The 72,089-nt window shown below is 38.3% G+C and overlaps 2 protein-coding genes across 3 annotated transcripts in view; both read left to right on the plus strand.

Moving 5' to 3' along the window:
• Positions 1–20,924: 20,924 nt before the first annotated feature.
• TPH1 (tryptophan hydroxylase 1) lies at positions 20,925–47,734 on the plus strand. Of its 2 annotated transcripts, none has more exons than XM_044680668.1 (11): positions 20,925–20,987; positions 35,532–35,669; positions 37,048–37,231; positions 39,153–39,253; positions 40,648–40,715; positions 40,880–41,076; positions 41,565–41,700; positions 42,622–42,748; positions 42,861–42,956; positions 45,075–45,208; positions 47,200–47,734. In XM_044680668.1, exons 1-11 carry the CDS (start codon positions 20,925–20,927, stop codon positions 47,372–47,374), a joined length of 1,419 nt encoding a protein of 472 aa, XP_044536603.1. In that variant the 3' UTR covers positions 47,375–47,734. The 2 variants fall into 2 exon arrangements, with proteins under 2 accessions (XP_044536603.1, XP_044536606.1); XM_044680671.1 differs by lacking the exon at positions 20,925–20,987 and adding an exon at positions 23,977–24,040.
• Positions 47,735–58,365: 10,631 nt separating this feature from the next.
• The window catches only part of SERGEF (secretion regulating guanine nucleotide exchange factor), a 282,000-nt gene continuing 268,276 nt past the window's right edge, over positions 58,366–72,089 (plus strand). Inside the window, exons 1-8 of the mRNA XM_044681806.1 lie at positions 58,366–58,377; positions 58,771–59,025; positions 60,137–60,272; positions 64,388–64,543; positions 65,440–65,534; positions 66,170–66,230; positions 69,138–69,251; positions 70,644–70,706. Coding sequence (XP_044537741.1) covers positions 58,366–58,377; positions 58,771–59,025; positions 60,137–60,272; positions 64,388–64,543; positions 65,440–65,534; positions 66,170–66,230; positions 69,138–69,251; positions 70,644–70,706 — 892 coding nt within the window. The remainder of the gene's footprint in view (positions 58,378–58,770; positions 59,026–60,136; positions 60,273–64,387; positions 64,544–65,439; positions 65,535–66,169; positions 66,231–69,137; positions 69,252–70,643; positions 70,707–72,089) is intronic.

Here is a 72,089-nt window from a genome sequence, read left to right on the forward strand (position 1 = left end):
ATAGGAATATGGGCTTTAGTGCTAGAAGGAACCTTACTGATCACCAAGTGCCCACTTTTTTCCATCTATAAGTTTTAGAACCAGAATTTCAACTCTGACTGATTACAGAACTCATTAAAATGTGGATTCCTAGGGACCTTCACTTGGCAATAGGCTCTCAAGTCCCTATAAAGCACTGAGATTTTATTCCTGTCTCTAAATAGCTTTCCTCAGGGTTCTCTACAGATGTGCTCTAGAGAGTCAGCTTCCTGTGTTTCATTGCCATGACTACAGTACCTGTCCTGCTGACTCTTCAGTTGACTCCAGGTTGAGCCTGTATCAACACTGCCTGCCCCACTTGCTACATGGCAGCATTTTGACTCACAGGCTGTTTAGAAGGTGTAGATTTTCCAGACCATCTGCTATAGCTGACAGATGAAATGCTTTTGTCTATTACAGTAATGAAATCACTAAAATCATTTCCTGTCTTCAGTCTTGGTTCAGCCTCTCTATCTATTGTCAATACAGGGATATTAAAATACTCAGGAAAGTCCACATATCCTTTCATCCTGATCTATGCTGTAGGGCAGCTGTATATTTTAACGTGGAGAACCATAAATAATCAGTGACGTCAAGCAGATTGTAATAAATGGAGGATGTTTATTAAAGAGCCTTTTCTCTGTTTTTCCTTTGACATCATGGGATCTGTTTGTAATAAATGTTATAGTTGTCTTTCCCCCTCTAGCCTTAACCCCCCTCTGTGGCCATCATCCCCATGCAGAGCCCACACGAATAGGGAGGAATTAAAAAAGTTAAGGAGTAGCCAAGAAATGATGCTTTCTTGTTTAGTTCTGATGTTTGTTCTTTAACATCACAAATCAACATTTAAGAGAAGGAGAAGAAAGAGTGTGGCTTTGCTTGCCTTCTACCACAATGGAAGTTGTCTTGGTTTTCTTTCTACTGTCTCATTGATTCTTCTTAACCTCCTTTGTTGAATCATAATCTGCATTCCACCCTTAAATATAGGTACATATTAGAGTTCTATTCTGGACTCTCTTCTCTCCCTCTGTTCTCAACATTCTCTTTTGGTGAGTTCAGTCAGCTGCTATGGATTCAATTTTCATCTCTATGAAGATGTCTCAAATATAAATATTCATCACTCTCTTACAGGTAGCTTAATCATACTCAGACTCAGTTTCCTTATCTATCAAATGAGGAGAGTACCCACCTGCTAGGATCATTTGGAAGACCAAATGAAATAATATTTGTAAAGCACTTTGAAAATCTTCATGCACTAGATGAATACTAGCTATTATTTATTATTATTAGTATTGTTATTATATCATCCTTTCTTTAGGTCTGTATTTGAGCAAGTCAACTAGAAATAAATCAATAGGTTTTTATTAAATGCCTACTGTTAAACTGGAAAAAACACAGAACTATTAAGTAGTCAGAAAAACCACATCTTTAATCAGGAGAGGAGTTTGGGACAATTTCTTTAGACCTCCATACAGAGTCACACTCAAAACTCACACAGAGCCCCAAAGCTCTGGCTACTCTGGCTATCGACACCTGGAAGAAATCACCAGGCTAGATGACAAATCCAAAGCACCATAGAATTTGGGGAACTTCTATACCTTTTGGGGAACCGAGGGACAGGGAAATATGATTAATTGACATTACCATGGTTACAAAGAAATGAGAGTGTTCAAACTACACTGACAGGATACAGTCAGGCTTGAGAAAAGAACCATAACCAGAGGCCAGGGTGGCAGGGAATGGACTACTTACAATGGACACTAAAAGGATGATTAGGTAGGGATTCTCCTATAAGTAAGGGATTTTGCTGTGAATTTCTGGGCATTTGTCTTGGGTCAATAACTTTAAGTAGTGCCCCACATTTTCTCTGTAATCTCTTGAGGCATCAGTCTTGGATCTTAGACCTGAGATAGTACCCCTCCCCACCTGTGTGTCCCTCTCTCTCTCTCTCTCTCTTTCAGTAAAGTCTTATTTTAAAGGATTGATTTCTACTGTTATGTTTTTTGTTAATAAATGATAAAGGAGGGTGAACTTTGAAATTTCCAATGGCCCCTCAATTTCCACCCCACACAGGTACAACAAAGGAAATAACTCCTGCTTGCTTTAAGCATCCATTCTAATGGAGGAGACAAGCACATGATAAAAATATATATTGTATATATAAAATAAATAAACACAAGAATATACAAAGTAGTTCAGTATCAGGGAGACAAAGAGAGAAACAGAGACAGACAAAGAGACAAAGGGAGAAAGAATACAGAGGATGAGAGAGAGAGAGAGAGAGAGAGAGATAAGGGGAGAGAGAGAGAGAGAGAGAGAGAGAGATAAGGGGAGAGAGAGAGAATGAGAGAGAGAGAGAGAGAGAGAAGGAGAGAACACTAATGGTAAAGGGGATATCAGGGAAGGTTTCATGAAGAATTTCAAATCTCACTGAACACTTTCTACCTTTGTGGGCCTGGACAAGTCATTGAAACCCAATTGCCTAGTCCTTACTGTCATGGACATTGTGCAGAAATGGCAGGGACCCTGTACCCCTTAACTCAGACAGGCTGTGAACTGGGAAATTCCCTTCCCCTTTCCTACCCTTGTGACTCCAGAGGCAAAGACTTTTATCCTTGGATGTCCTTTAAGTTGAGATGGACAAAAGAGATACACCTCCAGGACATACCTTGATAACCTAAACCCTGAGGGTCTCAGACAGACCTCCCCCCACCCACTCACTGAATGCCTGAGTGCCAGGAGTCACCTCCACACTACTGGAAAGAATATAAAAAGCACACGGGGACAGCCTCCCATGGTTGTTCCACTCATGCTGTCTTACTAAAAATTTAATTTTTCTTTTTACTTTTAAGCTAAGTTTGGAGTCCTCTCATTCTTGAGAAAGGTTTCCTTCCTGAACCCAGGGGTTCACCATTTGCACCCCTATAACACTTACTGCTCTTTTATCTTGAATTCTAAGACAAAAGATAAAGGGTTTTTTTGTTTGTTTTTTAGTGATGCCTGAGTTTGCTTCTTAAAGGAAAAAAGATACTCTGTAAGGCAGAGGTAAGGAGGGAATTCATTCTAGGTATGGGAAACAGTGCAAAGGTCTGGAGAAGGGGAAATAGAATGTCATGTTTGAGGAACTGAGAGAAGGTCAGTTTGTCTGTATTATGAAGTGTGGGAGAGAGAGTAATAATACCCAATGAAGCTGCAGACAGATTGAGGCAAGCTGTGTGGTGCTTTAAAAGCAAAATAGGTGAGTTGATATTTTAGTTTGGAAGCAATGAGAAGGAGATCATCTATTGAACTGATCAGGAGTGTGCCTCTCTAAATGGATTTAACTATTTTATGCCCAAGAAAGATGATTTGGTCCACCATCTATCATTTAGTAAGCACCATGAAGAATGTTGGGTGAGCTGGCCACTATAGAAAGCTCAGGTTTTCTACCACAGTTCTACACCTTCCACAGAGGATTCTTCCAACCTACATCTTTTTTGACACTATAAACTCCTTGAGACCAGGGGCTTTTATTTTTGTCTCTGCATCCCCTGCACAAAGCCCCAGACCAAGCAAGCACTTAATAAATGCTTTTTTTTAATTGAAAGAAAAAAAAATGACGATGATGGTTTAGACAGGCATAGAGACTGGACCTGTGATTTCACCGGTACATAGGAAACTATGGGGTGGGGAAACTCCCTCTATCAAAACAAGTCGTCATTTTCTCTGCAATTTATGTTCTCAAAAAGTTACCTACTGCAATCAGAAGTCAAGTGATGCTTGCCTAGGATCACAGTTTGTGTCAGAGATGACATTCGAACCTAGGTCTTCTGGGCTTTGAGTTTAGCAATATATAGTACCTACCAGGATGGGTATGTCTCCCCCCCCCCCAGACCCTTACTTTCTATCTTAGAATCAATACTATATATTTATTTCCATGGCAGAATAGCAGTAAGGGCTAGGCACCGAGGGTTAAGTGACTTGCTCAGAGTCACACAGCTAGGAAGTGTCTGAGGACAAATTTGAACCCAGGACCTCCAGACTCCAAGTCTGGTTCTCAATCCACTGAGACACCTAGCTGCCCCCCCCCCCCCAGGATGGATTTTAATGGTCTTTAAATTCCCTGGAATATAATTCCCTCATCTCTTGTTTCCTTTGCCTTTTGGCAATCAGTAGGTATAGGTAGTGGTTTTAGTCAGAGACAGGAATCCCAAATGAGTGCTAAAAAGCCCTTTTCATTCCTATGATTATAATAGCAGGGATACTCTAAGCTAATTTGGAACTTCCTGCTCCAGAATTCAGTGCTTTGCACATCAGCCACATCTAGTTTTGTTTTTTTTTTTAAACCCTTAACTTCTGTGTATTGGCTCCTAGGTGGAAGAGTGGTAAGGGTGGGCAATGGGGGTCAAGTGACTTGCCCAGGGTCACACAGCTGGGAAGTGTCTGAGGCTGGATTTGAACCTAAGACCTCCCATCTCTAGGCCTGACTCCCAATCCACTGAGCTACCCAGCTGCCCCCAGCCACATCTAGTTTTAAAACTTGCCTCTAGGTTGCCATTCAAAGAATCCAGATTGTGATGGAATACTACTGTGCCATAAGAAATGATCAGCAGTCTAATTTAAAAAAGTAAGTCCAAAGAACGACATGGGATCAATGAACACTGAAAGGAGCAGATCCAAGAAAACATTATACAGAGCTACAAATTTAATACTTGAATAAAAGTATAAATATCACCTCCAGAAAATGAGCTCAAAAATAGAAATATGAAAGATATAATTTATATATAGATATCTGTCTCCTGGATGATGCCTTCTATGATGAGAGGAGGGGAGGAAGAGGCTGAGACACTTGTAAATAAATTATAATATTAAAAAGAAAACAGAAGAAAAAAAAACAAAATTCAAATTGGAGCAGCTATTTCAGAGGAGAGAGAACTAGCTCTGGAGTCCAGAGAATCAGAGGATTCACTGTTGCTCCTTTCATCCTTCAAGGTTCTGTGACTTCAAAAATATAGGTACTTCTTCCACTGATACCAATCACATACCCTTCACACCTTAATTAGACACTTACAGTGATCAAAATAGTCATCGCTTGTTTCCTGATGAAGAGTCCCCAAACTTTGTGACAATTAGACAATTTCTTGATCCATTATAAAAAACAAAAACCACTGAATTTCCCAAAGTGGTTTAATGGGGATGTGAAATACCTGTCCCAAGCTGATGCCCAGAGACTACTCTGTTTTTTAGGGAGTAGTTGCAGTTGTTGCCCTCATTTTGAGCTGTGTCCTGAGAAGGAGCCAAGGGGACCCAGGCTGCAGAAGCCTTTGGAGGAACGTGCCAGCTGCTTCGTAACCTTCAGCTAGGTCTCCTTTGATGAGAAGATTAATACTTTCTATAATCAGATCAACCTGGCTGCTCTCTGCTAAGAGTTTACTTAGACTTGAAAGAAATAATGTTAATTGGAAAAAAAAAGAAAAAAAAAGAAAAGATCTTTCCTTTTCCCCTTCTCCCTGAACCGGTTGAAAATTGATTCTCTTGACCTTATTAGTCAGGGGCTAAAGGGACTCAACATAAACAAGCAGAGAGAAGCTTCATGTGGCTCTGTCCTAGCAGATGAACGAAATGTTGGTGTAGAACAAACAGGTTCAGTCCTATTTGATAGCACAAATAAGCCAATTGGAACATCTGAACCTGCTTCTGGGAACTGGTCTGTGGGAAAGCAGATCGCAGCCTTTTCCCCTCTGCATACAGATCCTAAAGCATGAATGAGACTTTTAAACTTAAAACAGACAGTGCAAATATAAACAAATATTGTGATCTAATATGATATACTCTTTTAAAAAACCTCTTACCTTCTGTCTTAGAATCAATACTGTATATTGGTTCCAAAGTGGAAGACCAGTAAGGGCTAAGGCAATGGGGATTAAGTGACTTGCCCAGGGTCACACAGCTAGGAAGTATCTGAGGTCACATTTGAACCCAGGATGCCCTGTCTCTAAATCTGGTTCTCAATCCACTGAGTCATGTAGCTGTTACCTAGCTGCCCCTCATAGTATTGATTCTAAAACAGAAGGTAAGGACAAGCAAGGAGTTTGTGGAGTGGGCAATCACATCCTAGAAGTAGGCATTCTTATTATACTGTGGGCTCATACTACAGATATCTCTGGGAGGATATGGATTATGTCATTCCTATCACCAGTATCCTTTACAAAAGGGAGATGGGAAAACACATGGAGGATATGCCTATAGAAGAGCTTCTTCAATTCTATTCAACTTTTAAAAATTAACTTTAATTTTAATTGTGAATTTATCAAATACCAAATAGAATGAGCATTTGCTTATGCATTGTAGAATAGAGAAAAAAATCTTACAAGATTATATCTTGCTTTTCTCTTTTAAGGATACACTCAGATTAATCTATAGCTTTCAAAGTTGTCCTGCTTGTCTGACTTTCTTTCTCTACATATGAAAAAAACCAACACATATGATTTTCTTTAATGATTTTTTTCTCCTCTACTCTCCTCCCCTTTCATTTTTTAGATATTGTTGTTACTGTATCCCTATACTACCTTGCCCTCTTACTCTTTGCTAGAAAAAGAAAGAAAAAAACCTTTGTAAAAAATATAATTCTCTTGAGATGAAGGAGAATTTGTTAAATAGCAGAGCTAAATGGTTTTTTTCAACTCAGAGCTTAACACTCAAGAGAACAACAGAACATCCAAAAAATTTAAATGAGATCTTGGGCTAGCTTACGAGAACTATTGTATCCATAAAGAAGGAAGGAAGAAAACAAGCATTTATTATGTTCAGACACTGTGCTAAGAGCTTTACAAATATAATTTCATTTGAACTTCATAACAACCCTGAAAAGGAGGTGTTTTTATCCCACTTTACAACTGAGGAAACTGAGGCAGATGGAGGGAAACTTGCCCAGGATCACACAACTAGTGTCTGAATCCAGATTTGAAGGCAAGTCTTCTTGACTCTAGACCTGTGCTCTCCCCACTGTACCACCTCTCTATCTAAATGATAGAAGGACTTTTGATATCTTATCATATTCTCTGCTCAGGTGAGACCGTGTCTGGAGGGCTGTGATAATTTCCAGATGCTACGTTTTATAAAAGATGTTGATAAAGCTATAGTGTATCTAGGTGGGGATGGTCAGGATGGTGAAGGATCTCAAAATCATGCTAATGTGAGAATCAATTGAAGGAAGTAAGAAATTTTAGGGTAGAGAAAAAGATGATTTGGGAGTGCTTAATAACTATCTTTAGAGATTGAAAGTGCTATCCTGGGGAGCCGAGATTAGACAGTTTAGGTGATGCAGTGTGGATAGTATTGAATATGGTATTAAGAAAGATCTGAGTTCAGATATTGCCTCAGAAACTTAGTGTGTGACCCAGGGCCTCCTCAGTTTCTCATCTCTAAAATGGAGATAATAAAATAACTCCTACCTCCCAAGGTTAGGATCAAATGTAATATGAAAAACATCTTATAAACTTTAAAGTGACATATTTGTTCTATTTATTAGTCTTGTTTTTTTTAGATAGATCCCCAAAGGGCAGAATTAGATTCGTTATAAGGAAAAACTTTCTAATAATTAAAGTGATCCAAAAGTGGAATTGAATATCTTCTTATATGTTCAAGCAAAGACTAGATGATCCCAGCTGGGCATGTTAGAGAGCAGAAATCTTGGACAGGTATGTGTTGAGTCAGGCAGTCTCTGAGGTTCTTTCCATCTCTGCTTTTGGGCTTATTATCTCTAAGGTCCTTTCTGGACTGAGAATTCAGTGATTCTGTAAAACAAACATTTCTTTCCCAGAGAAAGCAGCCAGGCCACTTCTTTTCATAGCTGCTACCCACAGGAAACAGCTTTTGAACTACAAAACCTTTACCTCATGGAAAAGCTGCCTATAAACAGATGCATAAATAAGCTTGATGGGAGCCCCTATTGTGAGTTCACAGAAATTCATGAGGAAGGTACCCAGGATCAGTCTTTAGCCAACATCAGGCAGGGAAAGGCATCTAAGAGCATAAAAGCAGTCTTTGTACTTTTTAGATGAAATGAGTAAGCACAGTTCATATAGTGATTTGACAGAGTCAGAGACACTTCAAAACACTGCTGAGAGCCCTTCAGCCAACCCTGGCAAAATGAGATCCATTCTTTCCTTCTCAGGCTGCATTCATCACTTCTTCCATTGATATTCATTGAGACAAAATTCTGGGTGTGCAGCTGGTTAAACCCAGACAAGAGAAAGGACACACACACACACACACACACACACACACACACACACACACACGGCAATCATAACTCTCTCTCTCTCTCTCTCTCTCTCTCTCTCTCTCTCTCTCTCTCAACTGAGCCCCCTATGATTTCCTGCATGTTACATATCAATTTAATTCAATTTGGTAAATATTTTTTAGGTCCAGTTCCATGCACAAAAAGCCAAGGATGGTTTAGAGAGGGCAGACACTGGTTTTAGGCAGCTATTTCATTCATTCCAACTTCCTCAGGAAGACTTCTATAAAATATCAGGGTTGTACAGCAGAAGAAGATTGGGAGTCACCTGAAAAATTCAATCTGGTTGGAAAATTCAATCTTGTTGGAAAATAGCAAAAAATTGTGGTACCAATACCCCACAGAGGGCAGAGAAGAAAAGAAAAGAAAGAAAGAGAGAGAGAGAAAGAGAGAAGGAAAGAAAGAAAATTTATTGGTTTTAAGGTAGAAGAGGGGTAAGAGCTAGACAATGAGGGTTAAGTGACTTGCCTAGGGACACACAATTAAGAAGTGTTTGAGGACACATTTGAACCCAGGACCTTCCATCTCTAGGCTTGGTTCTCAATCCACTGAGCCACCTAGCTGTCTCCCAAGTCCTAGATTTCTTAGATCTACCAACACTCAAAAAAAAAAAAAATTAGCCTAGTAGTCTAATATGTAACACTTGGTTTTTGTTTTACATTTACAGGAGCAAATTAGAGTGTCCACATGGAATCTAGAAAAGGGGGGTGTGATATACTGGGAGAGTCTTTTGGAGACAAGACAAGAAGAGTCACTCTGCTTGGGCTTGTGTCTTTACTTTAGGGTCCATTATTCAGTCTGAAACTGCTAGCCTGAAATTCCCTTTAGGATGGATTCTCATGTGAACAGATAACAAGTACAAATTTTGTTTACAAGCTAGTCCTAAAACTTGGTGTTCATCAGATCTTACTAGGCTACAAGCTTGGGGTTTCTAAATTCTATATTGACACAAATATAAAAAGTCCTAAATTTCTTTCCATAATTTTGGGCATTTAAATTATTTCATTATTGAGTTTTAGAATTATACAGTTTAATAGGTTACTTCACAAAGGCCTAGTAATATCCAATTGTCTGCCTATGCCAACTACTTAAAAATGGAACCCTGCTTAATAAATTGTATTATGCATTTTAAGTCCTTCACAACCTAGCTCCAATCTACCTTGTAAACCTTATTGTATTTTACTCTTCTTTTTTTTAAACCTTACCTTCTGTCCTAGAATTTATACTAAGTATTGGTTCCAAAGCAGAGGAGTGGTAAAGGCTAGGCAATTGGGGGTAAGTGACTTGCTCAGGGTCACACAGCTAGGAAGTGTCTGTGGCTGGATTTCAGCTCAGGATCTCCCATCTTCAGGCCTGGTTCTTTATCCATTGAGTCACCAGTCTGCCCCAGTGATACCCTTCTTCCTGCCTTCATACCTTTTGCCATAGATAGAAGTTTTGTTTGGGATCGCCACCTCCATCCTTTACTATTCTATCATCTTTTGCCTGTCTTTCTTTCTAAAAAGGTTATCTGAAGCATACTCTTAGATATATACTCATATATTTTTATTTCTTTTTACCTTCTGTTCATGTCTCTGCCCCACTCCCTGCCCCAAGCCCTAGAGTATTTGAAAGATGCTCAATGTCATGATGTCATGGGAGTAAGAATTTTTAATGTGTAAACTCCCCACATAAATATATATTATAATTCATCCATCACTTGAATCACAAGCAGTGATTTGCCTCAAGATCACCCAGCTAGTAAATGTCAAAAGCAGAATTTGAAGCAAGGCCTTCTTGATTCCAAACCCAGCCACCTATCTATTATGCCATACTCCCTCTAAACCTATTGGAAGAGCCAATACTTTAATTAATAGAATAAGTGGAACCACTTACCAGGGAAATTATAGTTTCATTCAACCATCCAATAACATTACATTTATTTTACTTTTCAATATGTCTTACTATTCTCTCAAAGAGGATAAACGATAAATGACTGTGAGGAAAATATAAATTTAGCTTTAGTTTACCAACCACTATTTCAGAAGATTGAGTAGAAGAATTTTATAAAGAACTTTACAATGGCTTCCAAATCAAGTCAAAATATGCCTCAATGTTCAGTGACTTTAATGGAAAAGTTAGTGTAAAGAAGAGTAGCAAAAATGTTGAAAAATTGTCTAGGATTAAGAAATTAAAGAATATAAAGGCTTGCAGATTATTTGGAAGCCTCACAACTATAGATCACAAATACTTTCTGCAAAGAAAAGAATTGGAAGGTGTTGCATCTGATGAGCAGCAAATAGCACAACCAAAAAGTAAAATTTACTATAGCATACAGAAAGGAAGAAACTGGCTCTTAATGTAATTTCAGCTCTTCAGAATCAGTAGTCTATGTGCAATATCTCACTAATTGATGAAAGCAAAGGTAAAAACCAATATTAATATAGAAGACAAAGATCAGAAGATATTGCTAACATACCACCTCTAACACAAATAGGAAGTGGAAAAAGATAAAGATATTGACTATGGTTATCATTGTTCCTTATACTTAACAGTGTAAACTAATCCTCACAACAAGGAGGCCAAAGAGAATACAGAAATCAACCCATAAGCAAATACTTAATTTTTCTGAAATGCAGTTAAGATGGCATTTAAGGACAATAGCAGGTCAGGACACAATACAGATTGACTTTCAAAACATTACAAAGATGACTGAAGAAAAGAGCTAGAACTAAAATTCTAGTGCTTAGAGTAGGCAGCAAAAAAGGTGCCCTCAAATACGTTTTTTAAGGAAAATTTCAGCTGAGGATTAAGGGAAATGAGAAATCCCAAGGATAGACTTTAGATATTTAAACCCAAAGTCCCATGTAAAGAAAAATCCTGGAATACCTGGTAGTGGAAGGGATGAGTCAGAAACCCTATTCTGTGGTGGCCACAACAAAGGGAGAAAACAGGTCAAGGCAAGACTGGGAAGGAACTCATCTGGAATACAGTAGTCAGCAGAAGGAAGTATGTCAAAGTGTAGCTTCTTTAAATCGATATTCTTACTAATTTGGTGCTAAGATCAACTGTTTCTATTTCCCTAAGGGATACAAGTGTTGTCAATTCACTCTAAAGTTCAGCTCCAGGTGCTCAATACTAGTTAAAAGTTCCTATAGAAGAGATGAACCAAGGGTAACTGTGTGTTAGCTATGGTCTTGGCCACATGCTTTTATCAAGAAGGATAGTAGTTTTATAATACAAAGCTAGAAAAGTCTAATAACACATTTAATAATAAAGTAGCACAATATGAATTGTTCAATATTATATTGAGCTATTTGGAACTTTTCTGTATCCCTTATAGCTTAATAATTATGATAGTCTCTGAGATATTTGGGTAAAAGTGGCTGTGCATATTGCGACCAAGGTGATAGACTTGTGAGAGGCATTTATGAATAATTTTATTTCTTTTTTTAAATTAAATTAATTGACTTAATTAATTGATTTAGAATATTTTTTCATGGTTACGTGGTTCATATTCTTTCCTTCCCCTGTTCCCACCCCCCTCTCCTGTAGCCAATGAGCAATTCTACTGGGTTTTTCATGTGTCATTGATCAAGACCCATTTCCATATTTTCAATATTTGCAATAGAATGATTATTTAGAGTCTACATCCCTAATCATATCCCCATTGAACCATGTGATCAAGCAGTTGTTTTTCTTCTGTGTTTCTACTCCCACAGTTCTTTCTCTGGATGTGGAGAGTGTTCTTTTTCATAAGTCCCTCAGAATTGTCCTGGATCATTGTATTGTTGCTAGTAGAGAAGTCCATTACAATTGATTGTTTTGCAGTCTATCTGTCTCTGGGTACAAAGTTCTCTTGGTTCTGCTCATTTCATTCTGCATCACTTCCTGGAGGTTGTTCCAGTTCAGCATGGAATTCCTCCAGTTCATTATTCCTTTGAGCATAATAGTATTCCATCACCAACAGATACCACAATTTGTTCAGCCATTTCCCAATGGAAGAGCATCTACTCATTTTTCAATTTTTTGCCACCACAAAGAGTGCAGCTATGAATATTTTTGTACAAATCTTCTTCCTTATTATCTCTTTGGAGTATAAACCCAACAGTGGTATGGCTGGATCAAAGGGTAGACAGTCTTTTATAGCCCTTTGGGCATAATTCCAAAATGTCTTCCAAAATGATTGGATCAATTCACAACTCTTCCAGCAATGCATTAGTGTCCCAATTTTGCCACATCCTCTCCAGCATTTATTGCTTTACTTTGCTCTCATATTGGCCAATCTGCTAGGTGTGAGGTGATACCTCAGAGTTTTTTTTGATTTGCATTTCTCTAATTATTAGAGATTTAGAACACTTTCTCATGTGCTTATTGATAGTTTTGATTTCTTTATCTGAAAATTGCCTATTCATGTCTCTTGCCCATTTATCAGTTGGGAAATGGCTTGATTTTTTTTGTAAGATTGACTTAGTTCCTTAAAAATTTGAGTAATTAGACCTTTATCAGAGGTTTTTGTTACAAAGATTTTTTTCCCAATTTGTTGCGTCCCTTCTAATTTTGGTTGCATTGGTTTTATTTATACAAAAACCTTTTAATTTAATGTAATCAAAATTATTCATTTAACATTTTGTAATATTCTCTGTCTCTTGCTTGGTCTTAAAATCTTTCCTTTCCCATAAATCTGACGGGTAAACTATTCTATGTTCACCTAATTTACTTATAGTTTCCTTCTTTATATTTAAGTCATTCATCCATTCTAAATTTATCTTAGTGTAGGGTATGAGATATTGATTTAAACCTAATCTCTCCCATATTGTTTTCCAATTTTCTCAGCAGTTTTTGTCAAATAATGGTTTTTTTTTGAGTTTATTGAACACTAACTTGATGAGGTCATTTGCCCCAAGTCTATTCTACTGATTCTCCCTTCTGTCTCTTAGCCAGTACTGTATTGTTTTGATGTACAAATATAGTACAGTTTAAGATCTGATACTGCTAGATCCCCATCCTTCACATTTTTTTTTCATGATTTCCCTTGATATTCTTGATCTTTTGTTCTTTCAAATGAACTTTGTAATAATTTTTTTTAGTTCAGTAAAAAAGTTTCTTGGTAGTTTGATAGGTATGACACTGAAGAAGTAAATTAATTTGGGTAGGATTATCATTTTTATTATGCTAGCTCTTCTTACCAATGAGCAATTAATGTTTTTCCAATTGTTTAGATCAATATTCTTCATTCCTTATCCAGCAAATTTCTGTTGCTATTTTTGAGGGTAACTATGAGAAAGCTTTGTTGAAACAGTTTACTTTTCCTCAGAAGCCCACTCTCTACTAATTTTACTTTCTCTTCATATTACTCAGAGATTGCTTTATTGAATTCCTTTTCAGAAATATAATTATTATCACTTTCTACTTCTTGTCCCATTGCATTGATGTTAGCATACCAAGGAAGGCATAGCATAGCTGGTCCAGAAAAAAGGGAAGGGAACATTTGAGATTATTTCACCTGATGAGTGCATCAGTGTTTCAGGCAGAGTTCTTAAAGATAAATTTTTTTTTCATTATTTTTTGATTTATGAAACTAATCAGTAGAACCCTAATACTGCTCAGTGGATTCATGGAAGGAGAGTGAGAGTCAAGTAGGGTTCTGGTACTCATCTGAGTAGAGCAGATCTCTGGGATATATTGACCAGCTATCCCATTCAAGGAGGTAGCTTGAATAGCCTCTATTATTTTTGACTCTGCTTGTTATGTTGTCCTGAATTCTGCATCGAGTGGCACCTTTGGGAATAACTCATGATAAACCTGAGTCTCAAGTTTAACAGAATCTTTCTGAATGAAGTCTTTTTCTTCTCACCAGATCAGAAAGGGTGTATCTGGTAAAGCTTAATGACGTGACCATTAAGTGCAGTTTAGAGGGAAAAGGGCTCAGGGAGATTTTGCGTAAATTCCCAGTTTTCTATCTCCTGCTGTAGCTCCAGTGACTTCATCGTTTCCAGGATGTTTCATGACAACATCCAAGAACATTAATTAGAGTGATACTGGGTTGCTTTCAGCAGGCTGTCATTTTTAATTGACTAAATACTGTTTGATTTGGCTGAGGAATAACTGGTAGCAGGACATGAAAGAGGTGATAATGCTTCTTTAAACAACAGAGAGCAAACATATAAACAGCCGGGGATGTTGGTGGAACTGGGTGTATTATACAGCAGGGCTGATTTCATATATTCAGCCCTGCTTAGATAGTCTCAACTTTCTTAAAAATTAAAGTGGAAACAGTTACTTTCATCAGAGAATATATGAACTTGGTATTTTTTCTTTTTATAGCCTGTGGGCAGCACATCTTAGGATAGACCAAAAAATTTGATTTTGTCCAGAGTGGAGTGAAAAGGTGGGGAAGGGACTCACAATCATGTTACAAGATTAGTCAGGAGAATAATAGTTTACATTTATGTTTGTATAGTGCTTTAAGGTCTAAAAAGTCTTTCCTTACAACTTGCTGAAGTAGATAGTATTCTTGGTATTTTACAGATGAGGAAAATGAAGTCTGGAGCAGTTAAGTGATAGTCCCAATGTTTTCCAAGTAAAAGGGCTGGTATCTGAACTCAAATTCTCTGTACAAGTCACAACCTCTCAGTGAGCTAGGCAACTCTAAAACTCTAAGCTGCAGAGAAGGCGACAGATTGCATTATTAGTAGAAGTTCCTTTTAACAGCACAATCTCACGTTCTATTTCAATCTCTTTGACTCCAAACTCGGTACTCTTTCCTTGGGAGAAAGAACAATAACTGTTTTTAATTGTTTGAAGGATTGTCCTAAAGAAGAGAGATGAGATGTGTCCTATGTGATGTCAGGGTAGGAAGAATGGGGACAAGTTACAGCGAGGTGAACTTTGGATCAGTTAATATAAAAAAGAACTTCCTGATCTAGCTATCCAATAAACAAAATTCACTTCCCAGTAGATGAGGTTTGGACTAGGCAGTCCCTGAAGGTTCTACCAACTCTGGGATTCTGAAATATGATTTTTTTTCTCTTTAGAGGTATAGTGAATAGAGTGCTAAATCTGGAATCAAGAAGCCCTGGGTTTAAATTGCACCTCTAACAACCTACTGTGTGACCAAGGGCAAGTCATTTAACCAGGGTTTTGATTGATTCATCTGGAAAATGTAATATCACTGTAGCATCTCTCTCACAGAGTTATTGTGAGGCTCAAATGAGATAACATATGAATGATGCTTTGTAAATGTGGGGTCCTTTGCAAAATGGTCAGCTATTACTATTCAGCAGATACACTGGTCATTTCTCATAATAATTTCTCTATAATGGATTGAGGGTTTCCACATTTCAGAAATCAGATTTAAATAAACTAGAGAAAAAATAGATCTGCCTGGTCATCTGAGGTAACATTAAACAAACAAACAAACAAAAAACAACCCTTACCCTTTATTCTTAAAATCAATTACCGGTTTTAAGACAGAAAAGCAATAAGGGCTTGAGGGGTTAAGTGATTTGACCCAATAGACAGCTAGGAAGTGTCTGAGGTCAGATTTGAACCCAGGATGTCCCATCTCTAGGTCTGGCTCTCAATCCACTGAGCCACCTAGCTACTCCTGAGGCAATGTTTTATAAAGTACTTTTTTCTTTCTGAAATATCCACAAATTGATGTCCCCTTATTATGAATTATTTTCCTACAGTAAAAGATGAAGAAGCAATGTACAGAGGTTCTATCTGCAATTAAGGCAAATGTAATTAAGAATCCAAACAGCCTGGGAATTAGACTGTGCAAATCTGTATGTAATAGACTTATCCCCCTGTCTTCTCTAAAAGCCTCTTGGGCTCAAGTTGGAAAGGGATTGATAATGAAAAGTCCATAGCATAGGGATTAGAGTGGAGGATCTGTGGAGGAAGATTTATCAGACTTTGTACCCTGGACTTATTCTCTTTCCATCTTTTTACTTCATCTCTGTGCTTAATCTTCATACTGAAAACTAAATAATAATGATGATAATTTCATCTACCTACATATGGCACTTTACATATATTATCTCATTTTATTATCCCACCAACCATGTTAGGCAGATTCTGTAATTATTCTCATTTTACAGATAAAGAAACTGAGGCTGAGAGAAATTAAGTGACTTCCTCACAGACACACAGCTAATAAATGTTTGAGGCAGGATTTGAACTTTGCTTTCCTTGACTTCAAATCCAGCATTTTCTAATCAGTTCTATAGAAGAATTTTCTATGAAATCTTGTGTAAAGAGTCTATAATTTTGCATCTCTTCGTGTTCAAAATTTTTATCTCTCCCATTAAATTGTCATCAGAACAAACTTGGTTGCAATAGCCTCTTAGCTGGCCTGAGGCTACTTGGGCAAGTGATTCAGTTCTTTTTTTGGAGAAGTCCTCCTTGCCCCCCAACTTGACCCCCAGTTTCTAGAGCTGAGGTGTGGGAAGTCTAGGTATGTATACATACACCTAGACACACTTGGGTGCTTGCATTGGCTGTCCCACCATGCCTGGAAGGCTCTTTCCTCATCTCCTTCAAGTTCCAGCTAAAATATCACTTTCTGTAGGAAGTCTTTCTTAATCCCTTTTAATGCCTTCCCTTTGTTTATTATTTCAAATTCATCCATTTATATAGCTTGTCTGCCCATACTTCCTTTCACAATTATCTCTCCCATTAGACTTTGAGAACCTTTAGAGCAAGGAATGTCTTTTGCTTTTCTTTGCAATCTTAGAGCTTAGTACACAATAGGCATTTTGTAAATATTGACTGACTGACAGATTTCTTTTATGAACAGGACTTTAATGTCATCCAGAACAATGTTTCACACTTTCTCAGGCTCAATCAAAACCTTCCTTGGCCATACCTGAAGAAAGCTGGGCAGTTAGTTATCAGGGGCTCCTCCCTGACATATCAATAGCTATCGACACCTCCTGTAATTAATGTATAGAGACTAGACTTCAGATGATGGATTGTAATGAAGAGTCCATCTTATGGGAGTGCCATTAAGAACCATCAGGGGATTGGAGTAATTCAATTCAACAAACCTTTTATTAAGTCTCTACTCTGTTAATGGCTGCATAGATCCTGGGGAGCCATTCATAAAAAACAATGCGCTTCATGCCCTAGGAAACATACTACCCTAATGGAGTATTGGAGAGAAGAAACAACATGCATACAAATAACGGAGAGGCAAGGAAGAAAGTGGTAAATGCCAAGGAGATCTCTGGACAAAACGTCATAAGAAATGTGAGGAGGGAAGGGAAAATCACATCTTTTAACTGAAATATAGCATTTCCTTCAATTGTGAAGGTAAGCATCAAATATTCTGAGAAGTGGTCCAGCGGCTTCATCCGATGTCCACATGCACACAAAAAAATTAGGCACTCCTGTAAACCATAAATTATTATTAATTGTAACAAGTAATTGCCTGGCACACACTAAGTGCTTAATAAATGTTTATTGAGTTGATGAAATTGGCCCCCCTCAGAGGTTTGTGATTATAATGGAGAGTTTAACTGATGAGATTCTTCTGTCTTTAAATCTATAATCCCGTGATCAGTCTTCAATCCAGCAAATGTCATCTTCAAGGGTAACTTCCTCCTGCTCTTAAATGCCCCTAGGGGTTACTGACACCTGCTTCCTCTTGCAGCTTCCAGGTGTTTCACTTATTTCCTTTTCTCTGACAAACTCTCATAAATATAATCTACAATTCTAGGATTGATATAAATTTTTTTTTATTTTTTTATTTCTATTTTTTAAATCCTGAACTTCTGTGTATTGGCTCCTAGGTGGAAGAGTGGTAAGGGTGGGCAATGGAGGTCAAGTGATTTGCTCAGGGTCACACAGCTGGAAAGTGTTTGAGGCTGGATTTGAACCTACACCTCCAGTCTCTAGGCCTGACTCTGAATCCACTGAGCTACCCAGCTGCCCCCTGATATAAAATTTTTAAGAAGCTGCTCTGATTTTTTTAGAAGCATACTATTTGGTGCTGTGTAACTTAGAGAAAGTTACTTGACCTCTTTAGGCCCCAGGCAACTCTTTAAGACTGTAAGTAGCAAAAAAAAAAAAAAAAAAAAAAAAGAAAAAGTTTTGATCTGTATTGGTAGATGGAGTTTCCTTTTGGGGAATTCTCTACATCAATGAAATAGTAGGCATAGGCCCCATCCTCTACGGTTTGGTATTTATGTGTGCTTGGATACAAACGTATATATGAGTTTCAGTTTGTGTGTGTTTGTGTCTGTCTCTCTGCCTTTGTCTCTGTGTCTCTTTCTCTCTGAATCACTTCCCTCTTTCCCTCAATTTTCAAGTGCTAGCCTTGGAGTCAGAAAGTGACAGTTTCAAAGAAATCTGGCCTGTATACTTACCAATTGTGTGACTATAGTTGTCACAACCTCATATTGCCTCAATTTTCTCATCTGTAAAATGGAGATAATTATAGTACCTTCTGCCCAATGTCCTTTTGAAGATAAAATGAGAACTAAAATCAGAGACCAAAAGTTAGTCATTTGAACAAGGCAGAACAAGTGGCAGAACTGGGACAAGAACCCAGGTTTCTCTAGTCATACATTCACGCCTGATGGAGGGCTTGAACTCAAGGCTTTTTTTTTTTTGTTTGTTTGTTTGTTTGTTTGTTTAAACCCTTAACTTCTGTGTCTTGGCTCCTAGGTGGAAAAGTGGTAAGGGTGGGCAATGGGGGTCAAGTGACTTGCCCAGGGTCACGCAGTTGGGAAGTGTCTGAGGCCAGATTTGAACCCAGGACCTCCCATCTCTAGGTCTGACTCTCAACCCACTGATCTACCCAGCTGCCCCAAACTCAAGGCTTTTTGATTCCAAGGTAGGGTTTGTTCTCTTAAGCCCTGAATCCAGAGTTCTGAGAGCTCTCTTTGGTGAGACACAGAGGCAGCTGTCCTTGGTTTTTGTCCCAGAATCCCTTTTTTGCTGGCTCTTAACCAGTCTGCTTCAGGCTTCCTGCCCTTCTATCAGTCTTTGCCTTCACTCTGCCTAGGCGTTTCTTCTATTTTTTTCTTCTGTGAAAGAGCCCCAACCTTTCTCTTCCTTTCCCGTGGCCCAGATTTTAAAGGGGTTAAACACAAGCTCCTCTTTCCCTAAAAACTTCGTGCAGTTCCATTTTCTGCTCACGATGCGGAGGATACACGGCCCAGGGGAGCAGCTCTCGCCCTGCTCTCACTTAGCTCGGCTTGAGCTTGGCTTGTTATCCGCTGAAACAGAACCTTCAGAATGAGGGCTGGCTGCAGCCCGCTTGCTCGCTGCGACTGCGTTTCCTCGTAGCCCGGTTATTTCCCCTCCACGCTGTGGGAAGGAGCGGGTTAAGAGCACAGAGATTATGTGCTGAGACAGGGGGAGAAGTCATGTATCCCTTCTCCTCAAAGGGCTGAGGGAGGGACGGAGGAGAGCGAATTCATGGACAGGTTTAATTTCTACAGGAGAATGCAAACTCCCTGGGCAGCGGATTGCTTCCTTTGCTTAGCACACCGTAGGTGTTTAATAAATGCTCGTCTAATCCAAACGGCGAATCGAATTACTGCCCCTCCCCCTGCCCCAGACCGCTGCAGCAGACAGACAAACACCTCCGTGAGGCAAATGGCTGCAGGCCAGTGGTGAATCTTTAAAAGGTTACCAATCTTTCCGAAAGTGTCTGCTATTCGAGATTAAATAATAAAGTGTTGAGTGTGCGTTGTGGAAATGGACTTCTGGGAGAGGCAGCGTGATCTGAAAAGTCACGTTTGACTTGGAATCCTCATCGGGAAATTGGGATAATGCTACTTTCACCACAGCACCCTTCGATATTTCCAGCCGTCCCCCCTCCTATCCCCTCCCCCCCCACCCCCTTCATCTTCCAGTGTAGTGATGAAGTTCTCTTTATAAATTGAATTCCTGGCCTCGTCATTACGTAGCAACTTTGTATTGTAGAGGAATTGATTTGTATGAAAGTGTATTTTTAAAATTATATTTCTTATGTGCCTCAGAACATACACACACACAAATGATTGTATCTGAAGTCTTGGATTGCACTTCATATCCCCCCTTTTAAAGTATGCGATTCCATACTTTAGGTTTAAAAGGATCTGCTTGTCCTTTGAACAACAAAGGTTAGGCTAATCAGATCAGAGAATCACAGAATCATAGATTGAGTTGGAAGGGACTTGAGGTCACCTAATACATCCTCATTTTACCGAGGAGAAACAAGGAAGGTTAAGTGATGAGCCGACTTAAAAGCGGTGTGCCTAAAATACAAGTATTTTGACGGCTCTGAGAAATCTGAAACAAACCAGAAAGTGAGACTTGAGATGGCTCTGATTAAACTGGGGGACAGCCACTTGGCGAGGGAGAAAGAGAAACAAAGTTTTCCGGAGGAAAAGTTTTGGAAGGACCTGGCCTTCTGACTATTAGGTCGTCTTGGTCGCGGACAGCTCCCCTGAGTTCTAAGTGGGTCTGGGGAAGCCTCTGGAACACAGCCAGAGTGGGCGTCAACCACCCCCCTCCCCGCTTCCCTGTCCTAGTCCCCCTCCTTTCTCTTCTCATTGCCCTGCTTATTGACTCTATTTTAAATCCCTCCCAGCCCCGCTGTTTCCTATATAAAGAGACGCAAATTGAATAAAAGGGGTAGAACCAGACGATGTTGCCGCGCCGTGGAGCATCCTTGGACTCTGTTCAGTCAGGACTGCAGCCGCTCAGTGAGGTACCCAGGAAGGGCCGGGTGGAAGAAGGGGTCTGCGGACTGGGATCACTCTTTGAGGGTGAAGGACTGGGGGCTCCCACGCATTCTCTGGGGTAGAGCCTCTGATCATTTCTGAGGCAGAGGACACTCACCCAGCCCTTGGACCTCACGGGCCAGGGTGAGGCTGTCACAGGAGCTTCTCCGCCAAGATATTCGTTCTTTCACTCTATCCAACCCTTCTTTTCTTCCTCCTCATATGAGTTATAGAGATTCTCAGATCCTCCTAAACATCCTTCCCCAAAATACCCAAGTCCCTGGAAAGCAGGATGTGAGCTGAGTTAGAGAGCCTGCCTGGGGAGGAAGCAGGTGCTCCCCAGCTCAGAACTAGTGACAATTTAAAGGAGTATTAGCATTACTTCATTTTCCAGGGCTTTCAGTTAAGTGAAGCTTCTTCTCTAACTGGATTAAGGATAAGAAGTGGGGAATCTAGAAACTGGCCTCAGAACTCAATGGATTTAGAAACTCGTTGCTCCCCCTCCATTCTAACTCAACAGGAGCTTAAATCTATCATCTACTATTCACAGGATCATAGATTTAGAACTGGAAGGGACCTTCGAGGTCACTCAGATTTATTTTACAGATAAAGAAACTGAGGCTCAAAGAATTTCTTTTATTTTTATTTTATGTTATAAAGGTATATTATTTTTTACCAATTACATGTAATAGGTTCAGAGAATCTAAAATGACTTTTCCAAAGTAGTGCAGGTGACATGACTTTACTAATTCCATATTCAAAACTCCTCCCACCATTACCTTGCTGCTTTCTCTTGACAATGGCAGATGTCAGGAAAAAGTGAATCCTACCTCTCTTTGGACTAAAAGAAATAAATACAGTATAAAGGAGTATGTATTCTTTTATTTTATAGTAAATGTGTATGTGTATGTGTCTTTTGAAAGGAAGTGGAATAGCTTAGATGTCCTTTAGTGGATTGATGTGTAACTATTCCTTGGCAGATGGGCTCAAGGATGAGAGTGACAGGGGCAGGCAGGGTTTAAAAGTTAGGAAACCTCATTCTGGTCTCACTTATGCCACCTATTACCTGTGACCCTGGATAAATTGCTGTGCTGATCTGTATGTCAGATTTCTCATATGTGACTTAGGGATTGGACCAAATGGACTACAAGATCCCTTTCCGAGCTGACAGTCTATGTATCTAATGAGTGTAATTTTGGACCGGGGTCCATAGAAGGCTTCTTATGATCATATAATTATTTTGCATCACTGTTAGAATGAAAATATCAAGGAAATGAGAAGTTGATTATGTGAGTAAACATAATAGGAGGATACAGAGGACTATTTTTGAGTACTTCATTCTATCTTGTATTCATGCAACACTCTGATTTCCAGTCAGGCATTTGTAATAATAATGATATCAACTCATATTTCTTTAGTGATAGGCACTATGCACTTTATAAATATTATCTCATTTAATCCATACAACAATCCTGGGAGGTAGGTACTATTATATATTTTACAGTTAAGGAAACTGAGGCAAACAGACATTAATTGACAGCTAGTAAGTATCCAAGGCTAAATTTGAATTCAGGTCTTACCAACTTCAGGCCCAGTTCTTTATCCACTGCACCATATAGCTACACTTATTTTGGAACCATAATAAATATTAAAACTTGAAAATCAACATGTAAAAGAGTATACTATTTTTCTTTATCAGAAAGAAGAAACTATAAATATATATAAAGATAACTGTTACAAATACAATATTAGAATAGTATTGTAAATATCCATGTACATAGAGAGAATAAAATTTGAGTCAAAAGAAAAGAATGGATTTCATGAATTTGATTTCTTATTATCTACCTCACACTGAGGAGGCACTTCATATATACTTCTGAATTGAATCCAACTAAATTGACTTGCATCTTCTAGAATAAAACCTTTGACCAGTAAATGTTTGGTATCTTACCATACAGACAATCTGTTCATCAGTGTGTTATGTGTCTTCCACTTGTAGGTGTTGGAATACATCAATGTACTGTGGGAGAGGATCCTTTGTGGACTGTGTGAGAAAGGCAAATGGAGTCTGAATAAAAGTTGGATAGGCTAAAAAGGTCTCTGAGTTTGATGAATATAAAAACTCATCTCTCTTGTTTCATTTGTAATTTTAGTCAGGGAATCTCTTTTATAAGGGGATTTATTTCAACATATGTTGGAAAGACTCTATTCTGTCAAAGTCAAATGTTTCAAAAGACCTTTCAATTCTTGTTTATAGGGATCTATTGTTTCGGTTTATGAAGTCTCCAAGGGGGGTATAATCTTCACTCGGAGCTTATGTACTCTCTTATCAGCCCTACCAAGAATTTCCTGTTGCTATTATACAATAAAATCATAGCATGTAAGAGCTAGAAGAGACCTTTGACCTTTTGGTCCAACTTATTCATTTCTGTAGATCAGTAAATCAAGGCTCAGACAGGTAAAACGATTTCACACAACTAGTGAGTGATTGGGAGAGTATTTATGACTCCTAGCTCACTGATCTTTATTTAAAGCATGATTTAAATATAGTTTTTCAGTTTCACAAATATTTGATAAAATGCCTACTATGTGCAAAGCATTGTCCTGTATACAAAGAGAAAAACAAGAATTCCTTCTATTAAGGAACTTAAGGTCTTCTAGAAATGGTAGTGAGGAAAGACTTGTAGTGCCTAGACTGAATTGCAAAGTTTGTTAGGACTCACTTATACCTCCAGACTTGGCAAGTGGAGTCAGTGGTCAGACTTTCAGTATTATCACATAGCACACATGGCTTCATTAATTAGCATAGTTTTTTGCAATGGGGGGAAAGACCCTGGAGTTCCTTTTAAAAATCGCTTGTTTATTGCTGTCTTTTGTGTTTGCATCACCTTCATTTCTGAATATATCCCCTTTTCTGTCTTTTGTAATGAAGATTTAAAAAGAAAAAGGGAAAAAGTGGTTCAGCAAACCGACCAAATGGAAACACTAAAATCAATTGTTGAAGGCAGATTATAGAATTGTCTTCTTTTGGAATTTTAAGGTAAAATTTAGATTAAATTACTTCAATAGACCTATGACCTCATAGATTTAAGAGTTCTCATCAATTATGCAAAACATAACCTATACTTGCTTATCCAACTCATGTCCTTCCATACATTCTCCGCAAAGGGATTCATTAAAAGTGTTGTAGACCTTCCTCACTTTTTCCTTATGTTGCCATAAAAATAGGAGAAAAGAGGTCATCAAGGTGATGCGTGATAGGAATACAAGGTAGATTGGTCATGTGGTAAGGGCAAAAGATGATAAGTAGACAGATTTTCTTCATCGCAATGATGAACAGATGAACACTTTTTTTGGCAACTCCTTTGTATGTTTGCCTATTTTATGCCTTGCTTGATATTTATAATAAGAGGGTTAGAGACAGGGTTATTTCCATTGTTAAGCTTTTCAAGGAATCTTGAATAATTTTAATGTGTAGATAGAGATGCTTTATTGGAATGTAGCTTTAAAGATCAGATTTTGTTGTACTGAGTCAAATGCTTTCTTTGTAATCACCAATGGGTCTTATATGCTCTACATCTTTCAGCCAATTGCAAAAAATGGTAACATGGTCCATTCTCAAATATTATTTGCAAAAGCCTATTTGTTTTACTAATATCTTCACTGAGGATTACCTTCATTTATTTATAAATGACTCACATAAAGATTTCTTGCCATCCTCATCTTTTCTCAATTTTGCATCAAAGATACTAGGTGTCAGAGTATATATTGACTTGATATAGATAGTCTTATATCAAGTTTTGAATAGAATTTATCTATTTTTGGTAAGCAACATTTATACATAAAATGCAATTATTTTGTAGTGGTCATTTTGTACTTATAGTCTATAGTAGTATTTATATAATAAAAACTTATAGTCATATTGCAATACAAAATGATGAGATATCCAATGAAATAATGTTTCTTATTGCTTTTGGACAGATAATAAAGCCAACTCTGACAACTAATTTCTTTGCTTCTCAAAGGAAGTAGCTATGTGCCATTCCTTTATATAACCCAAACTTCCTTACTCCTGGTTTTGAGTGCACAATGGAAGAAGTCTTGGAATTGGAGTTAGATGACCTTGGTTTCAATCTTATCCTTACAATTTACTATGTGTGAACTTGGGCAAGTTACTTAACCTCATTGGGTCTCATTTTCCTCATCTATAAAATGAAAGGGTTGGACTAATTCATCTTTAAAAGCCTTAAGGATCTCAACCTATGATCTAAGAATTTCATTACAATTAAGGGACTCAAATAGATCTCAAGATCTTCTCAGCTCAAAAGATCTTTTATTCTCCTGAAAAGTGGCTCCTTAATCTTAATTCTATGTACAATGAGTGCTTCTGAATATGAAGTGTTTCCTTTTGTATGAACATTCCTACATCTTTAACTTCAATTCATGACAAGGTATTTGACTGGCTTCTCTACCCATTTATCTAACATTGTGTACTGGACAAGGATCTTTCATTTAAAGTATCAGTAGTAAAATAAAAGCCTATACAGTGATTAAAAACTGCATTATTTTTAGCACCCACTGCCTTATTTTCTTATCCTCTGCCCTAGTCACATTAGAAGTTGATGAGGACTTAACAAGATTGAGAGATATTTTGTAATTTTTTCTTTGCTTCATGAGTTGTTGTGGTTCACTCCCTTCCCTCCAAAAAAAATCAAGTGGTCAGCCTACTGGTGCTGACTCTCTCCCTACTTAGCTGGGCTAGACCTTAGAAAGTAGACTGAGTTTGTTACAGGGGCCATACTTAAAGTCTTCATAGATTGAGCCTGAAAGAGATCCAACTGGTATAACTTTCAAGAACCTAAGTTCATCTTTATAGCATTATGAGCCATCAGAGTAGAAACTTTTTGAAAGTAAAAAAAGTTACCATTTCATAACTTGCAATTAAAATATGATAGCTTCCTATATCCAAAAAGAAGCTTTTATTTAGAATTATTTAGAATAATTCATGGTATCTAAAATTAGTGTTATCAAACTGCCATTCCAGGAATGCTCAGAAGCGATCTTTTGATCCAAGGAGATAATTTCTTGAGATCTATTTGAGTGTTTTGATTTGAACAATTCTTTGACCCTAATATAAATCTTTTCTATTCTTAAAATATTGCCTTTTCTCTGAGGAAGCACAACTCAGTTTTTTGTTAATGAGATGATACTCAGAAATTATTTGTGCCACTTGAATTACTCTAATGGTAGGGAAGGAGCACGTGGGTGCCAGCAGGTTACCCTGTGCTGATTTACTTATGCTTACCCTGTGCTGATTTACTTATGCTTACTGAGAAAGGTGACTCTAAAGGGTAGGTATATAGAGGTAATAAGTAATAGTTCCAAAGTAAAGAATGGTCAAATGACAGTAACAGGTACAATTCTTGACCCTTGGACCTCCTAACACAACTTGGATTATGAACTTGTAAATGAGCTTCAAAAAATTACTCAATCAGAAAATGTCTTGAATATTCTCCAAGACAGTCACATGTCTTTGTTTTGGGAGTGCATTTGAATTACACCAAGTGAAAAGAACATAGGGTGGAGGGAGGCATATATGGGAAGAATGGAGATGAGATTACCAGGAAGATGCCCTGGTAAACATATGTTCTATTTATTGTGGAGAGAACTTTGAAGGATTTGCCTCTGGTTGTAGCTCTGCTAGAGACCTAGAGTGTGACCCCAAGCAAGTTATTGTACTATATGGAGGGGGAGGAGGAGGAGGAGAGGTATAAGGAAGAGGAGGAGAGGTATAAGGAGGAGGAGGAGGAGGAAGAAGAAGAAGAAGAAGAAGAAGTAGTTAGTAGTAGTTTTAATTATATTTGCCCTTGCCATTAGGGATATATAGAACTCAATTCAAAATCAGGTCTTTCTGACCCCAAGTTTAGTGCTAAGAATGGACTTGGAGTTATAAGACTGAGGTTAAAGCTATAGTCCTGATACTAAATATTTTCATGATCTTGTCTAAGACATTTAACCTCTCTGAGTCTCAGTTTCTTCATCTGCAAAATAGAAATGATAATATTCATGCTACTTTGCTTAGTCCTAATGAAGAAAGGACTGTGTAAAATTTGAAGCATACGTAATAGTTATTCTTTTAGGTCCACTCTGGTATCAGAAAGGCTTAGCCTTTGAAGAGTTAACTATAAGGGAGACAAGAATCACATGTATGAAAACTTTGGTCCAATACTATAGAGTATATAATCAAGTGTTCTTCTGTGTGTTATAGGAAAGTTGGTATAGCTAGTGGACAGAGAGCAGATTTTAGAGTCCCAAAAGATTTGTGTTTTAGGTTACTTCTGCCATGCATTTTGGCAACATGACTTTGAGAAAGTCACTTAATCTAAACCAAGATCTGAAGAACTGCTAGCCCATAGATTTTTTGGGATATTATCAAGAATAGGATAGATGATACCTTCTTCTCCCTATGCCTCTACTGTGTCCAAAAAACTATACAGGAAAAAGACTCAGGGATTGTTTTGGAATTTTTAAAGATATGTCTCCAGATGGTGTTCATTGGATAGTAGCCTCAGTTTACACAGAATATCCCTGCCCACTAAATTCATTGGTGAATTTGACATTAGGAGAAAGGAATGTTCTACACTGAGAGGTCCTAGGGAAGCCATTCTCGGTTTTAGAGTCTTTATTCTTTGTGGTTTTCCCGACACACCCACAACCTCCATAGTAGCCATTGCTTTGCAGTCCCCAGGAGATGTTTGTAACACTGATTTACTTGCACTGGTATCCAAAAGACAATCATAAAACTAGGTCTCCACTTTCAGGGTTACATGGGATTCTGTGCTATTCTCTGGAGAGTGTGTTGTTATTACAGGTGCTAAGATACTAGGATCAAGAAACTTTAGCTCTTGTTCCTGTTCTTCACTCTCCAATTCCCCTTTTATTTCTGCACCATTAATTTGCCAGGGCTCAGTTCTCTCACTATACTCACAACACCTTCCATTAATTTCTACTATATTGCTCACACTTTCTATTTCATCATCCACAAATTCCACTGTCCTGATCACACCTTCATAATGCACTTGCACCCTTTTGTCCATCTAATATCTGTACATTTCCACCAGCTACCTGAGAGTATTTTGAATGTACACCTGATTTTATAAATTCTTACATTGTGTTTAGATCTGGGGTTTGTTAAGAGTTATGACAGCTGGGGCAGCTGGGTAGCTCAGAGGAGTGAGAGTCAGGCCTAGAGACGGGAGGTCCTAGGTTCAAACCCGGCCTCAGCCACTTCCCAGCTGTGTGACCCTGGGCAGGTCACTTGACCCCCATTGCCCACCCTTACCATTTTTCCACCTATGAGACAATACACCGAAGTACAAGGGTTTAAAAAAAAATCTAAAAAAAAAAAGAGTTATGACAGCATCCAGCATTGCAGTTGTTAGTGTAATTAGGTCTTTGGTATGCTGTTAAATCCATTAAATCCGTTGTTGAAAAGGTTATTGTGCCCATAGTTGTTTTGCCTAAACCCATTATAGTTATTGAATGGACTGCCTCAGTTTCCCCTATAATTTTGTCCAGAGAATTTTCCCCTGAACCTACAGTTCTTCATCATGTGGCCCACTCTATTGCATAGGAACCATCTTGCTGGATTCTGTCTAAACTGCCTAGAGTTGAAATTGTTCCTACATGACTTATATGTCTGTAGTGCTACTACAGCTTTAACTTGTTGGATTTCATTGTCTTTTAATTTTAGTTTCAGTTCCTTAATTTCCCTGTATAGATTGTCAATCACATCATTTTTTTTCATCTTATTGCCTACCTCGTTCATCCTGACATAAGTAAGTTGCAATTCGTGTAAGTTCTTCTAGCCCCATAGAAAACCAATCTGGATAGCTGTTTCTTTTTTTATTTTTAAAACCCTTACCTTCTGTCTTGGAGTCAATACAGTGTATTGGTTCCCAGGCAGAAGAGTGGTAAGGGTAGGCAATGGGGATCAAGTGCCTTGCCCAGGGTCACATAGCTGGGAAGTTTCTGAGTTCAGATTTGAACCTAGGACCTCCTGTCTCTAGGCCTGACTCTCAATCCACTGAGCTACCCAGTTGCCCCTTGGATAGTTGCTTCTAAAGAAGTTTCTCATAACTGGACAAGTGTTCTTGACAAACTGGTGGCATATGTGACCTATATAATCCTCTGTCAATAAATCAAATCCTATTAATTTTTCATTGGATTCTATTATATGGTCTAGGAAACTTGCTGGAATCTCTCCCGCTTCCTGCCTAAGGAGCTCAAACTTTGACCAACTTCCTGGGCATTTAGAATTCACTTTCATTGTCTCAATTATAACTTCCCTTGCCATGCACAATTCCCTATAAGCAGATATGGAGGAATATTCCCAATCTGGATTTTCCTCAGGCCAGTTGGGAATTCTGGGATTTTTGTTGGTTTCCTTGATTATTTATTGTTTTTTATGTTTTGTCAGAACATCATCCATCAGAATTTCAAAGTCCAAATAAGAGGGACCAAAGATCTTAATAACCCTTTTAAACTCCTTAACCACTTGCATAGGTTCCTATTCAAATTTTGGAATTCTCTTTTTTTATGGCATCGAGGTCAGCCTAATTAAATCTCTGGCGGGCTTTTACATGCCAGATCCCCATATCTGATGACTCTGTTGGGACTTCTCACAGAGGAAACATGTGTGCAGGGTTTGTTTCCAGTGCTTCAGTTTCTAGTCAGAGCTTAGTTGGTGCATCAGGTTTTTCTCCTCCAACTTTGCTACCTCTTGTTCCACTATTGCCTGAACTGTTGCTTTTGCTTTAGCTAGTTTCTGGTATTGTGTTTCCATGCAGTCTAGTTTAGTAGTAAGGTATTGAAACTCTTCTTTAATGTCATTTCTATTAGTACTATTCCATCTCTTAACAATGGCACTTAGAGCTCTAGTCATTGTATGCAAACAGGCCAGGATCAGAATTAGTAAAGACAGACAAGATATAGTTTGTTGTATTGTCAAAGACAATACAAGTTTTAGAATTTCATAACCAAACAAATCATGTATGTATGCAGGCATGGTTATGAATAAGAAGTTGAGCAGGTAAGTTAGTTGAAAGATATAATGCCATATTGTCTCAGAAAAAAACACTGCCAGCTTTAAGCAGCTGGCTTTGCTGAGTGAGCCCCCTAGAATTCTGCCCACCAGTCTGTCAGCAACTGCTTGAGTTCCATTGGCTACCAGACCCCTGTTGAGAGTGAAGATTCGGAACTGCCAGGTAAATGGGTAAATGGCAGGTGTTGACCAAAAATGGAGTTTGTAGGCTCTGAAATTCCTGTTAAGCTCACCAAATGAAGTAATAGGGTATAAAATGATGTTTTAAAGGAGGATATTGTGGTAAATCACCTCTCCTCCTTAAAGGAAAGCCAGGAGTGACTTCCCTTCACTGGGCCAGTATACAACTACTTGGAGACTAATTTCTCTATAAAAATATATTTACTTGTATTTTAAAAGATATGACTATAAGGATTATAAACAAGGAAACCCTAACACTACAGGGAAACTAAATATCCACCCACACTTCTACGTTTGCCACAAGGCAAAGTCTTCTGGTCTTGATGCTACACTGAACTCCTTATCACTACCCTAAAAACCCATAAACACACTATCTGACTAAATCTAATCTATAACCCTTATAAAAAGTAACCTAATTTTGTTAAAAGTATCTCCAAGTAGATAAGAGTCAGTTAGTCAAACATGTCAGAGGCTAACTGACCAGAGTGTAGCTCAGGCAAGCAGGCCTTCGGTTTTTCTCTTCTCATAAACAGCTCTCAGAATAGCAATTCTGACAATTTCTTCTTCATGATGAATTTCCACAGTGAGGAAAGTGGAAAAACCCTCCAGATAGTTTCTGAGTTCCCCTTCTTTCCCACCACAGCAGAACTAGATCCAGAGAGCAAGATCTCAGTTGGTCCATCTCCTCAGAAGCCAGAGACCAACTGTCAGAACTCTGTCTGCTCTCCTCTCTTCAAAGTTCCAAGCTCACGCACAGAACTCTCTTGCCTCAGTCACTGCAGTTTGAGAGACACCTTTCCAAAATTCCTTATCTTATCAACCTAATCAATATCCATTTTCTATTTCATTCCTATATGCCTCAGGAAACTTTCTAAGGCTATTTTCAATCAACCGATAAGCAATTATTTTTAAGCACTTGTTGGACACTGTGAAAAGTTCTGAGGATACAAAGAAACAGTGAAAAGAGTCTCTACCCTCAATAAATTTATATTCTAATAAGTAAAACAAAATGTTTACAAATAGATGTCTGTAGAAGATAAATACATAGTATATGGAAGGCATTAGTAGCTGTGAGGGCCAGGAAAGGCCTCCTGTAGAAGGTAGCATTTGACTTGAATCTTGAAGTAAGCCAGAAATTCCAAGTTGTAGAAAAGGTGCAGTTCTGTATTGGTAGGTATGGTTCTTACCTGGAGTTTCTTATACCACCAATGAATTCTCAGGTCTTATAAAAAAAAGGAAATGCTCTATAGAACTTCAGAGAGAGGGGAGATAAGTATGGGTTTATGGCAAGGACAGGAATTAGTTGAAGTGTTTGGATAACCAGAGGAAACAGGGAGAAGTATGTCAAAGGCAGAGATATAGCATAGGTAATGGCTAAAGAGGAAGAGAAAGGATGATATGGTCGGGAAACTGGTTTGATTAGAATGGGTCATGGAGCAGTAGGAGATACATTTAGATAAGAAAGATGAGCCTGAATGATATTATTATCCATATTATCCATGTTAGTGCTTTATCCTACTACTAGACAGTAAGCTTCTTAAGGGCAGGGACAGCAACACACAATCTTATTGTAAAGCTCATGCACCTCCTACATGAGAACTTTACCCACCTTTCTTCTTGCCTGCCCTGCCCCAATGTTAGAACCTCCTTCCATGCAATTACCTTGAATTTATTCTCTATATACTCCTGTATGTATATGCTGTCTTCCCAGTAGAATGTCCCTTGAGAGCAGGAATGGTTTCATTTTTGTATTTATAAAATATATATATGTATATATATAAAATTAAATATTTTTATTTATAACTCCAGTGTCTGACATAGGGTAGGCTCTTAATGAAAACTGATTGACTGGTTATTTAAACTTTATATATCCATCAGCACCTGACATGGTGCTTGGCACACAATAAAGGCTAAATAAATGGATGTCATTGTGTTATCCTATACAGTAGACAAATACATAAGTTTAGATTTAAGCAAATAGTTAGAAAATCATAGTAGAGTCATGAGTATGGGGTGACATGATGGTAGTTAGGAAGGGGGATGTTGGCAGTGGCTGCTAGGCTGCAAGAGCACACTGATGACTCAGCATTCAACCTGAGTGATGTAACATTCCTCCTTGCCTTAGGAAAAAGTGGTACAATAGTGGCCTAGGAGAGACCCTTCCAAGAAGCCCATGGATAGATTTCAAGGGGTCTGTGAACTTTGGAGAAAATGAACTTTTACTAATCTAACTGAAATTTAGCATTTCCTTTCATTTGAAAACATGATTCTGATAAATTTTGGAGGGAATATAACAAAATTGGGATTCTAAGGCATTTTTGGTGGAATTGTGAAAGGATCCAACCATTCTGGAAGACAATTTGGAACTATGCCCAAAGGGCTATAAAACTGTGCTTACTCTTTGATCCTGTAGACCTGTAGATCCTATAGACTACCACTGGATCTATATCCCAAAGAGATAATTAAAAATTTTTTAAAATAATATTTGTACAAAAATATTTACAGCAGCTCTTCTTGTAGTGGCAAAGAATTAGAAATAGAGGGCTTGTCCAACAGTTGGGGAATGGCTGAATAAATTGTGGCAGATGATGGTGATAGAATACTATCATACTATAAGAAATGATAAGCAAGATGATTTCAGAAAAAGCTGGAAAGATCTGCATGAACCGATGCAGAGCAAAATAGGCAGAACCAGGAGAATATTGTATAGTAACAGCAATATTATATGATGATCATCCACCATGAAAATTTGGTTACTCTCAGCAATGCAATGATCTGGGTCAATTCTGATAGACTTATGATGGGGAACGCTATTCACCTCTAGAGAAAGAAAGTAATAATGGTTTCATTTTCTATTCTTACAACAATGACCAATATGGAAGTGTGTTTTGCTTGATAATACATGTAGGACCTAGATCAGTGGTTACCAAACGTTTTTGGCCTACCGCCCCCTTTCCAGAAAAAATATTACTTAGTGCCCCTGGAAATTAATTAAAAAAAATTTTTAATAGCAATTAATAGGAAAGATAAATGCACCTGTGGCCATCACCGCCTTCCTGGATTGCTGCAGCACCCACCAGGGGGCAGTGGTGCCCACTTTGGGAATCACTGACCTAGATCAAATTGCTTATCTTCTCTGAATGGGGGGAGGGAAGAGAAGAAAGGAGAAGACTTGGATCTTATAATTTTGGAAAATATATGTTGAAAATTATTATTACATGTAATAGGGAAAATAAAATCTTTGAATTAAACAAACATGATTCTGAGAAAGAGCCCAAAGGTTTTATCAGACTGCCAAAGGAATCCATAACACAAAAAAAGGTACGAAACTCTGGTCTGGTCTAATCCTTTTAAATAGTCATAATTTGTTTTTCTATGTGATTGTTGTGATTTCTATGTGACCCTGTGCTAGGTACTTAACCTCACTTGTCTAGCTCTTACCACTATTTTGTCTTGGTACTGATACTTAGGATTGATTCTAAGATGAAAGGTAAGGATTTAAAACAAAACAAAACAAAACAACCCAGTGGAGTTCTTTCTACCATTTTTCACAGACAAATTATCTTATGTGTGAAGGAGAAAAAGAAATGTCATGAAAGATACTGGCCTTAGGTAGTCAGGAAACCTAGTGATTTTGACATTAACTTGCTTAGTGACTTGGGGGAAAATCACAGCCTTATCCTGAGCTTCTTCATCTGTAAAATGGGGATATTTACATAGGAATATAAATGTACTAGCTCCAGGATCCTGGGGAAATAACTGCTTTTTTCATTGAGTTATTTATCTGTAAAATATAGATCATAATGATACCTACGCTACATGGTCAAGTAATGGAATAAATATGCTTTACAAACCTTCAAGTACTATATAACTGTCAGCTAAAGAAATGATTGTCTAATTGAGTATTTAAGCTAATATATATGGGTTTTGAAAAGTGTCAAGTGCTTTTTTTATTTTTTAAAAAATGCAATGTTTTCCCTTGCTGCCCAGTTACTTTTTAATCGTTATTAATCATTCAAGGCTCTGTGCCTTTTTTCTTAAATGATTTAGAGGTGCCGTTCCAAAGAATGTACACGTGATAAGTTTATTTCTTCTCCCAAGGGGTTCCCCTCCTGGTATGTGGCATGACAAAAACACATGCTACACAGTAACCATGAGTCCATTGCCAATTCTGCATGTTTCTCCACAAAGGGGGCTGGGAACAAACCCAAGAGGTCAGTTGACTCAGGAGAGTTTCCAACAGCTACAACTCAAAGAACAAAATGTAGACTGTTACCATTCCGTAATTCACTCCCAGGAGGGTAAATCAAATTTTCTTCTTGTAAGGAGCCCTGTTCTTGGGTGCCTGCCTCTTACTAATCAATGTGGGCAAGCTGTCTACATTTTCTGAGCCTCACCATTGACTCCAAATTCATTTCTTCTTCCACTGCCTCATCCTATCTCTTTTAGTGTTAGCCAGTTGGCTAGAGCAGTAAGGGGGCAAGTGGAAAAGAAAGGGAGCACAGAAAAAAGCCTTTGTGGGTATGTGCAATATTCTTGATGTTCAGAGAATAGAGATTGTACTAGTGGATGTTCTTTTCCAACAAGATTTTGTTCATACTCTTTTAAAAAAATTTTTACCTTCTGCCTCAGAATTAATACTGGGAATGGTTCTAAGGCAGAAGAATGATAAGGCTAGGAATGGGGGTTAAATGACTTGACCAGGGTCACAGAGGTAGGGAGTATCTGAGGTCAGATTTGAATCCAGGACCTCCCATCTCTAACCATGGCTCTCAAACCATTGAGCCACCTAGTTGCCCTCCTATTCATACTCTTGGACTGTATTTGGGCCACAAAGCATGTGGTGGTAAGATTATTAAAAAAAAAAGCTGGGGGGCAGCTGGATGGCTGAGTAGATTGAGAGCCAGGCCTAGAGGCAGGAGGTCCTAGGTTCAAATCTGACCTTAGATACTTCCTGGATGTGTGACCCTGAGTAAATCATTTGACCCCCATTGCCCAGCCCTTACTGCTCTTCTGCCTTGGAACCAATACACAGTATTCCAAGATGGAAGGTAAGGTTTAAAAAAAAAATTTTTTTAAAGCTACTCACTCAGCAAATGCCTAATTATAGGAAAAGAATTATGTTGGACAAATGTACTATCTTTCTCAAGGAAAAAACAACCCAAATTGATACTTCTCAGATGAGTCTGCCTAGTTCTCCCAAGTGTCTTCTTAGCCATTTATCAATATTTTTGCATTTATTTTTTAGATAAACAAAATTAATTGTATCATGATCGAAGACAATAAGGAGAACAAAGACCATTCTTCAGAAAGAGGTAGAGCTGCTGTCATTTTTTCTCTGAAGAATGAAGTGGGAGGACTTGTAAAAGCTCTGAAACTCTTTCAGGTAAATGATCTTCATATCTTTGTGAAATGGAAGGCTTTAATATTACGCTTGAAACATGCATTTAGGTTTAATTCACTTTCTTCTGAGATGGCATACAGAGAACTCTTAAAAGAACCCTAAAAATAATTTCTTTCCCCTCACCTCCAAACCAACAAACCCAAATCTTTTATTCTTTATAACAAGATGGACCTACCTATCTAAACTAATTTGCAAATAATCCTTAACACATAACCCTTTGCTCCCACCATTCCTGTCCCCTCACCATTACTTGTATATGCCAAGTTCATTCCATCCTTTATCCCTTTGCTCATGCCACTTCCCAGGTCTAGTATGTCCTTCCCTCATCCAAATCCTTTCTACCTTTCAAAGCTCATTTCAATTCTTAAATGTTCCATTAGAACCTTCCCTGATCACTGCCCTCAAGGAATTGTCCTTTAAATTCTGATTATGTTTAGTCTTTATCTTACAGCTTAGGATCCTCTTGAATTATTCTCCCTTTTTCTCTCCCTCCCTTCTCCATCCCTCCCTTCCTTCTTCCCTCTCCTTCTCCTTCTCCCTCTCCCTCTTCCTCTTTCTCTTTCTCTCTCCTCCCTCAATAACAGAGATAAAGACATACATAGATGACCTGATTATATAAAATTTGATGTGACCCCAAACTAGAAGGCACTGAAAATCATTGCATCATAGAGTAAAGATCCAAAAAGATCGTGGTAGGCTAAAATATTGGGCCAAATTGAATATGATAAAATTGAGTGGGTGTAAGAGTAAAGTACTACACTTAGGTTAAAAAAAATAAGTTTTCGTAGTATAAGATGAGGGAAGCATGGGCATACATTAGTTTGTCTGAAAAAAAGATTTAGGATTTTAGTGGGATGCAAGCTCATTGTGAGTCTATAATGTACTAACAGCAACCAACATAGCTAATTCAGTTTTAGGTTATGTAAAGAAAAACATAATATCCATGATTGGGGAGGGAATATCCCCCTGGTCTAATACCAATCATCTCGCAACTGAGGTATGGTGTTCATTTCTGTATTCCTCTGATCAAGATAGACAGATTAATAAACTGATCAATTGGTAGGTTGATAAATTAATATATTAGTTGGTCGATATATGGATAAAGCGTTTATTATGTGCCTAGGCTTGTGTAAAGGACTGGGATACAAATAAATGCTTTTCAAGATTTGGGGAGGGGAAAACAATCAACTCTTATCATTGGGGCTGATATTAGAAACAACTTTGTTGCTTTGCATTTGGCATTTCGAACATGTAAAGTTAATTAATTTTTAAATGATAATAAAATTGACTGTTGTAAATTTAGTCAGAAGATTGCTTATTATTGAATTTCAAATGATCTTCGCTTATTGATTTGAAACAGGAGAAGCATGTGAATTTGGTGCACATTGAGTCCAGAAAGTCAAAGAGAAGAAACTCAGAATTTGAGATTTTTGTTGATTGTGATACCAACAGAGAACAATTGAATGATATTTTTGATCTATTGAAATCTCACACGAATGTCCTGTCTGTGAATTCACCGGAGGCTTTTTCTATGCAGGAAGAAGGTAAATCTGTAAGAGAGAGAAAATACTCCCTAAAAGAACAAACGAGTTGTACTTTAAGCATTCATCAAGCATTTGTTTGCTCCTGAGCATCTTCTGTAGAAACCAGCCCCATTTTTAGCACATTAAGATGGTGTCCTGCACCCCCCACAAAAAAAGTTAAAATTCAGGGGTCTTTGTTCTCCAGGAGCTCCCAGTCTAGTTGGAGGTTACAACACAGACATTCAACTAGAGAATAGTTTCAAGGCAATGTCTGAATAAATGGAAGCAGACACAGTACAGTACAATTCAACCTGTTGATGTATGTGATAAGAGGTCATGGAATTTAATAAAGGAGTTAATCAGAGAAACCTTTCTGGAGAAAGTATGTTTTAAGTTATTTTTGAAGGGACTAGAGTTGAGGTTATGGCATGGTTTGGGGCAGAGGAATGAGAACCACATTGCTTCTTAATGTTATTCTTTGCCTTCATTTCTATGAAAATGAAAAAGAAATGGCTTTTGTAAAGGAAGTCTTCAGTAAGAGAACATTAATTATTAATTTTTCTTATATAATTCCAATTTCTAAATTATCACAGATTTTGATATTTCTCAAGTCTCTATAACCATAATTTCAAAACATTAAAACTACATAAGTAACTTGACTATACAGAGCAGAAATATTTCCTCATTACATTATCTTCCTATACATCATCCAGAAATAATTTCTTTTTTGTTTCTTCAGTGAGGTTTGCCACCACAGAATCAAATTTTTCTATTCTGCCAATTATTTTTGCTACTATGCAGTCCTTTGATTCTATTTTCACAATTTTTTTCACTATCTTAAGCTATTCAGGAACATTCTGCTGTGGTTCCATGCCCTCTTAGGAAGCATAGAGTCTTCTTTCTCACCATGTGTTGATTCATTTTCCTTTGTCTTGAAATATGCATTCACAGATGCCTGGATTCATTTAGATGATCTGGAGATCATATTCCATTCTGTTATTAATATTTTTCCTATTGTTTTACCTGCTTATGTTGAACTTTTTTAACTGAGTTTCCTTTTTCCTGAGATCTTGGAAACTTTGTTTCTTTTCCTTTATATTCATTCCCCTATTCTTTATCTTCTGACTCCTTCAAAGTTTAGTTTTTCCTCTCTGCTTCCTTCCATGCTGAGCAATTCATGCTTCACTGATCTTGGTCTTTGCTCCAGATCACCTTTGGGGGGGGGGACCAAACAGACCATTAGCTACATGCTAGACCTGGTAGACATATACATAGATGCATATACACACACACACACTGGCATCCTGGTCCAGTTCTCTCTGTCACTCTGTTCTCTGGCTGACCATTGTTGTAGCACAGAGGGCTGCTATGCAGCAACATCATCTTGGTTTTGAATGGCATATAGGGTCATAGAACTAGATCTTGAAGTGATCTTAGAGGATGTCTAAATTGAAAGCCTCATTTTTACAACTAAGGAAACTGAGGATCACAGAGACTTAGCAACTTAGTTAAGGCCATTCAGGTAGGAAGTGCCAGAGATAGATAGAATTTGCACCCAAGTCTTCTCTCTCCAGAGCCAATGCCCTTTCCATTGTACCATGCTGCTTCTTGAATACTTTTCTCACAATATCCCTGTGAAAGAGGCATTGCAAGTATTATAATCTCCATTTTAAGGATGAGAAAACTGAGTCTTGAAGAGGTACTTGTCTGAGGTCATATAATTAGGTAGTACCAGATCTGGGGCCATCCTGACTTCAAGTTTAGCACTCATTCTATTGTACTGCCCTGCCTTTCACTACACCACATACCCTCTTAGGTAACTGAAGATGCTATCTAAAAGCAGAAAGTTTATTTATTTATTTAATCATACATTTATTTTTATTTTTATTGTAGTGCCTCATTGAAGCCTATTGCTTCATAGTTTGGTTTTGTGTACTTGCAGATATGGAGAGTGTTCCCTGGTTTCCAAAGAAGATTTCTGACTTGGACAAATGTGCCAACAGAGTTCTGATGTATGGAGCCGAGTTAGATGCTGACCATCCTGTATGTTAATTAAGGCAGAAGTTTTTTGCAAAATCGACTTTTAAAATTCACAGGAATATTGTTGAGAAACCAACAGGCTATTTCTAATAAACTAGATGTTTGTCTGATGCTTGTTTGGGAGGGAAGGGTTGGTTTTTCATGTTAACAAGCTAAGTTGCTACCCATATGATAAAATATAGGAATATTGCATGACCTCTCCTATTCCTAGATGGCCTTATACCATTGGACCCAAAATACTTTTTTTGTTCTGAATTATGAAGGTGAAGGCAGAGATAAAGTGCAGTAAGGAGATGAGGCAAATATTCAGATGATTTTGACCCCAGATTCCTGGGAGTCTATTTTGAGATCTGAAATGGATCTCAGACAACATTTGCTTCAACTTCTTCGTTTTACAGACAATGCCTAGGAAAGTTGTGTTTTTCCCGATATCATGCAGGCAATAAACTAATGGACAGCTAGGTGGCACAGTGGGTAGAGTACTAGGTGTAAAGTCAAGAAGACCTAAATTCAAATCCAAACCTAGACTCTTATTAATTGTGTGACTTTGGGCAAGCCACTTAACCCTAATTTCCTGAGTTTCCTTATCTGTAAAATGATCTGGAAAAGAAAATGGGAAGACATTCCAGTAACTTTGCCAAGAAAATCCCCAAAAGGGACCACATAGAATTGGACACAACTCGAAACAACTGAACAACAACTAAACTTCAGAGATGGAATTTGTAACCTGATGGACTGAACTCCAGAACTAGAAAGCATTAACTGTACCATGCTAGTCATCTAGTTCATTCCCCCCATACCCTTTTTTTTTAGATTGGAAACTAAGGTCAAGGGAGGTTATGACTTACCCAAGGTCAAAAAGGTATAACTATCAGAGCTGATATTTGAGCTCATATTCTATGAGAGTCCAAATGCAAACTTCAGGAAAAAATAATATCTGTATAAGGTCGTGTTTGATTATTTGTTACCTCTGAACTTGAGAAAAGTTTTCAGATGAGTAGTACAATGGCTAGAGGGTGAGGCTTAGAGTCAGGAAACTCTAAGTTCAAATCCAGCCTTATACACTTACTAGCTAAGTGACACTGGGCATTTAACCTCTGGCTGCCTCAGTTTTCTCTTCTGTAAGATGAGGTTAATAATAGCACCTACTTCTTAAGGCTGTGAAGATAAAATGAGATAATATTTGTAAAATATTTTGCAAATCTTAAAGTGCTACATAAATATTATTGTTTTAATATTTGTTAGCCAATATGGTAGTTAGAATAAAAATATTTTAAAATGTGATTATAAGAAACTCATAATATATGGAGATGATTGTACAATTTTTCATCTGATATTGGCATGAAACTGAAAATATTTTAAAATATTGAAATATATTTTCTCTCTCCAAATATCAGGGTTTCAAAGACAACATATACCGTAAAAGACGCAAATATTTTGCAGACTTGGCTATGAATTATAAACAGTAAGTCTATGTGAAAAAACATAATCTAATTTTGAGACAATAGTGAAGTAACACATGTAGAACAAATAGTCCTTGTTTACCAATTAACTAAATTAAAGCAAGTAAAGAAAATGTTTAGTATAGATTTCTAATTCAAAATAACATCCATGTTTTATCTCATTTAGTGGTGACCCTATTCCTAAGATTGAGTTCACTGAAGAAGAGATAAAGACTTGGGGAACTGTGTTCCGAGAGCTCAATAAACTCTACCCAACCCATGCTTGCAAAGAATATCTCAAAAACCTACCTTTGCTATCCAAACACTGTGGGTATCAGGAAGACAATATCCCTCAACTGGAAGATGTCTCACGCTTCTTAAAAGGTAGCATGCTCATTGTTTAGTGTCAAGAAATACCATACTCCATTATTTGCTTAATCTTAGAAGTGTAAAACTTCCCAAAGAAGAATGAAGAGAATAAAAAACGTTATGTATCTTTGGTATCACTGTCAGAGAAGAAGTATTGAGATCAATAGGACATTTTGATCTGGAAAGCTAGATGCTGCAATGCAATAAAGAACTGAACCTGAAGTCAAGAAGATCTAAGATAAAATCTAACTTTAGGCACTGAAAAGTTGGAAACCCTGGGCAAGACACTTAACCGTCACTTGCCTCAGTTTCCCTATTTGTCAAATGGGGATAATAACAGCACCTCTCTGCTCAGGAACAAATGAGATAATATTTGTAAAGTCCTTAGCACAGTGCCTTTCACATTGTAAGTGTTATATAAAAATTATTATTATTATCTCATCCAGAATGGAAATATTCAGGGCTCATGACCTCTTCTTGAACATTTCTTCATTAAATTTCAGAGCGCACAGGTTTTTCCATTCGTCCAGTTGCTGGCTACTTATCTCCAAGGGACTTCTTAGCAGGTTTAGCATTCCGTGTTTTTCACTGCACTCAGTATGTGAGACATAGTTCGGACCCTCTCTACACTCCAGAACCGTAAGTATTGTTGCTTGAGGGCAACAAAAATCCTCATTCTGTAGAATTCAGATATTCAACAAACATCTTTGCAGCATAAAGGGGGATGCAACATAAAGGGACAGAATGGGGTCATGAAGACCTGGATTCAAATTCCACATCTCAGACACTTCCTAGCAGTATGTCCCGGGCAAGCTGCTTAACTGCTTCATGCCTCAGTTTCCTCATCTGTAGAATGAGAGGATTAGGAACATTGACCTCCAAGATCCCTTCCAGCTCCAAATCTATGATCCCATGCTCCTTGCTGTGCTTTAAGTGACTCCCTTGTAATTATATACTAAGTCAATGATGTTGGTGGAAGGAATTTTCATATTGGGAGTTTTCTACACTGATCCCTTACACTAGCTGTGGGCAGTTGGATGGCACACTGGATAGAGCACTGGGTTTGGAATCAAGAAGACTCACCTTCCTGAGTTCAAATCTGGCTTCAGACACTTAGTAGCTGTGTGACCCTGGGCAAGTCACTTAACCCTGTTTGCTTCTAGTTCCTCATCTATAAAACGATCTGGAGAAGGAAAAGGCAAACATTTCCAATATAATTATTGAGAAAACTCCAAGTGGGGTAATGAAAAATCAGGCATGACTGAACAACATATTTTGATTTAAACCATAGATCCTTTACCTCAACAAAATCAGTGACATTTATGCCCTTTGGGATCCAATGCTGGAGTAAATATCTCATAATTCATTAGAATAAAGTCCATTGAAACTATTTTTTGACTCCTAAGCTATTAAATATCCAGTCTTACCTTATGGGATCGAATTAAAATAATATTAAAAAATTTATTTTTCTTGAATTAAACAGTCAACAGTTACACACTTGTATTCTGCTTTGTCATTAATTATCATGATGTGATATCCTTAATTCTATTTATTTTACAGGGATACCTGCCATGAACTCTTGGGTCATGTCCCTCTTCTGGCTGAACCTAGCTTTGCTCAGTTCTCCCAGGAAATTGGCTTGGCATCCCTTGGAGCTTCAGATGAGGCTGTGCAAAAGCTGGCTACGGTATAGATCTGACTCTTTTAAGATGATTAAGTTTGGTGTAAGAGCTTAAACAGAGCAATTTGGGAACTAATTTAACATATATCTTTTTGTGTGTATGTGTGTTTTTTTTAAGTGCTACTTTTTCACTGTGGAATTTGGTTTATGTAAACAAGGAGGACAACTGAGAGTTTATGGTGCTGGCCTACTCTCTTCCATCAGTGAACTCAAAGTAAGAACCACAATTATTTGCATTTTTAAAAATCCTTTTATAAACAAGACTTGAAGTATTTATGTGAATTAAATAGACTCCCATTATGGAAAGCACATGGAGGGACACTCAATATATCCTTAGGGCAGCAGTTATATGAAGATCCTAGATAGCTTGAGCTACTGTTTTTCCAGCAGGATTATTAAAAATTGCTACCATTATTCCTTAGTTGGCATCCCAAGTTTTCATCTACATGTATCCAAGATAGATGTTCTTTACTGTTTTTTAATGTTATTTTTTCTTTTGTTTTTAAAACACATGTAAAAAACAATAATGCTTTCAAAAGCATGATATACAATAAAAAGAATTACAAAGGAAGCCAATTATATTAAAATATAGTCATCAAAATATTTTTTAAAATCCATGGACCCCAAGTTAAGAACTCTATAATTTAGAGGAATCTAATTGGAAGATAAGAGATAGTATTGCATAAGAAAATGGTCTTGGAATCAAGTGGCCCTGGGTTTAAATCCTGCCTTAGATACTTGCAAATTGTATGACCCTTGACAAGACATTTACTTCCATCCTAATTTCTAGATACTTCAGCCAATTTAATTCTACAATAGGAATAGTAAAAACCTGTAATTTAAGAAAATGTCTTATCTTATATTGGATAAGGAAATGAAAGCATGATGTATCTCTCATGTTGTTTCTTACCTGTGAAATGGAGAGAGGATTGGACTTCATGGCCACAAAAATCCCTCCCAAATTTAAATCTATGATACTATTTGCTGATATTTGAGCTAAAGAATATTGATTAAAGTCCTTTTGAAGCTACCTCTTAAGTTGCTAAGTGTGGATCTCTTGAGGGTAAAATGTTACTTTATAATAGAAATAATTTATATTAATCTCTCCATACTCAACCTAGAAAATCATCTATTTATAGTATTAAAACAAATAAGAGAGGTCATTTAGTAGGAAATGGATCTGTTTTAGAATCAGAAAGACCTCAGTCCAACTTCTGATTCTGACACATGCTTAGCTAAGTGACCTGGTCAAGTTTCTTAGCATCTTTCCACTTCTGTTTCCTCACTTTAAAATAGGAATAATAATAACACTTACCTGTGAGTTTCTTGTGAGGATCAAGTGAAACACTATATTTAAAGTACCTTGCAAACCTGAAAGCATCATATTTTTGTTGCTGTTCAGTTGTTTTTCAGTTGTGTTTGATGCTTCATGACTCAATTTGGGATTTTCTTGGCAAAGATACTAGAGTGGCTTGCCATTTCCTTCTCCAGCATATTTTACAGATGAGGAAACTGAGGCCAACAGAGTTAAGTGTCTTGTCCAGGGTCACAGAGTTATTAAGTGTATGAGGCCAAATTTGAACTTAAGAAGATTAATCTTCCTGACTTCTGGTCCAACTGTCTATGTACTGCCCCATCTAGCTGCTCCAAAGCATTATATTATTAATCAAAAATAGATTGAAAGTGAAGAATACAGTGAGAATTCTCTATATTGATATAAAATACAAATCTGGACAAAAAGAAACCGACACAAAAACCTGTATCTGATGTCTACCTTGGGCAAGTCAACAAACATTTAAGTACATACTATGTGCCAGGCATTGTGTTATACTCTGGAAAAACAAAGAAAGGCAAAAGAGTCCTTGTTCTCAAGGAGCATGCAGTCCAATGAAGGCAAAAACATGCAAACAACTAAATATGATATATGTGTTGTATGCATGCATATATGCATGTGCGTGTGTATATGATAAATTGGATGAAGTTTTAGAGGGAAGATATTAAGATTAAGGAGGTCTGGAGAAGGTTCTTGTAGAAGACAGGAGTTTAGATGAGACTTGAAGAAAGCCAGAGATGCCAGGAGGTGGAGATGAGGAGAGCAAGTCAGTTCACCTCCCTGGATCTGAGTTTCTTTATTTGTAGAATGAAGAGGTTGTACTGCATGGCCTCTGAGATCCCTTCCAGCTCTAGAGCTATGATCTTATATTTCCTAACATGAATTTTTAAAATTTCTGACATTTTGTGCAATTTAATTCAACAGAAACTTTTTGTAACATGTAATTTTCTTAGAAATGCATTATGGGTTCTATTCTTTGATTCTGGGTTTGTTCCCTAGCATGCACTCTCTGGACAAGCCAAGGTGAAGCCCTTCGATCCTAAGATCACCTGCAAGCAGGAGTGTCTCATTACCACTTTCCAGGAAGTCTACTTTGTTTCCGAAAGCTTTGAAGAGGCAAAGGAGAAGATGAGGTAGAGTCTGTCTGTCTCTTCCCTCGTTGTCTTCTACAAAAGGCAGACGATGGCCATTTAGAGTGATTAGAGAAGGTTATTAGATGATTAGGGGCTTGGGGACAATACCTGTTCTCACTGTTACATCATAATGAATTTTACTTTCATGCAGATGTGATCTCCTGTGATCCTGGTTGGATTCTGGCTGTTCTCTTATTCATAATAAAGTGCTTGAGAGCTTTTAGAATCCTTGGAGAGTCAACTACATAGAGAGAATCCAAGGGTAAAGATACCAACCAGATCATTTTCTAGAAAGTCTGGGACCAGTGGGTGCCTTTTTTGCTTTAGATTTCCCCACTTTTTTGTCATTTTGTTTGTCATTTCTCCATCCATCCATCCATCCATCCATTCATCCATCCATCCACCGAATAAGCATTTATTAATATGCTCTACATATATATGGGCCAGATAGGTACAATGGGTAGAGTGCTGAACCTTGAGTCAGGAAGTCTCATCTTCTTGAGTTCAAATCTGACCTCAGACACTTATTAGCTTTGTAACCCTGGGCAAGTCACAACCCTATTTGCCTCAGTTTCCTCATCTGGAAAATGATCTAGAGAAAGAAATGACAAACCCATCTAACATCTATGCCAGGAATACACCAAGTGAGCATGAGAATTTATTTTTCATATACTGTATTAATTCCTATATATTAAGGGGAATAACTATGTATTCCTTTATCTTGGATCTAGGTCAAAGTTACCATCTAGTCTGCTGCTTTTTGCATTTTTTTTTGGTCTTTAGGAATCCCAAGGAATATCTTTCCTTTTAACAGAGATTGATTAATAAATGCAGGGGAGAAGGGCTCTTTTCCTGCATATGTGAACTGTCCACTTGTGGGGATGGGGGATGGATAGGTTGATGGACCACATATTAATTGTCACCAATTAAAGATGTCTGGGGATGTTCAAGGGAAGGACTGAATAAAGAGCTCTTAAAATCTATTTATTAAGCTGCCTGATCCAGCTTAGGTTGTCCCTGGTCATGAGAGAGCCATAAGAAACCTATATCACTCTATCAGTGCAACATGGAAAATGGCAGGAATTCTACCCTGCCATTTTCCAAGTTACATCAGTTATGATGCTGGCCTAACCAATAACCTGAATATAATCAACAAGTTTATATTCTTAACCCCAAAATCAGTCTGTTGAAATAATTTTAATTATAAAAGGGGTCACAAAGAGTCTGACATGACAGAAAGGACTGAATGTCAACAAAATATGCCATATACCAGGGATTCGAAAGTGAAATGGTCCTTGCTTTTACAATCTTTAATTCTGGGAGGGAAAACAATAGATATCTAGAAAATTAAACACAAAATATATACAAGTAATTTTGGGAAAGAAGGGAAGACTCTAGATCTGGGTACGTATCAGGATAGGTTTACAATATAAGGTAGTGCTTAATTTGGGTACTGAAAGAAACTAAAGATTCTGTGATGTGGAAATGAGAAAGGCATGCATTTTAGGCATAAGATTGGACCTATATTTGGGCATAAGAATAGATTTAGAGGCTTTTCTATTGTAAAGATTAAAATTAATATACAATGAGCATTATATTTTATAAAGTTTATTAAAAATAACTAAAGTAAAAAAAGCTAACTAACCAAGCTGGGGTGGCAGGGAAAAAAGAGGCGAGAGACGGAGTTACCCAGAACTATATACAAAATGTGACCACTGCAACATAGTGGAGAGATTAAAAGGAATTCTGGGAAATGCTAGTAGAATTCTTGGGAAAGTAGTTCATTCCCATTTATACATTGTATGGTGAATAATGGCAAATCAAAAATATGTGTGCCTTTTTTAAAAGAAATTTTAAAAGAAAAGAAAAGAAACTGACTGCCCATTAACAATGATGGTATCAAGAATTTTGGTGACACATATTTGTATTTTAGGTGGTTTTCTTCATCCTTTCTAGGAATTAATTTGTTCTCTTTGTTGTTATCTCTTTAGAGAATTTGCAAAAACTATCAAGCGCCCTTTTGGTGTGAAGTACAACCCATACACACAAAGTATTCAGATCCTGAGGGATACCAAGAGCATTGCCAGCGTGGTCAATGAACTTCGACATGAACTTGACATTGTCAGTGATGCCCTCACTAAAATGGGCAGACATTTGGGTGTCTAAAGCTAGAACAATATTCCTTATCTACTCAAGTGTGATTGGTTCTAGGTAGAATTGGACTATTCCGAGGACATTTGGATATTTCCATAGATGGGATAGCTCATGGCATTATTTTTTTCAAGAGTTCAGTGATGGTGGAACTATCTGGTTACCAAACATACTTGTTAACCTCAATGTTGTCACAAAATGTCATTAATCATTCCCTGGAAATTTTTATGTAAAAGCTCTACCTACTTCATTTGTGTGGATTTGTCTGGCTCCCTAGGCATAAGTAGTTGAATCCTAGTTCTAGGAATAGGAAAAGGGATGTTTTCTCTACAAAATAATTTTTCTCCTTTAAGTAAAGTAATGAGGTTTTCTGTACTATGGACTGCTAGATAGATATCCTGATTTGAGCTCATATAGAAACATCTGACCACCTTAAATTTGTGATTATTACTTACTATAGAATTCAGGACTTGTCAGACCCCTTCTCCAAGCCACCAATCATATTCTTGAACTTGGGTTTGGTAAGGTTTGATTATGCCCCTTCTAGGGTTATAAAGATCCTGGGGACCAGTAGGGGGTGCTGGTAAAAAGTCCTATAGTAGAATATTTAAGATCTCCTCACTTTACCAAATAGAATATTAAAGTCAAATTGTGAGTTGTCATGGAATGCTGTGGCTCCCTGTTGGCCTTCAGGATAGAAGACAGAGTCTGACTGGACCTTAGATGTAATTTAGTCCAACCTCTACAGAAACATGATTCTGGCCTTCAGTATCCCTAACAAATAATCATTCATCTTCTGCATAATCACCTCTGATAATGGAGAACTAACTACTTCCTAGGGAAGCCTATTCCACTGTTGGTCAGCTCTATCATTAAGAAGTTCTCCCTATTCAGAAGCTGACTTTTATAACTTCTGTCCATTAGTCTGCTTCTATTCTTGAAAATTGCACACAATAACTCTATTTATTCCTCTGTTTTGAAATCTGAAGACAGTTGGACAGCATTCCATATGGTGTAATAGAAAAAGTAGAGGCTCTAGAGTCAGAAGGCATGGGTTCAGATCCTTCCTCTGATGATCGCTACGTGCATGATCTTTGACAAATTTCTTAAGTAACTTGAGTCTCAGTTTCCTCATCTATAAAGTGGAATGGACTAATGGCCTCTGGGTTCCCTTCCAGCTCTAGATCCATGATCTTATGGTCATAGCCTTCTTACTTCTCTTCTCTGGAAAATAACAATATTTTCAGTTTCTTCAACTAATTCTCATGTGGCATTATTTGTAATCCTTTTATCCTGACTGCCCTCCTTGTGGTTGGGCACTGAACTAGTCTGTAAAGAAATAGTAGAACTCTCACCTCCCTTAATTTGACAAATATTTCTTAAACAATATTCTCATTAAGCATAGTAATGTGCTGAGTGTTTAGAGAAAGATAGTTTAGATAAGTCATGGTTCCCTTTCTTATGGAGCTTTCTAGAGCTAAAATTTAAAAGGAGAATAGGACACCTACACAGATAACTGGAATAGTCACACTATATAAATAAAGCAAGTTTAAAAAATAAATACATTGACTAATTAGGTATAAAACAAAGTGCTTCCTGAGGTTAAAGAGGAAAAGGGTCATTTTCAACTGGTGGCAGAGAGATCAGGGAGAGCTCTGTGGGAAAGGTAGCACTGGATTCACTACAGAGTGGGCAGGAATTCCCTAGGTGAAAAGAGGGAAGGAGGATATCATAGTCATAAGAAACAGCATGAGTAGATCTGCAGTGCTAGGCATACAGGTGGTATGCAGGGGATAGTCTGATTTGATAGGAATGTGGTGTATATGCAGGAGAAAAACATCAGAAGATACTAGGAAAATAAGGTTTGTTTCAGATTACAGACAGCTTCAAATGCCAGGCAAAGGAATTTCAATTTGGTTTAATAGGTAATAGGGAGACAACGAAGATATTTTTGAGCAAAGGAATGACATGACTATCTTCACACATAAAAGAGATAATCTAGCAGTGATCTGAAGCATAATTGGAGAGGGAACAGAGTGGAAGAAATAAGACCTTTTTGTAAGCTAAAGCTGGTAAGGTGTGCCTATGTAAGGATAGTAGCCAGGGGAAGAGAGGGAAGAAAATGAATATTCTGGAAACCAAGATTCTGTTAATCTGTTAAGATTAGCCTCATCAAATAGTGAAAAGAACCCAGTTTCTTTTCCATATGAACAACTACTCATTCACACCTCCCCTTTCCTTTTACCATTCATTATCTAACTCTAGAACAGGACTTTACATTTATCCCTTATTAAATTTCATCTTGTTATATCAAGACATACAAGCAATGAATTTTGTTGAGCACGTAGCCTATGTCCTCATCTAAATCATTGCTTAGAATATTGACCAGAAGAGGGCTGAGAGACAGAGGTCCAAGAAAATCTTATAGGATGACATTGGTGCAATAATTAGTTTCTCTTGGTTTGGTCTTTTGGCCAGTTATGTAATATTCACATGAATATTTTCTAAAAGAGTATCTTTAAAGGCTTTTTGAGTTTGCTATGACTATACCATTCCTTTGCTCTACTCAGAAAAGGAATGGGGTTACTATGATCTCACTTGGTGAGCTCTCATGTATTATCACTGTTTCCCTAAGTGTTTATAAATCATAGGCTTAAAAATCTGTGCTGGGATATTTTCTCTGAAGATAAACATAAATTGTGTTGGCCCCTGTCCTGTATAATCTACTCTGTTCTTTTTGAAAACTGGGGCAACATTCTTTCAAACTTCAGTCAGAGAATTACAGAGTTAGAAGATGTCTGAGAGACCACCTAATCTAACCACCAAATCTCTGAAAGAGATCTTCCTATAATTTCTTTCAAAGATGTCTAACTCATCATTCTCTCTTGCCAGTTGTTTTGATACCTTAGGCAGCAGTCTTCCCAATCCTATTGACTTGAACTCAACTGAGTATAGCTAGGTACCCTCTTTAGTATCTTCTCATTTATCTTGAGTTTCCATTCCCATGAAAACATTTTTTGTTCTATCCTTCCTTTTCTAATGTCAATTATTCTCTGGAGAAAAAAATAAACAAAAAAATAAGTATAGTCTTAAGTACTCCCTTTCCCTGCTATCATCTCATCTGTCTTGAGTAGCAATTTTATTCTTTTTTAAAATGCCTTACCTTCTGTCTTAGAATTGATACTAAAGGGGGCAGGTGGGTGGCTCAGTGGATGAGGAGCCAGGCCTAGAGATGGGATGTCCTAGGTTCAAATCTGGCCTCAGACACTTCCTAGCTGTGTGACCCTGGGCAAGTCACTTGACCCCCATTGCCTAGCCCTTACCACACTTCTGCCTTAGAACCAATATTGGTTCTAAGGCAGAAGATAAGGGTTTAAAAAAAAAAGAATTGATACTAACTATTGGTTCCAAGTCAGAAGAGTAGTAAGGGCTAGGCAATTGGGGTCAAGTGACTTGCTCAGGGTCACACAGCTAGCAAGTTTGTGAGGTCAAATTTGAACCCAGGACCTTTCATTTCCAGATGGTGTTCTATCAACTGAGTCACCTAGCTATGCCTGAGTAGTAATTCTATTCTGCCTTTGATTTTTCTCTTTACCTCTAACCTAGGAGAGAGATCAGACCTATGATTTCATTGCAACCTGAAACTCCGAGCTGAGGAAACTCTTAACAATGCAGGTTGGCACTTTCTCTGCAACTTAGTCTTAGAAGGTGCCTGAGCTCTGACTTACCAGGGCACATACCTAGTATGTGTCCAAAGTAGAACTTGCCTCCATATTCTCCACATTCCAAGGTCAGCTCTTTATCTAGCCAGTCTCCAACATCCTTTTAAAAAAAGGTACCTTCTGTGGTCCTTCCCAGCCTAAGCTCATTCTCAACCTTAGTTTTTCTGACATTGTTTTTATAGCTCCATGAAAACTTACATATTTTACCATTTGTCCTACTTTTCCTTCAGGTTGTGTGGATATAAAAACAGTCTATTTAGTTTATAGAGTCGTCCTCCTCCCATAAAAAATCAAAATAAACCAAATAGTGCTTTTTCTTATTGTTAGTGATTATTATTGTGTTATGGAGGAATATTGCTTAGAACAAATTAGTAAAACTAATTATTCATTTAAAACTGAAGGAATGCTCAATGAAAGTCATTAATGGGGACCAATACCAGTAATTCCATGTGATTTCTATGACAGTGGCTCATTATAAAGGATGCTGATTCCCTATGTTCATCCTCTTTTGATGCTAGATTAGCACAAACTTTGTCCTTAAATATCCAAGCACTGTGTACTAGAGTCTTACCTATTCAAAATAAATACAAAGGCATTCTTTAAATGAAATCTGAGTTTTGATTTTCTTAAAGGGATGAATTTCATATCCAATTAACATTTTAAAAATTGTAGTTTTTACTGATTAATAAATGGATGTGCATTGACACATTTCATTCCATCCTAATTTCTAGATACTTCAGCCCATTTAATTCTGCAATAGGAATAGTAAGAACCTGTAATTTAAGAAAATGTCTTATCTTATATTGGATAAGGAAATGAAAGCATGATGTATCCCTTGTGTTGTTTAACATCTTTGCATCGATTGTATCTGAAATTTAATAACACAATGCACATATTAAAAACATCTCATCTCTGTAAGGTCATTGAAAAGTCTAAAATATCTTCATACTAATTAATAAGTTCATTTTGATGACAAGAATATCTGTTGTAAGTAAAATCAAACTGGTTTTTGCGGGTGATTGCAATTGGTCTATTCTAGTTACACAATGTGAATTGATGTAGATTGATCATCTAAATTAAAATGTAAAACTACAGTATTTAAAATCATGTCATGACTACAGTTTGTTGGAATCAAAAGCTAATATTAAACCTTTAGAAATGAAAACATTAAAACACACCTTTTACCTTAGAATTTAACACTGCAGAATAACTAAATAGACTCAAATAGACTTTCTGTTCCTTTTCACTAAATTTTCACAAGTCTGGAAGATTCAGGATGTTGTGAGTTCTCCATATGTGTGTTTGACAATACTGTAAGCCCCTAGGAATCAAGAGCACATTGACATCAAGTGCCTAAAATGTGTGAAGCAGTTTCATTCATTTGCTTGAGACAAAGGCTGTCTAAGGACTGACTGCTACTTCTCAGAAGAAATGGGGCAGCAGCAGCAATGCAACTTTTGGAAGGAAGCCGAGCAACTTTTCTCAATCCAGGAAATATGTCATTTACAACACTCCTGATACTATTAAGTAGGCAGTTTTTAGAATTTTCTTTAGTCTAAAAATGGAAATGATGAGATATTCTAGGCATACATACTATGTACAACTCCTCAGCACACTACAATGATAATGTGGTCCAATTCAGTGAGTCTCTGCTTATAGAAATTGTTGAACCATTTCTCAATTTTTTTCTTGACATGCTTTGTGTGTCTACTGTTCAAATGGTTAATAAATACTTGCAAAATTCAGATTATTGGTCCTTATTTTATGCACCAAAATACTAAAATGCATTGAAGTAAGTTTTTGCAATTTCATCTCTCTGTGTCTATGGATTACATCACAACTTGGTTCTTTTAATGACCTATTATCACCCACCCCAGTGCTGGACTGGAGGATATCCATGGGCTACACATTCTCTGGCTCTTTCCCATCTTGACAAAGGTATGTTGGAGGCAGACAGCCCAGAATTGGACTAGCTGATCTCCAAGGTTCAAACTCAGAACTTGATTATCAATAGCACTATCTGGACTAATCAGAACCAACCTGAACAAGCCAGTTATAACTTAAGTTGGGAGATTTACACTGAAAGAGAACTGTTAAGAGCAATTATTATCTCTGTAATTTACTCTTTAATGCTATCACTTCTAACTCAACTTTTCTGGGGACTACAACTTGAGATGATGGGATGAGATGTGTAATTCTTAAGCCATATGGAATAAAGTGGAGATTAGTGGGTAGGAAAAGAGGAATAAGAATTTCCAGGTGTTAAATAGATTGTGGGGGAAAGAGCATTGGGTTTGGAGTAAGAGATGCTACTCTAGCTGTGTGGCCTTAGACAAATCATTTAACCTCATCCAGGCCTCATTTCCCTCATTTGTAAAATGAGAAGGTTGGAAAAGATGCTCTAAAATCCTTTCTGCTCTAGATCTTTTAGGTTCTTTCTCACTTGCTAATAGTTTGATTTAACCTGGGCTATTGCAGAGCATGCTCCATTTATAAAATAGTATTTGCTGCCATCTACTGATGGAAGGAAGTCATTAGTCTTGGATGAGAAAAACCAGCTTAATTAGAAAGAATAATCTGAAGCCAAGCATTCCTGAATGAGTTTCCACTACTCAAGTGTTTCTACAGTCTTGTTTGTGCATAGTTATTTACATATTGTTTCCCCCATTTGATTGTAAGCTCATCAAGGGCAAGAATTGACTTTGCATCCTCAGTATTCAGTCCAGTGCCTGGTATAGTTGTTCATCTGACTTGCTTGTGAATTGAATTTAGGTGAGACAGAGTTGGATAAAATCTTTGCCTTATACTCTCTTCCAGATCCAGATCAAAGTCTAGTAGCAGGAGCAAAGGCAAGGTGACTGATAATGGCCTGGCATGACCTTAGTGTCTTTAACATCTAACCAAACTCTAAGCATTCCACAGCACTTGCTTTAGCTTCTTTTATGGCTGTTGGAACAAATTCTCATTTGTCCATTCCAACAGGGGAAGTCTTCATATGCTTAGTGTAAACATCTCCTTAACTCATTAATGGGTTTGAGCTTTTCAGTTACTCTCAACCTGGTACTTACTAGAAACTTACGTATTTATTGACTAATTGGCTTGCTCTAATGAACGAATGGACAAAAAAATTTATTAAGCATTTAGTATATATACAATGCTGTGTGTTGGGGATGCAAATAGAAAAGTAAGATGGTCCCTGCTCTCATGGAGTTCACATTCTGATAGATGAATGGATACATGGATGGATAGATGGATGGATGGATGGATGGATGGATGGATAGATGGAATAAGAACCCATTATGGGCTAAGGCAATATGCTAGGATCTTTATAAATATTATATCATTTAATCTTCACAACAACCCTGTGAGTTGAGTGCTCTTGTTATACCCTTTTCAGAGTGGAGGAATCAGGGAGACAACACATACCAAAGGTTTTGGTTGCAAGTCAGAAAATCAGATGGAAAGTTCTCCTGTTCCTTAGGGTGTAGGGGCAAAGACGATGATAATTCCTCTTCTTTAATATCATTAAACTGACAAAATCATATCAATTTATGATGTTGAGCTATTTGATGGTGCCAAGGACTTTGGTGACCAGAACTTTCTTTTCTGGGTTTTGAGTAGTTATGGCTGTAGCTTTTGCAGGAGCAGTGACCAGGCTATCTCTCCACAGGGACTGCTTCCCATTATGAAAGCTATGGGAACTGAGCTAGAACATTGGTATTCCAAAGGCTCTTAGGGACAAGGTCCCTTTCTCTCTGCCAAGATCTAAGGGGAGATGGTAGGCCAAATGGTGGTGATAGTTTGATTTGCCTGGCATATAATGCCTCCAAATTCTCCTTCAGGGTGCCTTATAGTTCAAGCTAGGTTATCTTACCTGTCCTGTAAGTGGTAACTAGTTGCCAATTGGGAAGGATGACTGCCCCTTCTTCACAAGAGTTGCTTCTCCAGATGATGTCTATGAAGGGTAGGCTAGAAGCAGGATCATTTGCCTGAAGGTACTACCACTCCCAAGGCTTATCTACCTGGCCAGCATCTAGGATGATGATATTGAAGGCATGCCTTTTCTCCACAATGAATTCTCTAGGCTGTAATTGTTACCCCCTTGTATCAAGTCTACATGCAGTTCTCTGCAATTTCAGTTGGCTACTTCTAGCCCTGTTCTCTGGGGCCAAGCAGAAGTCTAATCTTTCTTCCAACAGAAAGGCCTTCTAATACTTGAAAACCATATCATGTTCCTCCTTAATCTTCTCTTCTTTCCCCTATCCCCAAAATAATTAACTCTAGTCATAGCATTATAGATTTGGGATGAACTTTAAAATCAAGACCATCTAGTCTAACTTCATTTTTATAGATGAGAAAACTGAGGCAAAAAGAGGTTAAGTGACTTACCCAGGGTCACATAGTCAGTATCAGTCTTGATTTGAACTTAGGTCTTCCTGACCCCCCAGCCCACTCCCAGTCCGGTGCTCTAATGACCTTGCAACCTACATGCCTCAAAAAAAAAGGGAGTGTTAATAGAGCCATTGCCAAAGAAGACAAAGAAGACAAGATAGAAGACTCCATATACAACATTTGTACTGCTTACTCTGGAATAAACTATCACTTAATTTTTTAAAAAAAATTTTATAAAAATTACCTTTTGTCTTAGAATCAATGTAAGTATTAGTTCCAAGTGTAACATGCATGACCTTAAGTGGGGTGAATTGCCTCACAGAATTCCATAGTACCCCACAGAACTCTATGAGAGGGGGCAGTTGAGGCAGTTAAGAAAGTGGGTATAAAAGCAGGACACCCAGCTTGGAAATCTGACTCTTTGAGGAGCTGGGTGGCTTGAGAGGGGTAGGATTTTATTTCTCTGCTAGATTATCTCTGACCTCAGGGAGCAGAGTGATTCTTTGCTGTTTACTCCACACAGACTAAACCAGGCTGTGAGCACTGTGAAAATACCTATAGACAGTATCCTAGCTAATCTCTAAACAATATAGATCTACAATATTGAATCTCTGGGCGCTTGAAGTTCACAGTTGATTGATAGGTGAATCAGTTGGATAGAATGTTCCCAGAGAGGCATTCGGACTCAGGAAAGAGCAGTTGAGAACCCTGACAGAAGTTCTGGGGTCTTTAATTGTCCCTGAGGTGAGGGATCAGGGTGGATCCTGGTCTTTGGAGATAGAGACTTGCAAACTCAACCCTGCAAGCTCCTGTGTTTCCTGTACTGTCATCAACTTGTATTAGACCACCATCTCTGTTTCTACTGCCCCTAGATATTAGGAAGTTCATCATCTTAGTTATCTAGGTTTCCCAGGGCCTGGGAGGGATCCCGGAAGTGGGCAGGAGACCAAGAAGAGGGTGGAAAGGGTGGATATCTCAACTGATAAGGCTTAAGATCTACTGAAGAAGAAGCTGAAGATTTCACAGCAGTTTGCCTGCTCTGGTTTAGCCCTGGCCAGGCTGTACCAGAGAGAAGCTATCATCTTGATTCCTTCATTTGCCTGCACTTAGAGATTCATTAGTATCAATTTAAAGTAGGGTCTCCCATTACCTCTATCCCACACCATTATCCTTCTTACCAAATATATTTAAAGTTTAAAGTACCTTCCTGAATTGGTTTCCAAAGCTTATTTGGGAAGGGAGTCACGCAGTCAGATTACCAACATTACCTCAGCTGAAGAGCCCAATAATTAATATCAATTAACCCCAGGTGGGTCCTGAAGGGATAAACACTTTGACCTAAAGGATTCTGCCTGGGCAACTGTTATAAAGGAGAAGTGCCATCCTAATATTTCTCTGTACTCCATCTTCATATACATCAAATAGATATTAGTGACCTTCTTTAATATAACATCTACAATCAAGATTACCTTCACCATCTTAAACTTAATAACTTTAGATTTAAGAGAAAGTTTAGTTTGTGAGGGAGTTAGGGGAATAAACATACTTTTTGGTGGATTTCTATTTCTAACAAGTATCCTGAAGATACTAGATAGTTTTACCTCACCCACCATCCTAGAAATTATCCCTTCTTCCCTGTTTTCCTGAAGTAGTAAATCCCTTCCCTTGTTAAGTTTGTGGGTTGAATGAAGTTAATATTTATAGGCTTTATCAACCCAAATCATATATTACCAAAGCCAAATCTTCATCCAGGGAAGCTTTGAGGATGTGTTATTGGAATTTGGGATTCTTTGGGGTTCATTGAGTCTTAATATTCTTAATATGCTTAGGGGACTTGAGAACTACATTTCCCATGATTCAACGAGCTTCCTAATTATGTGGTGATATGAGCCAACATAAAGCGAAGCTTAAATAGAGAGAACTTGATTGGTACATTCTCTTTCATACGAAGCAGCCAACTGGACAGAAGGTAATGGCGGGCGATTTGAATTAGGTCTTAGCAGGCGTGTGGCTTTCTTAATTACCAATATGACTTTAAATAAACTATTAATAATTTTAAATATATCCATCTATGTCCATATTATTCATAACAAGCATAGCTGTGATCTAGAGGGCAAGACAGCTGTTTGAAGTCATCCTGAGGACTTTATCTACTTTGGGCTTTTTATTATTTTAGTTTTCTTATGCTTTATTCATCTCCTGGCACTCTGAGGTCTAGCCAGATCTACTTGCTTTTTTTTTTTTACACATGATGCTTTATTTATATCCTGTCTCCATGCCTTTGCACTGGCTGCCTGTCTTCCAGGAATGCTCTCCTTCCTCACTTTGGCTTCTTGGAATCCCTGACTTAATTCAAGATTCAGTTCAAGCAGCTGAGTTCTGAGGGAAGCCTTTCCTGTCTCTGCTTGCCTTCTCCAACCCTCCTAACCCCAGTTGAAGAGCCTTCTTCTCTAAAGTTACCTTGTATGGTATCTGCTTTGTAAGAGATAACACACACACACGAGATCATATACTTATATACATATATAATATTTGCACACATTGTCTCTGCCATTTGGATATAAGTTCGTTAAGGGCGAGGACTTTCCCTCTTTTTCCTTTTATCTTCATACGCCTAAACAGAGTGCCTAGCACTTTAAAAGTGAACTGTAAATGCTTTTTCATTGATTCAAATGGCAGTATCTAAAAGATAGGGAGTAAGTAGGGAGAGATGATTGCGGGTCACACTGGGCAAGGCGGCTTTCTGAGGAGGTGAACCTGGACCTGGAGGCCTTGAGGGGTGGTGAAGGGTGAGGGAAGGCTAAACTGGGAGATGAAAGGCTGAGCGTCCCCTGTGCTGGAAACACCCCGACATCTCTTTAGCTCCAGCCAAGTATGCTGGGAGTAGAGAGGATGGGCACACAGGTGCTCTTGGGATCCATCTCAGAGTCTCAGCGCAGCAAGCACCGCCCCCCCCCTCCCCCCCCCCCCCAGGCATTGCTTGCAGACTCCTTCAAGCTGTCAGCTGGAAAATTCCTTCCTTTATACTATTGAGGGGGTGGCGTCGCCTTCGGGGAACCCTGTGCTCCTGCCCCGGGGAGTCGGCCTTATTATAGAAGTAGACCCAGGCTTGTTTCCAGGGCAGGGAGTTAGTTGAGTGTCTGGAGAGTGGACGGGGTTTGTACCCTCCCAGAAAGGACCGCCCTCAGGTGCCACTTAATCCACTCTATTTGTATGCCTCCCCCCTACTCCCCCCCCCCCCCCCCCGCCTTCGGCCAAGGAAATTCTCGACCGCCAAGGGGTCATCTCCGCTTCTAGAGGACTGAAGACCCCGGCTCCTTGCAGTCCACAGACACCTTCCTCTTTGGGAGAGTCTTTGTGAGAAGGTTTCCCCAATTACGTCAAAGTCAAAGCTCCGCCCGCTCCGGGGCGGACCCACACCCGGAAGCTCTGGCGGAGCTGACCGCAGCTGTGGAATACGCGGGTGGCATGGAGCGAGAGCTGGGACTGGGGGAGGTGGCTCCTGCCTCACCCGGAGCCCCATCCGTGACCGAAACCTTGCTCCTGAGCTGGGTACCTGACTCCTCCCGGGGCGGCACCCCAGGGTCCTGGGCCTGGAGGGTAGATGGACAGATTCTGGGAGTGGGGGACAGCGGGAGTCCTTCTGGGGTCTGGAGAAACGGGATGTGGAGGGCCGGGGTCCCGAGGCGTGGGAAAGTGGAGCTGGGTGAGGCCGGGTGGGCTTGCCTAGGATGCACCGGGAGAGAGCTGGAGGACTCTGGGCTCGCTGGGCCATACAGGCTCCCCGAGAGAGACACCCTACCTCAGGGCTGCGTGCACATCGGGGCCTTTCTTTGGGGACAGAACCTAAAATGTGGAAGCCCCTTAACTGCCCTGGGAGGATTGGAAGTCCGCTATAAAGCCCTTTCCTTGAAAGGAGATTTGCCTTTGGCGCCCGGGGTACTGGATGCCCTGGAGTGAGAGCCGGCTTTCGAGAAACTGTAGCCCCAGCCAGGCTTGCTTCCAAGGCAGGTACTTAGTGAATGACAGGGATGTTCTGCCCTCCCAGAAAGGACCTTTGATACTACTGAGACTAGTCTATATCTTCCCAAGAGAAATTCTCAAAAACAGACCCAACAAGTGGTCAACCGAGCCTTTGCTTGAAGACCTCTGCTGAATGCAGCCGGCTGGAGAGCTCTCCCTTGGACAGCATCGTGAGGTGGTTTTTTCTCTTACGTCAAGCCCACATCTGCCTCCTCTGGTTTCTATTTCTGTTTTCTAGGGCCCAGGAGAGCAAGTCTAAGCCCTCTTTTCCATGATAGTCTTTTAAATGTTTGGAAACGGCTACCAAGGCTTGTGCAAACTCCAACGAAGACCTGTCTAGAGCCGCCACTGGTGTGTGCTGGGGTTTTTCTCCTAAACATACCCCGCAGTACTGGTGAAAGTAGTAGCTCTGGTAGTCATTTCTATGGGACGGTAGGCTATGGAGGAAAAGAGGGGTGTCCTATCTTCCTAAATGGGGATTTAAGGGTCTTTGCAAGGAGTAGGGCTGGAGGGAGGCTCTGACAGCCCTTCCCAGGCGAGAAAAGTGGTATCTGTGTATGTTGGGGGCTCACAGGGTACAGATTCAGACACTCGACTTTGTGGGCTCACTTTCTCTATTGTGGTTTTATTTTGTGTCCAGGGGGCAAATAGCTACGGGCAGCTTGGCCTGGGCCATAAAGAGGATGTGCTTGAGCCCCAACGACTGAATGATTTCTGTGACCCCAAACATATAAGGATGCTGACAGGAGGAGGGGGACACTCAGCTGTGGTCACAGGTAACCTGCAGAATCTGCCTTTTAAGAAGACCAAATACCATCAGGCTCACAGTATTCAGAACTAGAAGGGACCCTGGTGATCATCTTGTGCAGGCCTTTTATTTTATAGATGAGGAAAGTGAGGTCCAGAGAGGGAATTGACTTGTTTCAATAACACAGGCAGTCTGATGAGAATTCCAATTCTCTTTCTACTCTACTATAAATGACTTTCCCTTTGATGTTTGCAGAGAAAAGTAAGTCAGAAGCTCACCTTTTTTTCTATTACAGATCCTTGGGTAGTCTGATGAAGCCCAGGAACTCCTCGGAATGTTTTTAAATGTGTATAATACAATACATAGGGGAAAACAGTTATACTGAGATGCAGTAATTAAAATATTAAAAAAAGAAAAGTTTCAGAGAACCCAGGTTAAGAATCTCTGATCTAAATAATAGCTAATGTTTCTATAATGCTTTGTTTTTGTAAAACAAAATTTTGTTAACAAAAATTTTAAAATCTGTGATCCCAAGTTCAGTTCACATTCTTTTTCCTGAATTTTAAAAGTAATTTTTATTTATTTTTAGCATTCTTAAAAAAATGAGTTCCAAATTCTCTCTCTCTCTCCTGGCCATCCCTCAAGGGAAGTAATAGGATATCAATTATACATGTGAAATCATGCAAGACATATTTCCATATTAGCCACATAACACACAAAAGAGCAAGAAAAATAAAGTGAGGAAATTATAATTTAATTTGCACTCAGAGTTCAGTCATCAGTTCTTTCTCTGGTGGTGGATAGTATTTTTCATCATTAGTGCTTTGGGACTTTCTGGGCTCATTGTATTAATCAGAGTAGCTAAGTCATTCATAGTTGATCATCATTACAATATTGCTATTACTATATGCAATGATCTCTTGGTTCTTTTCACTTCATTTTACATCCATTCTTATAGATCTTCTCATTTTTCTGAAATCATCCCATTCATCATTTCCTATTGCACAATAGTACCCCATCACAATCTTTTGCCATCATTTATTTGGTCATAGCCTAATTGATAGATATCTCCTCAATTTCCAATTCTTTTCCACAACAAAACAATTGCTATAAATATTTTTGTATATATAGGCCTTTTTCCTTTTTCTTTGATCTCTTTGGAGTATGGACAGACCTAGTAGTGATATTATTGGGCCAAAGGTGATATACTGTTTTATAGGCCTCTGGGAATAGTTCCAAATTGTTCTCTAGAATGATTGGACCATTTCATAACTCAGTCAATAGTTCATTGATGTGCCTATTTTCCCTCATCCCTTCTAGCCTTTGTCATTTATAGTAGGTATGAGGTGGAACCTCAGTTTTTTTAATTTGTATTTTTCTAATCAATAATAATTTAGACTATTTTTAAAATATGATTTTAGATAGCTTTGAATTCTTCTGAAAACTGCCTGTTCATATCCCTTGATAATTTATCAATTGGGGAATAGTTTTTACTTTCATAACTGTGACTCAATTCTCTATATATTTGAGAAATAAGGCCTTTGCATAGAAATGCTGTAAATTTTTTGATATTACTTTATTGTCTGTGGTACCTTTGAGTAAAATGTAGTTTTCCCAATTACATATTTTAATTATGTCTATTTTTGCTTTTGCTTTGTCTGAGGTCATGATTGCTATTCCTGCCTTTTTCACTTGAGATGAAGCATAATGGATTCTGTACTAGCCCTTTATTTTAGCTCTGTGTGTCTTTCTGTTTCAAGTGTTTGTTGTAAACAACATATTATTGGATTCTGGTCTCTAACCCATTCTACTATCTGCTTCTGTTTTAAAGGTGAACTCATCTCATTTACACTCACAATTAAGGTTTCTGTTTATTTCTCACCATCCTATTTTCTTCTTTTTAGCTTTCTCCTCTTTTTATTCTGTCTCTCCTCAAAATTCTTTTTTTGCTTCTGACCACTTCCTCCCTTAATCTGCCCTTGGTTTTATCATTCTCCTCCTCCTCTTATTCCTTTCCCTCCTGTTTCCCTGTTAGACAGGATAGATTTCTAAATCCAACTGAGTGTGTATATACATATATAGTAAATATATATTAAATAATATAAATATAAATTATATATTAAATATTAAAAATAGCAAATTATATATTTAAAAGGAGAAAGCTGTTGATCTATATAGAACTTTAATTAATTGTGTGAATATATTTTTTCTTTATATATATATGTTGTAGTTAATCTTCCCTCTTTGAACCAATTCCAATGAAAGTAAGGTTCAAGCATTGCCTGCCATATACTCCTCCATTTCCCCCTAAAAACTCTTCCTTCTGTGGCTATTTTCTTTGAGAAATTTCCTCCATTCTACCTCTCTCTTCCTCCTTCTCCCAATGTATTCCTTAGTTTTTTTCTTTGTTGGAGATCATCCTAACATAATTGACTCACATTAATGTCCTCTATCTATATAGACTGCTTTTAACTGTTTTAATAATCATAAAATTCTTAGGAATTACATGTATTATCTTCCCACATAGGAACTGTAGGCAATTTTATTGATCTCTTACATCTTTCATGTTTACTTTTTTAAAAATACTTCACTCAGGTCTTGTGTCTGAATGTCATATTTTCTATTCAGCTCTGGTTTTCTCTTCAGAAAAGTTTAAAAGACTTCTATTTCATTAAACATCCATTTTTTTCCTCTGAAGGATTATGCTCAGATTTTTTGGGTGGATTATATTCTTGGTCATAATCCTAGCTCCTTTGCCTTCTGGAATATCATATTTTAAGCCTTCTGGTCCTGTAATGTGGAAGATGCTAAATCTTGGGTGATTCTGACTGTGACTCCATGATATTTGAATTGTTTCTTTCTGGCTGCTTGCAATATTTTCTTTTGACCTGGGAGTTTTATAATTTGGTTCATTATCTTCCTAGGAGTTTTGATTTTGGTATCTCTTTCAGGAGGTGATTAGTGTATTTTTCCTATTTCTATTTTACCCTATAGATCTAAAATATTGAGCCACTTTTCCTTGATATTTTCTTAAATTGTAATGTCTAGGCTGTTTTTTTTGTTCCAGGCTTTCAGGTAGTCCAATAATTCTTAAATTATCTCTCCCTGATTTATTTTTCAGGTCACCTGTTTTTTTCTGATGAGATATTTCACATTTTCTTAATTCTTTTTCATTCTTTTGACTTTGTTTTATTGATGTCTCATGGAGTCATTAATTTTCACATGCTCAAATCTAATTTTTGAGAAATTGTTTTCTTCAGTGAGCTTTTGTATTTCTTCCATTTGGGCATTTCTTCTTTTTAAGAAATTCTTTTCTTCAGTGAATTTTTGTGCCTTTTTTTAAACCATTAGGCCAATTCTGTTTTTTTTTCAAGATTTTATTTCTTCAGTAACTTTTTGTGCCTCTTTCCCCAAGCTGTTAATTCTTCTTTTATACTTTAATTATATCATCCTCATTTCTTTCCCTAATTTTTCCTTTCCCACTCATTTCTTTCTTTAACTTTTCTAGGAATTTTTGTGGGGTTTGGGTCCACATCACATTTTCCTTTGAGACTTTATTTGTAACTGTTTTCACATTGTTGTCTTCTGAGTTTATGCCTTGGTCTTCCTTGGCAACTTAGTAGCTTTTTATGGTTAAGATCTTTTCTGTTGTTTGCTTATTTTCCTAGCCCGTTTCTTGACCTTAAACTACATGTTAAAGTTGGGTTCTGTCCATTTGGGCTTTGGGATACACTGTTCCAAGATTCAGACTATTATTATCTCTATTTTATGGGTGAGAAAACTGAGGCTTTAGAAAAGTTAAGTGGTACTATTCAAGCCCAGTTCTTTCTGTTTCAAAACCTACCACTCAATTTATTAAGCTATGCTTTTTCTCATATTCTCTCACTCTAAAGGAGCCATGTGAATATTTCTTTCCATATTAGATATAAAATGTTAGATATATATTAGAATTGAGTACCTGTGTCCTGTGCCATTTGATTTCCATGCATGCTAAAATGCTCACTTAAAATATTCACTTAAAAATAAAAGGAGGAGGAGAAAGCTATTGTTTTATGTAGAACTTTAATTAATTGAAATGTCTCTAGAAGTTGGATAAGGAGAAGTTTCTCTGGCTGTGCTCACTGAAAATGTTCTATTTTGTAGATGGAGGGGAAGTTTTTGTTTGTGGCCTAAATAAAGATGGGCAGCTGGGACTTGGTCACACTGAAGATGTTCTGTCTTTTACCCCTTGCACCCTACTGGCTGGCTGCCCTGTCCTTCAAGTGGCTTGTGGCTGGGATTTTACAATTTTGCTCACAGGTAACACTTATTGGTCTCTCTCTTAGATGAGGAAATTTGAGGAAGAGTCAAATTGTAGCTTGTATTGATTGTATAACTCTTTGCTTTAAAATGCCTTTTTCCCCCAAAGAATAAAGAATTCTTCCTGGGCCAGGTTTTAAGGTAGAAAAGACATTTCTTTGGGTTAGATTTACAGGCAGGCCAAGGGGGATAAATGGCTAGAAGACCTTTGGAAATCTCTTTCTGCCCAAGGATTCTGTGATGGTCTGTGGTGTGAGTTGAGCATTATAAAATCTCAAAGTCTGGGTAATGAAGGATTAAATATTGGTGGGTAAAGCACAGGAACATTTGGCTAAGCTGGATCAGTGTTACTGACATATGTGGAAGACAGACAAAATCTTTGAGGCAGTCCTGAGAGATCTTGGGTAATGCTTGTTCTGGGCTTTGGCTGCCTTTTTGCTTTTTTTATTTTTAATTTTTTAATGAATGAATGAATTTTTTTGTTACATCCAAATCCCCAGGTTTCTCTCTCCCTCCCCTCCCCACATAATAGCCTTTGAAATAGAATAGCTCAGAGATCATTGACAAGTTCTACCTTGAAGGATGACCAGGATTCCAAAGACATCCCAGGCTTTCTTGCTGCTTGTCTCTCAAAGCTTCTTGAGGTCTGAGGCTACATTTTATTCTTCTTTGTATCTTTAGTGCCCTCGTTCAGGGTAAATTTTGAGATAGTTGGCATTCATTAAATGCTTGTTCAGTTCAGTGGGAAATGCTCAGCAGTCAAAGAATGCCCTTATCTTTGAGATATTCAGTCCTGGCCAGGGACCCTGGTAGTAGAGGGATTCTGATCTTGTTGATGTGATGGTCTTCAATATCTCCCCCTTTAGTTTTATGACTCCAGTGTTTTTGTCTTCCAGGAAACGGGCGGGTTCTGTCCTGTGGCTCCAATGCATTTGGTCAGTTAGGTCTTCCTCCAGGGGCCAGAAGACAAGTGACCCCCCAAGTCATAGAGGTAAGCACTTTATACCTACCATCAGCATGAATGTCACAGCAAGTCATGGTGTTTTCTTAAAGAAAAGTTCATGTTTCAATGAGTATGGAGTCAGTGCTGGTGAAGAGACTTTGGACTGAGAGAGGGGAGCCTCCTGCCTAGTTTAGAGGAAGGAGGCAGGTGAGGGAATGGCCTTAGACATGAAGAATTCAGACTTTTGCTCCAGTTTGTAGCTTAGCAGCGGCATCAAAGTGATGGAGTCAAGAATAACTGAGTTTGAATTTAGCCTCAGATATTTAGTCATTGTATGATTCTGGGTAAGTCACTTCCCTTCTGTTTGCCTCAGTTTCCTCTTTTGTAAAATGGGCAGTTGTTGTAAAGATCAAAATAGAAAATGATTGTAAAGAGCTTAGCACCACGCCTGGCATGTAGGAAGCATTTTACCAATGTCTGGACCCTAATCCCCTTCTCTTACCAGTGTGCAGCTGAGAGATTAGGGTTAATCATTCACTTTCACAGAGTGGTTTTTATTTAAGATTTCTTAAAAACAAACAAAACAAAACATATAAATAAAAGGTTCCCCCCCCCAAAAGGTTCTGAAATGCCTGTGGTTTTTTGTAAATGTGGTTCCAAATCCTGTGTGTTTTTTCCAATAGCTCCTGAGTGAGAAGATCGTGTGTATTGCAGCTGGAATGCGGCATGCTCTAGCCGTTACAGGTGATTATTTTATTTTAATTTAGATTTTTTGGGAAAGACTCTAATTGGACCTGAATGGAATTTAAGGAGGAGGTGTCAGAGTTTATTGGAGAGAAAACTGATATTAGAATTTACTTATAGAGACTGAGTTGTTCAGATCCCACCTGAGATGGCCACAAGATATATAATGAAGATCTAGTCCTTGACTTGAAATCAGGAAGACTTGAGTTCAAATCCTGCCACAGAAAGTGCCTTAGCTGTGTGATCTTAGGCAAATCATTGAAGTTTTCTCAGCTTTGGGTTCCTCTTATTTAAAATGGAGATAATATTCACACTATTGACTCTCAGGGCTGTTGTGAAAGTCAAATAAAATAACATGGTAAGTGCTTTGCAAATTTTTGGATGTGATATAAATGCTAGCTATTTTTATTTCTCTCCTGCCCCTTGGCCTCTTATTACTTGGGTGATGGGGGAGCAAGCCACTTCATCTTTTTGGGTTTCATTTTCCTCAGCTTGAAAATTAGGGAGTTGAACTGTATGACCTGTGAGGTGTCTTTCAGGTCTACCTCTTGGATGATCTTGTTATGTATGCTGCCCTAATCAGAAAGCATCAGTCAGCAAGCAAGAAAAAAAAGAAGGGGTGCTGGATAGGAGACTCAGCTCTCAAAATAATAATTGCCATTTATATAGCACTTTTAAAGTTTTCAAATCCATTTTATAAGCACTTTTTCATTCAAGCCTTATAGCTACTCCATTAAGTAAGCAGAACAATTATTATTATCCCTGTTTTACAGATGAGGAAACAGGCTCAGGGTGGTCCCTTATTTGCCTATGTTCACACAGCTAGTGAATGTTAGAATCTAGATCTACTTAACTGTTAAACCACACTGACTCTCCATTTAGGAAAGTTCTTCAGGGAAGACTTGGAGGAGTGAAAATGGATTATTTCATTGAAAAGAAAAATAAAAGTCTTTTTTTTCTGTACACAATTAGAGGAGACATGGTATTTGTAGTGTTTGGGCTGGGGAGTATGGGCTGAGGCAGGGCAGACAGAATTGTAGTATGAGATGCTGTAGTAGGTGTTGGGAAGTGAGCCTGGGAAGGGTTGAAGGTAGAGGAGAAAAAAATATTTAATAGCCTCTATTTTCCTTTTCTCCAATCTTTCTTTTATCCCACTTGGTTTATATGGGAATATTAGTCATTTTAGCCAAGATTACCCACCTTCTTGCTGTGATAGGAGTAGAGAATGGAGAAGGAAAGAGAAAGTTCTAAGGATGGGTCATATCCATCTGCTGTAATTCTCACCTGGGAATTTACTGAAAGCACCGAGTAACACTTTTTTTCTATGAGTAGGCTGGGATTATTGTGGGCACAGACCTAAAGTGCCTATTGTTGTCTCACTTCCTGCTCTTAAGTCAATGAAACAAAATTTAATATCTATCTATCTATCTATCTATCTATCTATCTATCTATCTATCTATCTATCCATCCATTCACCTATCTGTCCATCTACCTATTTAATCATCCGTCCATCCATCCATCCATCCATCCATCCATCCATCCATCCATCCATCCATCCATCCATCCATTTGTCTATCCGTCCATCTGTCTGTCCATTCTATCCTTCTATCTATCTGTCTATCTATCCACCTACCTATCAATCCATCCATTTATGTCTGTCTGTCTGTCTATCTATCTATCTATCTATCTATCCATCTACCTATCTATCTAATCATCTGTCCATCCATCCATCCATCCGTCCATCTGTCCGTCCGTCTGTCCACCTGTCCTTCTGTCTGTCTATCCATCTGCCCATCAATCCATCCATTTATGTCTGTCTATCTGTCTATCTATTTAATCATCTGTCCATCCATCCATTTGTCCGTCCGTCCATCTGTCTGTCCATTCTATCCTTCTATCTGTCTATCTATCCACCTACCCATCAATCCATCCATTTATGTCTGTCTGTCTATCTATCTATCTATCTATCTATCTATCTATCTATCTATCTATCTATCCATCTATCCATCTACATATCTATCTAATCATCTGTCCATCCATCCATCCATCCGTCCGTCCGTCCGTCCGTCTGTCCACCTGTCCTTCTGTCTGTCTATCCATCTACCCATCAATCTATCCATCTATGTCTATTTATCTCTCTATCCATCCATCCATGTAAATGTATTATGTGTAATATAATATATAATGCATATAACATGCACAAAATGCATCATAAACAAGATCCATACATATGTATAAGACATATCTATATATGTATATAAACATATGTTTACATACGTATATAGAATTTGCTAAACATTTTACTTATTTCATTTGAGCCTCACAGTGGCTCTTTGAGTTTGGTTTAGTTATATCCCCAGCATTTTGTTTATGGTGCCATCTAACTGCTGTAGATTTAGATAAGAAGGTAATGGATTTAGTTTTAGATGTTTTCAGGTGGTTATATTGGTGGGATTCCCAAACTGAGATATTCAGTAGGCTATTGAAATTATGATCTTGGAACCCTGGGTTATTTTCTATGGGTTTTTTGGGGGGTGGCAGTGGAGATACATTCTATACATGATTATTTTCTTAAGTATATTTTGGACGATGTCAAAGAGACTCAGGTTTATTAGCCATAGCCCCTTGGAATATTTATATCAATCTACTCCTAGAATCATAATAAAATTACAATATCCTATAACAACAGAAATTTTAAGCTCTTAGGAGTTATCTAGGTCTAGGATCCAATTTTCTAGATCAGGACACTGAGACCCAGAGAGGTGACTTGACCAGGGTCCCATGGGTAGAACTCATATAACTGAGATGAGATCAGAACCCATTTTTCTGGTTTGAGAACTAGGTATAATATAACAGCATGAATTCCCTCCTGACATACTTGCTTTTCTTCTTCTGCTCCACTGGAAGAGAGTGGCCTGGTGTTCCAGTGGGGCACAGGCATGGCATCACCAGGGCGGCGGGCATGCCCAGAGAAGCCTCTCCCACCATTCCTGACAGCCAAGGAACCTTGCAGAGTGACAGGTGAGTTTCTCTCATTCTGATGAAAACTGCACATTTATTCTTTTGGCCCAAAGTATATAAGTTTGAACCCCAGCACATGTGGGAAATGAACTTTTACCAAGGGCCATTTCGTAAAAATGGCACATTTTTCCTCTCCATTTGCCGAGTTGTGGCCTAGGCACTCACCAGTGCATATACTGGGCTCTGGTGGCATTTAGTTCATCTGTTGAATTTCAGGTAAAGACAATGAGCCAATAGAATCTCTCGGTGGTGTAATCTCTTTCTGCCAAGGCAAATCTAGCTATTTTATGTATTTGGATGGACAGGAAGAGCCACACAGCAGGTGTGACACCTCCAAATAGACGGCATGACAAAAAGCAGGTTTAGAAATGTTAGAATTCCCTTGGCCCAGGTTGACTTCTGGATGCTCCAAGTTTTCATGACAAAGAATAGCTGGGTATATCCCTTTTTCTTTAGGGAACAGACTTCCTGAACAGTTAGTCCTCTCCATTTAACTCACCCTACATGGAAAATCTATAGCTCACGTCATATGGTGGTCACTTGAAAGAGCCCTGGATGGTTAGCCTGGAGAAGAGAAGGTATTAAAATAAGGTGATTTTCATCAGGGGAAGGGAATGCTACTCAGACCTGTGACATCACAGATTCTTATTGAAGTTGGGATGGGAGAGAAATCATGAGAGCTGCTTTCAAATCAGGACTGTCATGTGGGAAATGTTTTCTGCTCTCTGTGGCCAAGCAGAAATTAAAAAGTGAGTGGAAGATAGAGAGATTTCAGCTAGAGTTAAGGAAGACTTTCTAACAAATAGAGTTGTCTCAAAACAAAATGGGCTGCTTTTGGAGGAATGAACTTCCCACCATTGGGGGTCTTCCAGGGGAAGGTTCATGGCCACTTGTTGGGTATATGATAGAAAAAATTCTTGGTTAGGGACTTGTTGGGCTGGGTGACTTTTGAAGTTCCAGCTCTGAGGTTTTATGATTCTATGATTTTCTTCCTCCTAAGAACTCACTCCTCAGGATTGTCTTAAAATGTGCCCCTCCAGAGAGTTTGTTCTCTCCATCTTCAAGCTCCTACCCCATTCCAGATTTTCTCTCTGAAAGATAAGTTGTCTTTAAGCTTGACCCATTTGATTTTACTATTTTTTAGTGATTTCATTTATTTTTATGCCCCCTTAATTTCAGGATATAACATCCTCATTATCCTCCCTAGCAAGCCATCTCTTGTAACAAATAATTTTTAAAAAGAGAGGGAAAGCAATTCAGCAAAGTTAACTAGGACATCAGCTGAGTCTGACAGTATAAGAAATGCTACACTGCCATAGTCTCCTGCCTCTGCAAAGAATGGAGGGAGATAAGGACTGGGTTCATTTTAATTGTTACCTGTTTCTTTCCTAGGTTTGGAAAATTCAAAAGTAAAAACAGTGGTCACTGGTTCTTGCCACTCAGCATCGTTAACAGGTAGGTATTGGTTCTCTTGGTGTAGGTAACTCTAAAATCTGGATTTGCTACATCTTGTTGCCCAGGGTGGTAATAGGGTCTGCCATACTCAGACCTACCTTCTTGAGGTGAAGAGAATAAGGATGGGGAACAATGGAAGGACTGCAATATAGAAAATGCAATATAGAAATGCAATATAGAAAAAAGGGCAGTATATTTGGGGTCAAATATTCTGGCTTCTCCCCCAATTCTTTGTTTTTTTCCTGGTAGGACCTTGGGTGGCTCATCTCTCTGGGCTCCATTTTGTTCACTGGCAAAATGAGACGGTTGGGCTGGATCTCTAAGGTTCCTTCTAACTTGAAATTCTGTGATTCTTATGATTATAATTCTATGACTTGTAAAGTCCCTTCTAGTTGAATGGTTTTGAATTTCAGCCAAGTCTTTATACCATTTATAGTTAGTATTTGCTACCACCTACTGGCCAAATGGAAACCATCACTCAGAGAGGTTTGAGGTTTGTTTTTTTTTGGGGGGGGGGGTGACATCTATTTCTGAATTTTGTGGCATGAATTTAGCCTCCCCTGTAGAGACATGATCAAGAATCCTGTCACCTGGGAGAAAGCATTTGACCACCAATGGCTAGGAGTGAGAAGAAAGAGAAGGCAAGTGGACTTCAGGTCCAACAATCATGCCTGGAGAATGGGAAGTCCACTAGCTGGTTTCCACCTCCTCCTCCCTCCAGTCCTTTACTTTATCCTCTCCTGGGCACTGTTTTTCCTCCCAGAAGCTTTCAGGGTTGTGGACCAATGGAAAACTGAGAAGTATGGGGAGAGCAGTCTCCAGATCACTACAGGGAGGAAATGGACATCAATACCTGGTTGAAAATCCTGGCCATCCCATTCTTGATATGATTCTACTCCTTGGCTTAGCTTTCCCAATACCAAGACTTTGTGCCTATGGACAAAGTCACTCATGTTCAGAGGGCATGTCTAGGACTGGCAGAATGTATGCTTTGGGTCTGCACCAAGCTGTTCCCACAAGGTCCAGCTAAGATCCTGATTTTAATGGGTAGACGCTTTCTCCTGGGGAGTGTGAGACATAACATATGAGTGATAAATGCCCACTCATTTTTGAATTACCAGTAGCTCTGTTAATGGCTTTAGATAGTTTAGAATTTTACTAGCATTTCACTCTATTGTGACTAGACCTTTTCTATTAAAAAAAAGTTTTTTATTGATCCTCGTTTTTTTATATGCCCACTTCCAAGTGACTCCTTATAAAAAGAACACTTTTCACAACAAAATACAGTTAAATTAAACAGATTAGCACACTGGCCCTCCCTGACAGTGGATGCCTCATTCTGAACCTATAGTCCACCACCTTCCCACTGAGAAGTGGGGGGGC

Source organism: Gracilinanus agilis, chromosome 6, assembly GCF_016433145.1.
Source record: "Gracilinanus agilis isolate LMUSP501 chromosome 6, AgileGrace, whole genome shotgun sequence".
Lineage (NCBI taxonomy): Eukaryota > Metazoa > Chordata > Mammalia > Didelphimorphia > Didelphidae > Gracilinanus > Gracilinanus agilis.

Excerpts from the sequence above, each read along its gene's own strand:
- TPH1 (XM_044680668.1), top strand. The coding sequence starts at position 20,925 with ATGTTGCCGCGCCGTGGAGCATCCTTGGACTCTGTTCAGTCAGGACTG. Across the intron at positions 37,232-39,152 it reads TTTTTCTATGCAGGAAGAAG|ATATGGAGAGTGTTCCCTGG; the intron begins GTAAATCTGTAA and ends GTGTACTTGCAG. Across the intron at positions 41,701-42,621 it reads CCTCTCTACACTCCAGAACC|GGATACCTGCCATGAACTCT; the intron begins GTAAGTATTGTT and ends TTTATTTTACAG.